This window comes from Impatiens glandulifera, chromosome 7 (assembly GCF_907164915.1).
Source record: "Impatiens glandulifera chromosome 7, dImpGla2.1, whole genome shotgun sequence".
NCBI classification, from domain to species: Eukaryota; Viridiplantae; Streptophyta; class Magnoliopsida; order Ericales; family Balsaminaceae; genus Impatiens; species Impatiens glandulifera.
The window spans coordinates 2,450,412-2,522,500 of NC_061868.1; the positions used below are offsets into that span (position 1 = coordinate 2,450,412).

General features: G+C 29.0%; 4 protein-coding genes, 1 long non-coding RNA gene and 1 other non-coding gene across 7 annotated transcripts; 1 reads left to right on the forward strand and 5 right to left on the reverse strand.

The window, feature by feature from the left end:
* Positions 1-19,630: 19,630 nt before the first annotated feature.
* Positions 19,631-27,178, forward strand: LOC124944787 (D-glycerate 3-kinase, chloroplastic-like). The gene is made up of 13 exons (XM_047485131.1): positions 19,631-19,940; positions 20,465-20,856; positions 22,387-22,466; positions 22,547-22,598; positions 22,689-22,730; positions 22,825-22,903; positions 22,999-23,030; positions 23,106-23,174; positions 24,843-24,917; positions 24,999-25,115; positions 25,189-25,239; positions 25,326-25,484; positions 26,814-27,178. The coding sequence occupies exons 1-12, from the start codon at positions 19,700-19,702 to the stop codon at positions 25,467-25,469; spliced, it is 1,374 nt and encodes a 457-aa protein (XP_047341087.1). The 5' UTR covers positions 19,631-19,699; the 3' UTR covers positions 25,470-25,484; positions 26,814-27,178.
* LOC124944788 lies at positions 26,281-26,816 on the reverse strand. The gene is made up of 2 exons (XR_007099964.1): positions 26,642-26,816; positions 26,281-26,536 (listed from the first exon to the last, which is right to left on the reverse strand). It is a non-coding gene; the product is annotated as an uncharacterized LOC124944788 (long non-coding RNA).
* Positions 27,179-29,466: 2,288 nt separating the features above from the next.
* On the reverse strand, positions 29,467-31,170 carry LOC124946012 (auxin-induced protein IAA6-like). The gene is made up of 3 exons (XM_047486559.1): positions 30,805-31,170; positions 29,874-29,976; positions 29,467-29,764 (listed from the first exon to the last, which is right to left on the reverse strand). Exons 1-3 carry the CDS (start codon positions 31,133-31,135, stop codon positions 29,647-29,649), a joined length of 552 nt encoding a protein of 183 aa, XP_047342515.1. The 5' UTR covers positions 31,136-31,170; the 3' UTR covers positions 29,467-29,646.
* Positions 31,171-35,237: 4,067 nt separating this feature from the next.
* On the reverse strand, positions 35,238-35,324 carry TRNAM-CAU. Its single transcript is given in 2 exon segments — positions 35,238-35,273; positions 35,287-35,324. It is a non-coding gene; the product is annotated as a tRNA-Met (tRNA).
* A 2,919-nt stretch (positions 35,325-38,243) lies between these two features.
* Positions 38,244-41,626, reverse strand: LOC124910285 (cytochrome P450 714C2-like). The gene is made up of 4 exons (XM_047450913.1): positions 41,159-41,626; positions 39,917-40,143; positions 39,588-39,829; positions 38,244-39,123 (listed from the first exon to the last, which is right to left on the reverse strand). Exons 1-4 carry the CDS (start codon positions 41,445-41,447, stop codon positions 38,340-38,342), a joined length of 1,542 nt encoding a protein of 513 aa, XP_047306869.1. The 5' UTR covers positions 41,448-41,626; the 3' UTR covers positions 38,244-38,339.
* A 3,154-nt stretch (positions 41,627-44,780) lies between these two features.
* On the reverse strand, positions 44,781-57,520 carry LOC124944931 (N-terminal acetyltransferase A complex auxiliary subunit NAA15-like). 2 transcript variants are annotated; one of them, XM_047485279.1, is made up of 27 exons: positions 57,330-57,520; positions 55,442-55,520; positions 54,716-54,798; positions 54,400-54,549; positions 53,770-53,885; positions 53,368-53,473; positions 52,457-52,528; positions 52,267-52,382; positions 51,283-51,415; positions 50,529-50,606; positions 50,403-50,456; positions 50,234-50,304; positions 50,053-50,107; positions 49,809-49,904; positions 49,560-49,688; positions 49,283-49,365; positions 48,969-49,199; positions 48,306-48,438; positions 48,116-48,223; positions 47,876-48,007; positions 47,438-47,494; positions 47,087-47,184; positions 46,952-47,010; positions 46,753-46,864; positions 46,396-46,496; positions 45,162-45,346; positions 44,781-45,086 (listed from the first exon to the last, which is right to left on the reverse strand). In XM_047485279.1, the coding sequence occupies exons 1-26, from the start codon at positions 57,378-57,380 to the stop codon at positions 45,177-45,179; spliced, it is 2,673 nt and encodes an 890-aa protein (XP_047341235.1). In that variant the 5' UTR covers positions 57,381-57,520; the 3' UTR covers positions 44,781-45,086; positions 45,162-45,176. The 2 variants fall into 2 exon arrangements, with proteins under 2 accessions (XP_047341235.1, XP_047341234.1); XM_047485278.1 differs by having other exon boundaries at positions 44,781-45,346.
* Positions 57,521-72,089: the final 14,569 nt, after the last annotated feature.

Below are 72,089 nucleotides of genomic sequence, written 5' to 3' on the forward strand. Positions count from 1 at the left end.
CTTTAATATCATTGTGTCATTGACAACACAAATAATATAGTTGTACTCTTGGCAAAATTAAGAATAGATGATCATCCAATAATTTTGAAATCTTTGTGATTATTAAGAATAGATGATCATCCAATAATTTTGAAATCTTTGTGATTATTAAGAATAGATCGATCTGTTAATGAAGTCAATATTCATCTATGATTCATAAATGACAAAAGCTTGGTGAGATTAATCATTATGCATATGTAGTGTCTAGAAAATATGTATGTTTTCTAGAGACTTTAATTTGAAAATAATTAGGTAATGATTACAAATAATTATGCCAACATTTGTTAGGTCGAACATCACGTGTCACGTGAGACATGACACAACATAGCATGATCTCCGATCAATTCCCTCACAGACACGACACGCACTACTACCATCATGGGAGTCATTGGAGTCAGGTTTGATTTACAAATATATATTTATAAATATATTATATTTAAAAATTTGATCAAAATGTTTAAACTTCAAGAAGTATTATCGAATTAACAAAGCGATGAAAAGTTATGAGGAGAGAATGGAGAATGAAAAAATGGAGAACAAGAAATGTTAAGAGAATTTGTGATTTTATTATGTATTTATATAGTCACAAAATCCAATATAAATTAAAAAAAAACTTGGATCTATACATATCTCAATTAATTTTAAAACAAAATATGTCCTAAACTATATAACCGATATTAACTAACCAACATATAGTGTTATAACTTTTATTAACAAACAATACAATTAGTTAACTCAAATTAACTAACATTAATATTCAATTAACTAATATTAATAATGACTAATTCTTCTATAAAATATATTAAATTTCATATGTTTTAAATATAATTTGAAATATATTAAGCAATTAGTTAAAAAAAAATTGAAAATCTATTTTTTTTAGAGACAGTGGCAATGGAACATACCAAAATGATAATCTACATAATACTAAATAAATAGAGTTGTTTAATCATAACAGAAAAAACATGACAAAAAAAACTATAAATTGTGGAAGTACTCCAACAATGCAATTAGGTTTCAACCAAGTCCACATGCATTCTCATGAAAATAATTATAATCTTATAATTTTTCTATAACCAAATAATTTAACATAAAGTAACTTGAATGAAAATGTATACTTCTCATCCACCATAGTTCTCAGCATAACCTAACAAATTAATCATAACAAGTTTCAGAAATTGGCAACCGCCTCGCAAGTCAAAAAGAAAAAGAAGATTATAACTGCATTCGGCCACAATTAAGCTCTTACACTGACATTTATCATTTGTGAGAGATCCTCGTGGACAACACTTTAACTGAAGAACGAGATTTAGGTCCACACTTTCAAATCCCTAATTTTCCTTAGTTAAATGCAGGCTTCACGTACAATGGCTTTATCAAACAAAGTTCCAACATCGAAAGAATCTATATTTGTGCAATAGAGGGTTGCAAATAGACAAAAACTAACTAAATTGAATCGTTTATACCCTTAATGAAACGCATGCAATGCAACCATAATAACTATGTAAATAAACTATAAGCTATATCAAACTCATTGGAGCAGTTAGAGAAAAAGTTGAACAGAATAATTAAATATCTTATTCAAATCAACTATTAGAGATTGGTTTGATCTTATTTTGTTTTATGTCAACTCTCTTTTCTTTCTTCTATTGCAATTAGTTCTAAATTTAGACAAAGATTGGATTGTGAAAGATTTGAAACTATATGTGTGTAGATGTTGAATCTTCAATGAAAATGAAGAACCCTTTTATTATAAACCTTAAGATTTGAACCTAAGACATTATATAAATTAAACTATTTAAATTAAATATAATTAAAAAATATAAAATATAACCCATTAAATAAAAAATATGAACAATTCTTATTTCTTTTTTTTTTTTTTTTTTTTTTTTTTTTTTTTTTTTTTGGGAAAACAGCTTAGTGCCATTTCATTAAAAAAACCCAAAAGAGGGAAAAAAATACAAAAGTTTAAGATCAGATCTAGACAATTTCTAGATTTGACAATGAAACAATAATTGAATTACAGATAATAACAATAATCAATTAGCGCCTACAGCGTTTTTACTTTTATTCTACTTGTGACCTTCTCAAACGAAATATCCCATATATGGCAGAGCTTTCTATTCTCTTCATTCCTTTCGATTCCTCTCCAGGATTGAATGAGTGCATTTCCATCTGATGTTATATCTCTCCAAATATCTTCAGCGGTTCTACTTCTTCCACTGTGAGTTCTTGAATTTCTTTCTTTCCAGATATTGTAGATTACTGCTCCAAAGTAGCATTTCAACATACTTACATAGAAGGATCTTCCTTTTGCTTTATTCTTCATCCACTCTTGGATTTCTTCCCATATTCTTGGAAAGTTGATGATGTTCATGTTTGCAGCATACATCCTCCAGATTTGTATTACAAAAGAGCATTCCCCAAATAAATGGTTTATGCTTTCCTCAACTCCCGAACATAGGACACAGTTGATATCAGGAATGTTTATATATTTTCGAATTCTGTCTTTTGTTGTCAACCTTTTCCTGTATACCAGCCAGAGAATAAATTGGTGACGATGAATAATCTTTGGAGACCATACCACATTATGCCAATCTACCTCCTGTCCTCTTGTTCTAACAATTTCCCATGCCTTTCCTGTAATAAACTTCTCATTGCTTTCTGTTTTCCAGCTTATTTCATCATTATTTTCATTGAGTTGCTTCTGCCTCATTAGGTTTAGGATTCTATCACCTTCTGGAATACGCCTCAAAAGTGAATCACATCTACCTTCATATACGTCTCTAAATGAGTACTTGATGTATTCTCTTCTAACTCTGTTTCCTTGCATTTCTTCTTTGAATATAATGGGAATATTATCCAGCCAAGGATCATGCCAGAACAGTACCCCTCTTCCATTTCCAATTGTGGTTTTCACCATTTGAAAGGCATCTTTTCTTGTTTTTAGGATTTTCTTCAATGACCATGCCATTCTTTCGTTGATGCTTAGTGTCCAGATACTCTGCTCTTCTTTCATAAATCTTGTATGCACCCATTTGACCCATAGGGAGTCCGCTTTTTGCTCCAACTCCCATAAGCTCTTGATGGTGAGGGCTTTGTTCCATTCAACACAACTTTTTATTCCTAGTCCTCCTTCTTCTATGGGAGTGCAAACATCCTCCCATTTGACTTTTTTTCCTCCTCTGCCTTGTGTTCCCCATATGTAGTCTCTCATGATTCTATCGAGTTCAGCCATTACTTTCTTTGGGATGACTATCTGTTGTGCCCAGTAGCCAATAATTCCAAAAATGACTCTTTTAACGAGCTCGATTCTACCTGCATAAGACAGTTTTTTCGTAGCCCAACCCAAAACAGAATTTCTAACCTTTTCTACCAGTTGTCTAAAGTGATTGTATCGAAGTTGTTTTGATGACAGGGGTACTCCAAGGTATTTCACTGGTAGTTCACCTTCCTTGATTCCCATAATATTGAAAATGTTTTCTTTCCTTTCTTCATTAACCCCTCCATAGAAAGCCTGACTTTTGTCCTCATTGATGTATAGACCTGTAATACTCGAAAAGATTGTTAGAGCTTCTTTGATTATACTAACAGATTCAACATCCGCATAAGCCACAAAAAATAGATCATCTGCAAAACATATATGGGTTATTGCTTCTTCTTTGCAGTACGGGTGAAATTTGAAATGATGACTTCTCAAAAGCATTTTTAAAATGCAGTCAAGAATTTCCATTATTAAGACGAATAAGTAAGGAGATATAGGGTCTCCTTGCCTTACTCCCCTTTCACCCTTGAAAAAGCCTCCATGAATACCATTCACGCTCACAACAAAGTGAGGAGTGGAAACACATTGCATAATCCAATCAATGAAAATAATTGGAAAACCTGCAGCAAGGAGGAATTCGTGGATTGATCCCCATCTGATCGAGTCAAAAGCTTTTTTAATGTCAATTTTGAAAGCCACACGTGGCGATATGTTTTTCTTTCCATATCCATTCAATAAGCTTTGCATGAGTAGGATGTTATGGGAAATAGAGCGTTTGGGAATAAATGCTGATTGCCCTAATCCTACAAGTTTATCAATAACTGTTTTCAAACGTTGCGAAATAATTTTTGAAATAATTTTATAAATAACATTGCAACATGAAATAGGACGAAAGTCCTGAATTTTTTCCGGAATTGAATTCTTAGGAATCAAATTCAACACTGTGACGTTCCATTGCTTCAACATTTTCCTGTTTTGGAAGAATTCCAAAACCCCTTCGCTTACATCTTTACCCACTATTTCCCAGTTTTCTTTGAAGAAGTTCGCGTTGAAACCATCTGGCCCTGGGCTTTTCCCCTTTCATCGAAAACACAGCTTTTCTAATTTCTTCCATACTAACTATTGTAATCAATTTGTTACCACTTTCTTCACTGATTTTCCTTTGCACAATCTGTTGAAGAAATCTTCGGTTGTCCTCTATTGTTGTGCTAGTTTCTGTTCCAATCAGCTCTTTGTAGAAACTTATTGCTTCCTCATGAACTGCTTTTTGTCCCTGTAAAACATCTCCATTTGAGTTTGTGAGCCTTAGGACCTGATTTCTGAAATTCCTTGATGAACATTTTTTATAGAAGAAAGAAGTATTCTTGTCTCCTAATGAAAGCCAATTTTCTCTAGATTTTTGCTTAGCAAAACTTTCCTCTTTAGAACAGAGGTCTCTGAATCGCGTAAGAGCCTCTTTTTCCTCTTCCCTATTATAAGGTAGATTTGGGGCTCTTAATGCCTTGCTTTGTATTTCCTCTAGTTTCATTCTGGCTTCCTCTACTCTTTTAGAAATCCCACTATATTTTTTCCGGTCTAGTTTATTCAGCTTTCCTTTAAGTAATCTTAGTTTCTCACAAACTCTAAACATCTTTGTTCCATTAATTCTGATGTTCCAAGTTTCATTAAGGATTTTATTAAATTCTTCATCTTTCATCCAGAAATTGAAGAACTTAAAGGGTCTTTTCTGTTTTTTCTCCTTTTCCCAAAAGAATTTCAAAGGGCAGTGATCAGATATACCTGGTTGCAAAACCTGTATTTGGCTTCTTGGGTAAAATTCCACCCATTTTTCATTCACCAGGCCTCTATCAATTCTGCTCTTTCTCATGTTGTCCGCCCCTCTTGTAGTTGACCATGAAAATAGATTACCTGAGAAAGACGGTTCAATGCAGTTTATGTCTCGAATGCATTCGTTGAAATCTTGCATGTCTTGTGTTATGTCTGTCTCAGGCTCTCTTTCATTCCTGAATCTTGTAACGTTAAAATCTCCCATAATAACCCATGGTTCGTCGTCCGTAATGCTTCTTCTTAAATCATTCCAAAGTGTCTTCCTCTCTGTCCCAGAGTTGCTTGCATAAACTACCGCAAAAAATATTTTTACCCTTGTCATCAAATTGATAACCTCTGTCAAAATAACTTGCTTGCTTTCAAAAATTTTCTTGATTTCAACCCTTCTTTTATCCCATCCTACCCAGATTCTACTTTTAATCCCATCAGAGTTATGAATAAATTCCCATTCTTCTTTGAAGCAACCTTGGGCAACATTCTCTATTTGACTTTGTCTGACTTTTGTTTCAATAATTCCAAATACTGTGATTTCATTCTTCTCTGCTATTCTTCTAACTTCTCTTCTTTTTATGGGGTCATTTAACCCTCTAATATTCCATGTCATTAAGTTCATTAATGAAAAGAAGATGTTCCAGCTTTACTTCCCCTTCCTTTACTTTTTCTTCCTTTCTGTTTTTCCCATATAGCAGGGCTATAAGGAATTGTATTTTCCTTAATTTTCTTACCTTCTTGTTTTGGGATTTTTGTGTTTCTCTGGTCAACTTTTTTTTGAATTGGAGATTGTACAGTTTCAATCGATTCAGCTTCCTCTTCTTTATCTTTCCCATTTCCTTCACCCACTTCCCCTTTCTTGCTTTCTCCCACACTTTCCCTTTCCACAACCTCTTCGTTATTGATTCTTGCTTCCAATTCAAGTTTCTTTGTTACCTCTTCATTCTCAGCCTTTGATTCTGAATCTCTTACCACTCTGTCTTTCTTCCCCTGTTCTTCAAAACCATGTTCTGAATTTCCTTCCTTATCTTGATCCTTCTGTTTACTCAATACTAATTCTTTAGTAACCATTTTCTGTCTTTCATTCTCAACCTTTTCCTTTTCCAACATTTCTTGTTCTTCTTTATGTTTCTTTTCTGTCTCTATCTTTGTCTCTTTCTCGATCTTCTTCTTCCTTTCTTCTTCAATTATTTTCGGGCACTTGTAACAGACATGTTCGAATGTATTACAGTCAAAGCATCTATTCGGCCTCCACTCATATGAGATTCTCATAATTGTGGGTTCACCTTTTCTGTCTGTTACCGTCATCTGGTATGGAAGATTTGATCTCGGGTGTATCTCAATGCACATCCTAGCATAAGTCATATGCTCACCTTTTTCTGTAGTTGGGTCCATGTAGAGTGGACTCCCCAATAGGCTCGCAAAGTGACTTAATGCTTCAGGGTTATACATGTGGGGAGGGATGTTGCGCAATTGGAACCAGATTTGCGCAGTTTCTTTGGGCTTGCTGAAGAGGTTCATACCTTCTGTCCATTTTTCGAGTTTCATGTAGTTTTTTCCAACAAATGTGTGCCCATTGATCAGAATACTTTCGAGATCTGATCCTTCTTTGAATTTGAGAAAGTACAAGTCATGAATGTTTGATGTTACCTTTTCTAGACCATTTTCCCCCAATTGTTCCATTAGAGTTTTTTTGGTTACTAGAAATGGAACCTTATTTCTTCCGATGAAGTTTCCCACTATGACATTCTTCCATGAATTTACGCAGTTTTCCTCAACTTCTTGGGGTAGTTTGAATTCAAACGGGGAACCGATAATTTCAACTTTTGGCTTAAATGTTCCAAGAAAAATCTTTCCCCTCTCTTGAACTGGATTGTCAGCTTTTGTTTCCCCTATGTTCTTCTGCCCTACATTCTGTTTCTGTTGTTCGTTCTGCTCGTTACTCTGGTTTTGCCCTGTTTTCTGTTTTCTAATTGTTGTGTATTGTTGTATAAAGAACAATTCTTATTTCACACGACATATGTCATGTTAAAAGAGATGAACAAATTAGCTTGGCATAAATTTTAATTTCTTAGAAAAAAATTTTTTTTTAAAAAAAACATCAGAAGCTAAACATATCAAAAAAATGAAAAAATTATATTTGCCCTAATTGTTTGGGCATTTTAGGTGAATAAATGGGCCAAATATTAAGGCCCTTGGGATATCTAAGGAAAGTAACATCTTTGTTTGGACTGGTTAGATGAGGGTATTTATGCAATGGGCCTAATGATTAGGGGCCCTTTATAAATTTTGAAAGTCATTTTTTCATATAGTTTGTTTGGACTTTTGGGTTAATAATTTTTTTTATTATATTATAAACTTTTTCAACAATTAAATCACTCCATTTTTTTAGTTTAAAAATGATTAGAAAAAAATAAGACTTTAGATACTATGTCATTTTCAGCTGTTTAAAAAGAAAGTCAGAGAGAAAGAATAAGGCTTATCAAATACAAGAAAAAATATTATAATAAACTTGAAAAAAGTTAGCTTTAACACATTTATTAAAATAAAAATACTTAGTAAATTTATTTGATAAGAATATTCATTTGCTTTTGACCTAATATTACTTCTCTTTCTTTTCCCAAAAATATATTACTCCTCTTTCTTGCATAATTATAAAATCATCATCTTTTACTATTTTTGTATGGAAAAGTTTTCTCTTATTTTACCTCTAGCAATGGCTCCTCGTCAAATTCAAATTGATTTTGTTTTATAAGGAATTTAAAAGAAGATGACCATAACCTTCAATTGTAACTAAATACGTTGTAGTGACACTTAAAATTTTCTAATACGATTTAAACTATTTGGTTTAGTTTTCAACATTTTACTTTAATTCTGAAAAATTAACTGTATTAATAATAAATAAGTGACATTAAAAAAAGTATAGTTAAAAATACAAATTCACTTTATTTTTGTGTACAAAATTTTAAATTAAAATAATTTCTAAAATTATAAAATCATACAAATTTAAAACTAGTTTAAGATTTACCTAAATTAGAATCTATATTCTCCTCTAAAATCTAAAATAATAAAATTTTATTTAATTATATATATATATATATATATATATATATATATATATATATATATATATATCAAATGGTGTCCCCAATTTTTTTATGTTAATTTTTTATTAAAACTTATCTATCATGTTCTTTTTTCAACCATTTAATTACTCAATTAATCAATAAAATATTAAATTATTTATACATTATTTTAATAAAAATTAAATTTCAAATATAAAAATACATTATATTAATTCAACATTAAAAAATCAAATAAATTATTTTTTCATTAAACAATATGTTTTTATCTTTTAAACAAAAATCAATAAAACTCAAATAAACCACCATCAAACAAATTCAAGTGATTGGAGAAATAGACATTTATTTGAAATAAAGATATATTAAACTCATTCTTTTCTATACAAAATATCCATAATTTAATTATGTATTGATATGGTAGGATTTACAAGGCTTCAATATAATCAAAGAATCATATTCCACCTTCACTCTCAACCATTTAAAGCCAGATCTGTTTTTGAGTCACTATTTCTGCAACTAAAACATTCAAATATGGAAAGTAAAATGGTTAAGTAGTCTTTCTATATATCATTTTTATTCCCACCCTAGAAGGATTTCAGCATGTATTGAGCTTCAAGGTGACTTCTAATCTCTAAGAATAACTTTTAATCCATTGGGGGGTTTATTATTGGGAAAATATTCTTCTAGAATCACTTTTAAATTATTAATTTCTTTTTAAAAAAAAATCACTAAAATAATTTAAGTGTTTTTAAGAGAACAAATATCAGGAGTTTCATTCTCACTTAAAATGTCTTAAATTGAAATGAATATCATTTTATTGGAGTTAATAGTTAGAAGTGAAAAATTAAATTGGTATATTGAAAATATTGATATTTTTGGTTTACCTAAATTATCGGAATAGTATGGTACAAATACCAAAATTATCGATATTGTATGAATTGTTCAAAATTCCGGTATATCTATATTTATCGAAATAATATTTATGAATTAGAAATAAATATATATAATATTTGTAATTAAAGAAATAATGACTAATTAAATTATAAATAATTAAGTCTTCATTTTATTTTTATTTTTTAGAATTAGATTTACTCATCTTAAAAAAAATAAAATTCTTTTCCGAACAAATTTAAAGTTTAACTCTCAATATATTTATTTTATCTTTGTATTTTGAGTACATTCATTTCATTCTCCATACATGTTAAAGAATCAACTCTCAAATATCTACCGTGTCGTTTTATTCTTAACGTTCCAATTTAAAATTGATATTTATTAGTATTAACGATATAATATCGATATCGTACCGAAAATTTAGCATACGCGCAAATATTCAATATGATAGGTATGTTAATTGTATCTTACCAAAATTACAGGTATGATTTTTCATTTATCAAAAAAATTTGTGCGGTATACATTATGAATAAAAAGTTTCGATATAGTGTACCGACCTACCTTACTAATGTTAGATTTCTACATTAAAAAAAACATTTTTGGCACAAACAATGGTGAAGTATTTCTGTTTACCATCTACACCATTTTTGGTCCCTACTTTGCAAATACCGAATTCAATTGTTTAGGCATATGATTTATAAAAATTCACGAAGTTCTTTTTCGGAGGATGTTAGATTATGGTGACTCATATGAGTTTAATCGGGGCATGGGCCTAGGCTCACAATATAATAAAATAATATAAAATAAAATAAAATCCTAACAGTTTGATATTGGGTCACTAAGCCTAGTTATGTGACCTATAAATATATTGTCTTAGTTAGAGTTTTATTAACACAAATAATATTTGTCATTATTTTTCTCTCTTTCTAAGTTGTAATCTTCTACTTTACCGGCTAGTCTAATATATACAGTCTTCTTCCCAATCGTCCTTCTAACTAATCATTGTTCTTATCTGAAATAAATCCATTTAAATGGATGAGCTAAACACTTCTAGTAAGAGAATCACATCTTTCTACAGCTGGATAAAAAATAATGTATAATTTGATAGAAAACTAATTATTAAATAGATGTAAAAATTATTTATCAAAACATCACATATATATATATATATATATATATATATATTGACTATAATATCGTAATAACTTAATAATAAGGCATCTACCAAGACATAAAAGTCTTGTATAGACACAATAGCCATCAATCAAAACTAGGGTCTTGCATTGACGTAGTAGCTATCAACCAAGACATAAAAAGTTTGCATTGATGCAATAACCATCAACCAAGACATAAAAGTTTGCATTGATGCAATATCCATCAATCAAAATTAGGGTCTTGCATTGACGTAGTAGCCATCAACCAAGACATAAAAGTTTGCATTGATGCAATAGCTATCAACCAAGACATAAAAGTTTGCATTGATGCAATAGCCATCAACCAAGACATAAAGGTCTTGCGTTGACGCATAATCGGTATAAGTGACACTCGAGGCACAAATAGTCCATTATTAGATAAACAAGTACAAGATCAAGTCTAGAGTAATAAAATAGTCCAATCGTCATAATTATGTAAAACTTCATTTTCAAGTTCATGTATATCGTATTCCATTTCATTGTCGAAATAAGAAGTTCAAACTATTTTGAAACTCATTTCTCACAAACCATTCTTATAATCAAAAGCCATTTCAAAATCAATTATCATAAACCTTAATTTTATCAAAACCCATTTCAAAATCATCTATCATAAACCCTCAGTTTATCAAGATCCATTTCAAAATCATCTATCATAAACTATCATTTTATCAAAAACTATTTCAGAATCATCAATCTTAAACTATCATTTTATCAAACTATTTCAAAATTTATCATCAACATATACATGCATTCTTGATCCATATTTGTAGAAACCCATTTTGAAATAAACATGTTTTATCTTGAAACAAAAATACATATCTATATATATTTATAATAAAAGTAAATTGTAATTAGAATAGATTTCTTACCTTCCAGTCAATCCTTAGATCTACCAATTCAATAAAACCCTTAGCTTTTTTCTTCCCAAATTTCTCCCATTTTCTCAACACATTTCTTTCACTTCTTCACCTCTCTCTACTTTCTTTATCCTTCACTTTCTCTTTGCTAAAATAAAGAAAGATAACTTTGTACCCATTTATATATATAAACGTAAGTGTCTTTTGAGGTATCACTCGTACACTTAACCAAATATATATATATATATATATATATATATATATATATTATTTTTTATACAGCTATTATGGGGATCGTCTAGGGTGTCTTCTATGGGAGGTGCTTATTATATGCTGACGATTATTGATGATTTCTTTAGAAAAGTTTGGGCTTTCTTCTTAAAGAAAAAAGTGATGTGTTCTCTAAATTTAAGGAATGAAAGATTATAATTGAGAAATAAATAGGAAAACTAATAAAACGTTTGCATACTGATAATGATTTGGAGTTCTGTTCTAAAAGGTTTAATTCCCTATGCAGAACTGAAGGAATCGTAAGGCACCACACAATGCCTAAGAATCCAAAAAAGAATGGTATGACAAAGAGGATGAATAGAACTTTGATGGAGAATGTGCGTTCTATACTCCTTAATATTGATTTATCAAAGTCTTTTTGGGTTGAAGCTGCAACTTTAGCATGTTTCCTCGTCAACCATTATGCGTCAATTGCAATTAATAAACAGACTTCGCAAGAAGTATGTTATGGTATTCTTCTAGTTATTCTAATTTGAGAATTTTTGGTTGTTCGGTGTATGCTCATGCTGATGAAGGAAAATTGGAGGTTCGATCTATAAGTGTATTTTCATCGGCTACAATTCCGGTGTAAAGAGGTATAGATTATGGTTTCCTGAAACCAAAAAGGTTATAATTAGTCAAAATATTGTTTTTAATGAGACACATATGTTACATGCTACACCTCTTATATCTTTTTGTGATCAGATTGAACAAAAATCTAACCCCTTTTGAGATAAAAATTTAGCAAGAATTTAGCAAGCAAATAAAGTTTGAGAGCAAATCAGAATTTGAACCTGCAACACTACCGTCAACTATACTAGAGTTGTTAAATATTTCACTGCTTGCACCACAATATCATATTGTTGCAGATAAGCCCATATATGAAATTAGACCTCCTCGAAAACTCGATGAGGAAGGTTATAGTCAAATTCTAGAGATTGATTTTACTAACGTATTTTCTCCGATTGTGAAACATATTTTGATTCGAGTATTACTTGGCATCGCGGCGATGCACATTTTGGAGCTTGAGCAACTAGATGTGAAGACCGTGTTTCTACATGAAGTTTTAGATAAAGACATTAATATGCATCAACCTAAAGGATTTACAGTCTTAAGAGAAGATGATTGTATTTATTATTTGAATAAATTATTTTATGGTTTAACGTAATCGTCAAGGTAGTGCTATAAAAGTTTCGACTCTTTTATGACCACTTATGACTTTAAGATAAGTGATTTTGATAGTTTCGTATACTTCAAAATCCTTTATTTATTCAACATTTTTTATGTTAGTCCTGTGAGTTCTCTATTAACAACTCGTTTTAAACTCTCTTCAACTATGTCACCTTAGTCTGATGAGAATATCAAGTATTTGTTACGAGCTTCAAATATATTTTATTGCAATTGGTTCACTTATGTATGAAATTGTTTGTACTCGATTAGATTTGACATATTCAGTAAATGCAGTTAGCATTAGCATATACCTTATAAATTTAGGTAAAGAATATTACAGAGCAGTTTGGTGAATATTATGTTATTTAAGAGGTTCAACTAACATTCACCTACAATTTGGGAGTACTAGAGATGAAGTTGTCGGTTATATCGACTCTAATTATGATGATGATCTCGACAGAAGAAGATCACTCATATGTTTTGTTTTCTATATTGGCGATTTTGCGATTAGTTGGAAAGTTACTCTATTGAGTGCAGTTGCATTGTCTACTACTGGGGTAGAATACATGATCAATACAAAAGTTTGTAAAATTAATATTTGATTGAAAGGCCTATTCGGAGAATTCAAAAAGGATTTACAAATGACGATAGTATTTTGTGGTAGTCAAAATGATATTTTTCTGACGAAGCACATTGATGTGCGATATCATTTTTTACGTGATGTTATTGCTCATGGTAATATTGATGTGAGCAAAATTAGTATTGTTGATAATCCTACTGATATGATGATGAAGAAGTTCTCCATTGTCAAGTTTGAGCATTGCTTGAACTTAGTTGGTATTGGTTGTTGAAGCCCATAGGGCTTTTGGAAGAGGTGAAGACTATTATGGTTAATGTCTATATTTTGAAAATCAATTTTTCTTTTGACATACTGGATCCATGTCATGGTGGAGATTGTTAGATTATGGTGACTCAGATGAGTTTTGATCGGGGTTGGGTCTAGGCTCGCCATATAATAAAATAATATAAAATAAAATCATAACGGTTTGATATTGGGCCCACTAGGCCCAGTTATGTGACCTATAAACATATGTTAGTTAGAATTTTATTAACACAAAGAATATTTGCCATTATTCTTCTCTCTCTTTCTAAGTTGTAATTTTCTATTTTAACCATAGTGAATTTTTCCTCCTCTTTCCGTAATTTTTTCTTGTCTTGGGTTGCTACGTAAATCTTGTGTTATTTATCGTATTTTCTTAGTTGATATTTTATCTCTTCTTTATCTTGATTAGTCTCAGATTCATAACCTGTTTTTCAACAGAAGAAAATGTCATTTCAACATTAAGAATTTGACTGCAAAAATGTCATTCCAAGTTAGTCCGGAAGAGTTAACATGTCTTTATAAGTTCAGCGCTGGATATGGCTTAGTTCAGCGGTGGATATGGCCTTATACAACGCTGAATATAGTTTAGTTGAACGCTGGATATGGCCTTATACAACGCTGGATATGGCCTTATAACAGAATAATTTTCAACTCATCTTCAAAAAAAATTCAACAAATTTAACATAAATTTCAAAACATATTGGTTTAAATCTTGGTTTAAATTGATATAACTTACATATATAAAACTAAAAAGTTAGAAAAACGAATATTAGTTTTCGAAAAGCAAAATAGTAAAAAACTAGAAATAACTTACCTTTGAAAGTTTTGGACAAACGTGTTGGATTGGATGCAGTTATAAGAGCGATATTCTCTTGAAAAGTAAAAGAATAGAACGATGTTATTTTTACTATAGAAAAATAGGGTTTCGAATGACAAAAGACAAATAGTATTGAAGACTTACCATTTTAGAACGACGATAAATGCGGTGACTAGGATTTCATATAAAAAGAACAGACAAAGAGAACGACGGTCTAAGGTTTCTCTATAAAATGAAGAAGAGATGAAGAGAACGGGTGGTAAACTAGGGTTTCTCTAAAAGTTGAAAAAGAGACAAAGAGAAAAATCGTTTCTAAGAATGGCGAAAGAAGCAAAGAGAGGAAGAAGAATATGAAAATTCCAATAATTAAAAGAAAATATTTTTGTTTGTACTATTTGGTTCCTATGGTTCCAAATAGTTCTGTTTTCATTCCTATAACTCAAGTTATATCAGATTCTCTATAACAGATTTGATGTGAGGGTAAAATGTATTTTTTTAATAATTACTCTTCCTCTGAAATGAAAGGACATATGATAAGACAAATATGAGCAAATTGAAAAAAAAAACAAAATAGGAGAGAATAAATAAGAGATGAGGAAGAAGAATGATAAAGATTAGAGAGGGGAAATTTGACATAATGACCCTAAAAATCATCTTAAATGCGTTAGTGACCAGCGCATAAATTTAATTGCGTAAATGACCACTTCAAAAATTCTGACAAAATTACACCGTCACGTAACGCGAATGACAGGATCGTCACGCGAAGAGGAAGCCTGTGAAATTACCTCTGTCGCGTAACGCAAAGGGCACGATTGTCACGCGAAGGACAATATCGTCACGCGAAGGGCACGGTCATTCTGGACTTTTCACAGACTTTTCTTTCGCGAGACGATCCTGCCCTTCACATTACGTGACGGGGTAATTTCGTCAGAATATTTTAAAGTGATCATTTACGCAATTAAATTTATGCGCCAATCACCAGCGCATTTAATGGTTTTTTATGGTCATTTTGTCAAATTTCTCTTAGAGAGAGGAGGATGGATATTATTTTTTAATATATATATTTTTTAAATAAAATAATAAATATTATTTATTTGTATATGATATAATATAGTGTTTTTTTTATTTTAATTAATATAATATTTTATAAGTTTTTTATTAAATAAATTTTTAAAGCATAATACCCATGAATTAAATATTTTTTATGTATCATTGAATGATTCAAAATTAAATTATTATTATTTTTGTTAATTTGATTCAAAATAGGTTTAAAACATATGTTAAAAAATGGATGACGAGAAAGTTTTAGGAGTTACGAAGGAAGCTTCGAGTTATATTGATCCTGAGTTGAGAACGGGAATTGAACTCTATGAGATTAAATCTCTCGTAGTTCCTTAATAGCTCAATGGTAGAGTGGTCGGTTATTCAATTTTGATTCTATCTCTCGGTAGTATTTGGATAAAATTAATTCGGAGCGAACCTGGAATCTACCCATTATAATGTGGAGGGAAGTAGGTTAAATGACCAATACTACTATAAGGGTTGGGTAAGAGAAATTTTCATCCAAGATTTAATAATTGGTCCAGTCTAAGCCTTGGCAAAGTCCATCTTATTGGGATAGAAATTAATAAAAATAAATAAACAGAATTTCATACTCGGTCTCATATAAACATATAGAATTCTAGCAATTCTGCGAAGATCTCTTTGTTAGTTGTCCATTATAAAAAAATAGTATTTGTGATTGTTCTAGAAGAAATGAAACAAAAGATAGGGGAGAGCTAGACAGCGAATCACAAAATGTTGGTCATCTTCTCAATCTAATGAATGAGGAGTCTGCTTTATAATCGTCCGCCCTTCACCCATCCCGAGTATGGGAATCACACAAAGTTAGATTAGAAACCTCTAGTCTTAGGTCGATTATTCAGATAACTAGAATTCCAAGAATTAGAAAAAGATCTTTTTAATTCACTCAGAAAAGAACGATCACTTTCAATTTCAAAATCTTATTTTCAGTATTAAAATATATTGAATAACTTCGTAGAATAAATATGGAACATTATAGTGAAAAAAAAAATACATGTGAGGAATAATTTCAAGGAACATTGCTTCTTATATGTTAATAAATTAAAAATAGTTAAATGAGTCAAAAAGAAATAGTTTTTAAAATTTGGTCCGGTTCAGGTCTAGGTATTCATAGGTTCCCAACTGATATTTCGAGTAATATAAGTACCCATTTTTTCAGGACAAATTCGAGTCTGGTTCGAGTCGTGTCTAGTTCGAGTCCCCGAAACCTGGAATCTCAATATCACGCCTACCAATATCACAATATCACCTGTCTAAAGCTTCTAATGACGGGTTCCTTCAAAAGTAGAACTTTCCATATTTTAGTTTCATTCAACATAAAGGTAATATTTTTTAATTATTATTAGTATTAATCAACAATATATATATATATATATATATATATATATATATATATATATATATATATATATATATATATATATCCAGCATTCATATGCTGAGGTGTACTAGTTTAGGATAATGATTAAATACTATATATATCATGTTCCTTTTGTATGATTAAATTATACAATATGACTACTCAAAAGCATTTCTTGTTCATATATTAATATTTTATTCAATACTCTATTTTAAAAATATATAGAAAAAGACAATTAGTATCACTTCATAAAGTGGAGCATATAATAATATAATCATTTTTATAGTACCACGGAGCATATAATCATTTTTATATAAAAATCAATTTTGTGCTAGATATTTAAATAACAATATTAAATTTTGTGACATATTAATAAATGTCAAAATCTTATTTTTTTTTTTTATGATAAGTTGTATTTTTTATGCGAATATATTTGTTTGACAAGAATACAAAATTTAACAACTTTTTTTTAAGTTTTTATCGTATATTATTTTTTTTTTTTATTTTTAAAAGTTAGCACAATTTCTTAATAATAACTATGGAAGTCAATTGACATGACACGAAAAAACTCGAACCCAAAAAAAATCAAATTTGAATTATTATTTTTGAGTTTGGGTCAAAATTAGGTCGATTTGTTTAACTCGTTTAACTTGATTAATAAAATGTCAAAATCGGAGCATCCGAAATAACCCAAAGTAGACCTGTCAACCCGTTTACAATTTATTTTTAGGGTTTTGTGTTTGTCATTTTTATTCCTCGACTCATTTTCACTCACAAATTTGAAGCATTCCCTATGTTTCAACTTGCAACATCTTTACTTATTGTGCAACCATCCATTCATTTTTAGTTATTAGAGTGGCTGGTACCCAGTGGCGGACCTACAAGGGGGGCTCGGGCCTCCCCCAACCAGGGTAAAAGATTTAAGATATTTTATATATATATTTACTAAATAAGACTTTGTCCTGATGGTTTTAGATAATACATAAATTTTAGTTAATATATAAATAAAATTTATTTATATAAATTAAAATATAAAGAATTATATATAAAATAATGAAAATCATATAATATTATTATTTATTTTAAAACTACATTTATATTATAATTTATTTATATATATATATATATTTATTAATTTTAATAAAATTAATAATACAAATTACTTATAAATATAAGGGTAAAATAACCATTTATATAAATATAAGGATAAAATATTATTTTATATTTCTTAATTTTAAATTAGTTTTAAATTATTTCAACAAATAAATGTATTTGTTAGATTTTATTTAGGTGTGTAGGGTTGACACATATTTATTTTTAATTATTTATTTTATGTATGATATAGAATAATGAGAATGTTCTATAAACGAATTTGTACTTTTACATCACATGACCAGCATGAGTCTTTTCAATCAATTAATGAGCTTACTAATGAGTTTAATGTTACTGATCAGATATACATGGTTAGAATATAGCATATCAAAAGATGCATCATTTTGTTTTGGTGTTATCTTTTCAAGCCTTTAAATAAAGAAAACGTAGACGATACATTTATAGGAGATGAATACAAAAATTGGAAAAGGGCATTAGAAAGATTCAATCATCATATGAGAACTTCAAATAGTTGTCATAATGAAACTAGAGTTCAATTTGAATTATTTTAAGATCAAAGTCATAACGTGAGAAACGTTTTATGTACACATGGTCGTGATATAGAAATAAATTATCGCACCCGTTTAATGCCAATGTTTGATGTAACACGCTTTCTATTGAGGCAAGGATTACCTTTTCGAGAACATATGAGTCAAGTAGTTCATCAAATAAAGTTAATTTTCTTGAATTAATTGATTGGTATAGTCAACGTAATGAAGATATTTTGTCTTCTTTTGTACCGACTCATGAACAAGAATAATTTAGTAATTGTGCTTGTTAGTATTTTTATGTAATTATCGAGTAAAATTTTAATTAAAAAATGCATTTATTTGATAGCCAAAAAAATGCTACGTTACTATGTATTTGGCCCCCCCGAGAAAATATTTCTAGGTCCGCCATTGCTGGTACCGGTTGCGTAATTGTGTAATTATATTTATTTTTTCTACTCAACCAATAAGAATTTGTGATTTGAGTTCATTGCTTTTTATTCAAGTCATTTTTATTTAAAATAAATAGATGCGCTATTGTTCGTTTCCGACTTAGAACACTTTTAAGTGTAAATAATTAGTGTGGGATCAAGTTAGCTTTCTATATTAAAAATATATAATATTAATCACATCACCTTAAATTGAGTTTATTAGAGTTGAGTCAGACCAATCTGGTCGAATACATGTCCATTACAAATAAACCTATCTAGTTGATGTTATAAATTTTGATACAAATTACTTAATAGGTATGTTCAGATTACTATAGTTCATTTTGTCATTCCGAAGAATCCGCAAATTAGAACTATCTAAATTGACACCCTTACTCAAAACTCTTATTCCATTTTTTAAAATATATATACTTTTTAATAGAGTTAATAAATTTTGTTTATATATATATATATATATGATTAAATAGTTATTTTTTCATTGTTACATAATTATCTTTAAAAAAACAAGTGTGCATAATTGTTAACAACAAAACAAAATTGTGGACATCAAAGAGGAGAAAGTCAATTTTGACACATCAACACCAAAACAAATTTAAGAGCTTGTGTCAATTGGGATATTTGAGATTTTTATGTAATTGAAAAACAAAATTATTTGATAAAAAAATATAGTTAGTTTTTAACTAATTAAATTATAATAATATTTTTTTATTCATAATTAAAAAAAAAATTAATAAATTTATTCAAATTCTGAGTGAGGGTAATTTGGTACTTTCAAAGGCGATGATAAATTCTGTAGCGATTTTTCGGATGTAGTTTTGAGGCCCAGGCTCAACTGTCTCGTCTCCCTCATTTTGAGAGAGAGAGAGAGGAGAGAGAGAACAATGGCGGCTCTGAATATTTCATGGCAGCCGACTACGGCGGTTTTGACGAAGTTTTCTTCACTCTCTCAATACGATTATAATAATCTCAGCTCTCGTCAAAGTTGTGGCAATGCTTTTACTTCTACTTGCGTTTCCTTCCCCTGTTTTTCTCCTCTTTCTCTATCTACAACCAGAGCCGCGTTCACGAAGAAGATTGTATCCTCTACTTCTTGCAACATGATGCCGCGATCCACGAAATCAGGTCCTCTTTTTGTAATCTACTGTTTTATTGAGTTAGTATTATGACTGTTGCTCTTTGATTTATCTGGAAAATTTTATTCGCTTTGTTGAATCACGCTTTCATCATTACCTTGTTCGATTTCTTTGATCTTTGGTTATTGTTAATTTTTGTTTAGCTTCATCCAATTTGAAGAACATAGAAGGTTACTAATTGGGGAAAAAATATTTCACATTAAATGCCAATATTGTCCTCAAACTATCTGAAACAATGTAAATTAGTACCATTATTCTTTTTGTCGGCAAATGTCACTCAATTTATTCCATTATTTTCTTTCCACTAGCTTAATCATTGGTTAAGAGTTTATGAAGAAAAATGAGCACTTTGTAATATATTTTGATTGGTAAGGGGATTTTCCTAATCTCTATTTTCTGTGTTTTGTTTCTCATCATATATTGAATTATGAACTGCCGTATATGAAAAGTGTAGGAATTGAAGTATTTAACAATAGAAACAAAGAAAGAATTTTAAAAAATCATCTCTTGCAGGTAATGAAACATTATGGATACAACACAATTCCTTGTGCCCTGATACTATTGCTTCAAATAATGGGAGGAGGAGGCAATGCCAAGTACATTCGGTCTTTCCTACCACACCTGCTGAGGTGTCATCTGTGGATGATCTTTTTGAATTCATATCCTCTGGTCCATTGCTGGAGAAGATGGGTTTTACTTCAGAGTCAGTGGCTGAATCAATTGACAAATGGTTGCAGTATGGATTGTATCTATGCAGACTTTTTCGGCTAAATGAACTCTATCTAAATTTGCCTCAGAAAATTAGGCTTTATCACTACTATATTCCAGTATTCTTATGGATAGAACAGCAGATTGCCGACCACAGTTCCTCATTTGATGATGGAGAAGAAGTCCCTCCTCTTGTGGTAAATATACAATACACTTGTAAGAATTTCCCTTTGCCAGACAATAGTTGGTTCACTTACATCCATAGTTTTGAAGCTTAGAAATCTACACAACATGTCATATAAATGTCTAGCTATCAACTGCTTCTAGTAGGGATCATATTATGTTTTGGATCACGATCAGGTTATAGTGTGATTTTGTTGTTTCATTTGATATACAAATTATTTTCTAAATAATGATCCAATTATAGTGTAATTTTTTTGCTTATAATTCAGATTAGACTGCATTGTAGATATTGATCCTAAACAGTGCCACTGCTAGTCCGTGTATAGTCAACCATTGCAATGTAAAAATTGGATAGATTTCATCTAAAGTCATTGGGGGACTCTTAAAAGGATCAACTAATTCATTGATTTGTTCCTAATAATCAAAATGACTTGATATTAATGGAATTCCTTATACACTCTCTCTGAAATATTGATCCTAAATAAGCATTGTAGATATTGATTCTAAAAAAACAAATGGTAGGTACAACTAGTCCATGTATAACCAACAATTGCAATGTGAAAATTGGATAGGTTTGATCTTAGTCAATGGGGCCTCCTAAAAGGATCTACTAAATTTAACAATTAGTTCCAAATAATCAAAATGACCCGATATTAATGGAATTCCTTGTACACTCTATCTGAAACACATGGTAAGTCAAGTTCATGCTGACGAATAACCAAGCTACAATGAGTTGTGAATATATAGTAATGATATGAATGACCCTATATTGAATATTGGTTACAATATCATCAAGAAAAAGTTATTTTGATGATATTATTACCAATATTGGATATTGGATCATTCATAGTATTACTATATCAAAGTAACAACTATAATGGTGAGATTTAGAAGGCGATGAGAATATAGGAGATTAAAAGAGGGGATGAGACCTAGAGAACAAGAAGAGAGAACTTAGACATTCTTCTACTATCCATTTCATAATGCTACCCTAGGTATCTATTCCTTTATATAGGGTATCTAATGATATAATCATCTACATGCTAGCTCATGGGTCTTCTCATACACCCTCCATTCTCCAGTGCTTCCAGACATCCCGAGCTCCACATACTCTTGTTAAAAAGGGGATTTATTCTGTAAAAGATGAGATCAGTAAATGAATATTCTTTGATTTTTTTTTTGTACGATCATCAATTGAGTCCGTCTGATCTTTGAAATTGCTTTACTTTATTAGTTAAGGGCGAGATTCAAACAGGAAAGACTATAGAAATTATTTTATTGATCTTTTTTGGATCATGATGAAACTATTTTCTAGATCGTTGTAATTTATCACAGACATAAGATTTTTCTGGATTATGATCAACTTGATAAAAAGAATATTACAAAACAGCCCATTTTGTATCAGATCATGGTCAATTGTTTCAGTATTATTCTCAAATCATGACCGGCTTGTCAGTCTGAGGTGCATACATTAAGAGGGCTCTCCTTTAGATTATCATATAGATTGTGCAAGTGTGTAAGTTCATTCATCTTCAATGATGCAGGTTGGATTTAGTGCTCCACAAGGTTGTGGAAAGACTACTCTAGTATTTGCTCTCGATTATCTTTTCCGCATGACTGGAAGGTAAAGGCGATGCTGTAATACTAGTAGTATTTAGATCTACAATGTAATAACTTATGATATAATGGAATTTTAAATCTCAGGAAGTCTGCAACTATATCTATTGACGATTTTTACTTGACAGCTGGGGATCAAGTAAAAATATCTTTAATTATCTTTTCTTTCTTGTGATCTTCCATTTGGATCTTTGAATTTTCTGATGCAGCAACTTATTCGTCATTTTAGGCAAAACTCAGGGAAAGTAATCCTGGTAATGCTCTTTTAGAGGTAAAAAGTAAAGATCTCTGTTGAGAATCTTTCTTCTGTATTACTTGGTATCACAATTGTTTCATGCATATTTTGTTTTTCTCTGTTACTGTAGTTCCGTGGAAATGGGGGAAGCCATGATCTTCCATTCTCTGTTGAAACACTAACTGCTATGTGCAAATTGACAAAAGAAGGTAAGAATCTCTCTTTCAAGCCAATGTTACATGTCTATCTACTTTTCAATAGATTCCTTTACTGAACTGCACCCATTTTATGTATTTGCCATCAGGTATAAAGATGAAACTCCCTCGCTATGACAAAGTAAGCTCTTAGTATCCGAAATACTTGGTCATCTTCTTAGTTCAATGCCAATTGTGATAGTTATTCTACTTGCAGTCTGCATATGATGGCAGGGGTGATAGAGCAGATCCTTCAACATGGCCAGAAATTGAAGGACCTCTTTCGGTAATGACAGTGTTATTAACAGCCACAACAATTTTATTGAAGTTATTTCGGTGAACTTTACATGATTTCAAATTGCAGAAATTAGTGATTGAAGATAAAACCAGTAGGGTTGGTATAAATAATGCAAGTTATCTCTCTTGTAGTGAGAATCAAATCCCTATAAACAAAGATTTATGTTTAAGGATTTTAGGCATATTAGCTAATGTTTATGAATTACTTAGTTATTAACATGATAAATAATCATAATTGACAACTAACTAATAATGAGAATAATAAAGAATTATCTAAACAAACCGATGAGTATACCTTGCAACATAAATGGTCATAGTTTCCATGTATATATTACGAGGGACCAATTTTAAAACATTAAGTTATGTTGTTGTATCCAGATTCACATGTGAACGGAAGTGTAGTTGATTCAAGAATTCAAGAGGTGAGAGAGAAGATAGTTGGAAGGGTTAGAATTTGGGTGAACTAATTGAAACTAAGAAAACAATCTGTTCAGTTGTTATTTTATTATATAATTAGTTTAGGACCTTAGGTACCATGTTAAATGAGTCCTTGAACTCTTGGAATAAATACATAATGACATAAAACTTTCTTTTCAAGCCAAGGTCAAATTAAGTTTTCTCGACTAAAGTTGCGGAGGACGACGACGGAGAAACTCAATGGATGGTGGATGCGATGGTTCACTCATAGATTCTCAACACAATTTCTATGGAGATCTGAACAAATTTTGAAGGAACAATTACTAGTCAAGATTTTTGATAATAGGTGATGGCACATTACGAAGGAAGGAAAAATGGACCGATTTTCTACGGTGTGGAAAAATACTATTTGAAAATTAGGTTATGGGAAGAAATAGTATGAATCATTTACCTAAATATGGAGCAATCAGAGAGTTCCATCTTATAGATGAAAATGTTAAACTCTTGCGGTTTCTCTTAGGCCTAAAAGAATCATATGAACATGTTAAAGATTAGATTCTAAATTACGATTCATCTTCACATGTTCACAAAGCATTCATCATGGTATTGAACATCGAAAACAAAAGAAAACTTAGCATTATGTTCAATACCATATGATTCAATATGTTAGGTTCTTTTCAATGTTACAATTAAACAAACTAACTTAATTCATATTAAACTAATTTGATATTCTCATAACATGACAAACAACCAATAAATTTATTAATCAGTCCCTAACTTCAGTTCCAAACATAATCTCACCTGTATTTGTTTCTAGATTCAAAATCTATGAATCTATTCAAGAACTATTCATCCTAGGGGATAAAAGTGAACTTTAGGGTTCATATTCCTTGTACTTGCTTACATATAGATTTACATTCACATATGTCAACATAATGATAATGGTTGTAGCTACACATGTCGCCACTTAATTTGAAACATTTTTGTTGGATTGTTTTTCACCACAAATATGTGATATTCGTGTAAATGTGAAATAAGATAATTTTTTAAATCCTTAAAAAAAACATAATTGTCTAGATCTATAATTAAATATAAAAATATCACATCAAATAAATTAATTTTCTAGGAGTTTTTCTACTTATGGCCTTTGTTTATTGAGTAAGTTATTCTATATATCAAGTTAATTTCTCACTTCTTAGACATCTTGCAGTTCTTATTTGTCTTTGATTGTCAATAATAGGTTATTCTATTTGAGGGTTGGATGCTTGGCTTTAAGCCCCTTCCAGTTGAAGTGGTTAAAGATGTTGATCCCCAGGTCTCAACTTTTAAAATTATCTACCATATCCTTAGTTCTTCTTAATGAAATTGATCTAATTTTGGCGGCTTAATTTTACAGTTGGAGACCGTTAACAAAAATTTAGAAGCTTATTATGATGCATGGGACAAGTTTATAAAATCATGGGTAGTTATAAAGATTCAAGACCCAAGCTTTGTATATCAATGGCGATTGCAGGTCTGTTGTGGATTGATTCCAGATAATATCTTTTGAAAATTATGGTTGAGAATTTCTTTCAACCTTATTGCAGGCAGAAATTGCCATGAGGGAAGATGGGAATCCTGGTATGACCAATGAGGAGGTGGGTGTGGCTAAAGAATATATTATTAAGTTTCACTAATTTAAATTTAAATAAGGATTTGGAGTTTTTACAATGAGATCGTTCAGGTTTTGGACTTTGTTTCACGATATATGCCAGCATACAAGGCATATCTACCTACTCTTTACTCAGAAGGTCCTAGTGGGTCTCATCCTAACCGTCTTCTTGTCATTGATATTGATGAAGGAAGGAATCCGATCCTCGGTTGCTAGATGATCACAGTTCAGGTAAGTGTTGATGACTTTGGGAGTTCTTTCTTTTGTTGTGCTTTAGGAATGTAGGTTTTATTGTTTTAGTAGGCCTTTTTATTTATGTTCTTCTAGATCCAAATATTCAAATACAAAAATATTTGGAAACTAAACTTAGGCTAATTCTGAAATTTATTTTTCTGTATACAAATATAGAAACGTTTGAAAATTAAACTTACTCATAGAGAAATTCAAATTTGTATTTGTATTTATGTTTTTGTATGTGAATCCAAATACATAAACAAAATCAGGCTTTGTTTGATATGGGGTTATTTCAATAACCAAGTTGGTTGGTTTAAAATAACCTTGTTGTAAAGTTAGTTATTTGGGTAAAATGACCAAAAGTCCTTATTGTTTAATAATTTAAAATGTTGTAAAAACAAAGTAAGCTTAATTTGATTTTAATGATGAGATAGTTGATTGAATAGGGGATTATTTGAAAACAATCCCAAATAACCCACATCAAACAAGGCCTTCAGAAGAATTTCAAGATGGGGCCATTGTGTCTTAGGCCTTGAGGTGGGTTATTTTGACTAATTTCAAATATCCCACTTTTTAATTGACAATCTACTCAATCAAATTATCAACCAAAATGCATTCTATTTTTTTTCTTTTCTAAATTCATTCTTGCCCAAATAACTTATTTTCAATAAGACAATAACCTACATCAAACCAGGTTATTTGGAATTTACTCAAATAACCCGATTAAACAAGGTCTAAGATATACATGAGTTAGAAAAGAAAACAGTTTAATAAAATGCAACAAAAGATTTCCTATGGAAATATTGAATAGTTTAAATTATTGTCATTGTTTCTTTATTTGGTACAAACTTAATAAAACATAAATGACACACTTCCAGTTAGAAGACTGGTCTCTTTCTCCAAATATAACTTCAGAAAGAGTCCAGTCTCACAATTATTGAAATATCCTCAACACACAAACAGTAACTTAGACACAGTTACAACATAGAACATCCAGACAGCACTCACAAGTTTCAAAACAGCAGAAGCAGCAACACATTGCGAAAAAACTGCAAGAAGCAAAATAAACAGATTTGCAGTTATAATACTAAGTAGAATAGAAGAAGAGTGTATATATTGAATTGAATGTAAAAGAAGAAGAAAAAACATAAGACCAGGCATAGAGGAAGCCTCTCTCTTGATGCCTGCGGTGTACATGGTCAAAATAAGCCATATTTTGTAGGCCTGGAGCATCCATTATCCTCAATCCTTGTGATAAAATATATTTTTCTGTTTTTGTTGAGATGAGAATATAATTTTTATGCCCTTCTCTTTTTTCCTCCTCAGATAATGTTCTATTTATGCTGGTTGTTTGGAAGGCTGATGAGTATCTGACAATGCAAATGGGAGATGATCTAGAAGAGGTAAGTAAAGAAGAAGCTTTTATTAATTTATATTTGGTGTAGAGTGTATTTGATTATACAATAATAATAATAAATTGGATTCCTTAGGGGTGTAAGCTAAACTCTCAAGAATTTGTTTTGGTGATGACTCAATCTTAGTATTAGAGTTATCATGAATTTAGTTTTAGTTATTCCTTAGGTATTGTATGTGTCAATATTGATTGGATAGAGGAAAAATTTGCAAAAATTAATTGACTTTTTTCATAAGGATCCAATGATAGATGATGATGCCATATGGGCATCCAATGTTAATATGAATTGTCTCTTGTGCTACAATAATCTTTACTCCATTCTTTATCTTCTCTTAGGATCATGTAGGGCTTGATTGATCTTGGGTTATTTTGAAATAATTTGTTTTTTTTTTTTTCCGAATGATTTGATTTAAATATTATAAAGAATAAACTAAGATAGGTATTTATTTGAATTTAATCAAAATAATTCACAATAAACAACCCCATATAGGTATATGTGCTGCCTATTTGGGTATTTGCTATTTTGTCATAAGCTCTTGTAATTACAATTCTATTAAAAATTTATCAAATTTTAAATTAGAAGTGATTTTTTTTATATCATGATCATTATTAGATAATTGTGTATTATTCTTGGTTTTGTTGAGTATTATTTTCTTTGTAAAGATAAAATATTTGTGTTTTACAAATCGAAGATAATTATGTTCTCGAGTGAAATATTTAAACATAATTAGAGACAAGTTTTTATGGACCATATCTATGGAAACAAGATAATTTGAGTCAAAAACAAAAGCCTAAATATTATAATGTTTGTGAGAAAAAAATATTTTTATTTAAAAAATAACTTTATAAAAAAACGAGATGTCACGTATACAATACGGTCTTGGATATTGATAGAGTACTATGCAACTTTTATTATTTTTTTTAACATATTTTTATAATAATATAGAAATGAATAATAGTTATAATGTTAAAATTTAAAAAAAAAATTAACTTAGCTTAGTGGGTTATCAGAAAATATATTTTAAATTTTTTTAATCATTTCTTAGGCTTGTTTGATGTTGATTTTTTGAGATTTTTTTTGGGATTTTACCCAATTTTTTTTTATATAAATTCTCTTTGTGTCACTTATTTTATTAATTAAAATACTAAATTATTTTATGTTAAAAAAAATTAAATTTTAAATATAAAAGGATTAACAATTTTAAATAAATTACTTTTTCAAATAACAAGTTTTTTTAAACAAAATCTTCATAAAAAAAATCACCTTAGGTCTTGTTCTCTTTGGGTTTTTAAAAAACCCACCCCAAATCAATTTTCCAATCAATCACATCACTCATTTCATTAACCAAAATACTAAAATACCCTCTATTTTAAATTATTATTTTTTTTTTATTTATATATATCAATACCCTTTAAGTGTTTTTATCAAAAATAATAATCATCTCCTCAAAATCATCACCAATCATTACCTTTTTCTCTCTATAGGTTTTTTCAAAAACCCCAATCCGAACAAGACCTTAAATAGTCTAAGTCCTGTGCATTTGCATAGTATTGGCCCTATGCTTATGAGTCCCCTTGATTGCCCATGAAGCTCAAGATAGATAATGGCTAAAAATAGAAAGTACCATTCATGATGATTGTCCATCGGTATTTGCATGTCTCACAATTTATGATGCATTTCTTCAATTGATTAAACATGCCATGTCTTCCCAATATATAACTATTTCCATGTTTGGTAACTCTAAAATTTAGTAATACACTTTAAAATATCTATTTTACGTTTCTTTTTTTAAATTAAAAGAGAATTAATATGATATTTCACACATGGTTCACCACTTAAACTCAAAACGCTTTCTGATACATGAAGAACCCGTGACCTTTTAGTCTCTTAAACCGACTTTTACCACTAAGCTACCTTGATGGGATTTTATTTTGTTTTTTTTTTTCTTAATGAGTTATAGAATATTAAGTCATTTTTGTCATAAAATTTTATATTTATTTAGAAAATTAACACGATCTTACTTAATGAGAATCGAAATCTCTTAGAAACAACTTGTCACTTTAAATAACATCAAATTTTACAATTAAATAATGAGTGATTGGACCTATTGATAAATATCACAAATTAATTAAAAAAAAGATATCAAATTATCTAATTTGTTTGTGTGTGTCTAAAACAGTTCTATTTTTATTAATTGAAAATGTTAGTAAGCTTATAATTTTTATTAATAAAGAAGGTTTATCCGTTCTTATAACATGGTAATGAGGCAATCAATCAGAAAGTTGTTTTGTACTAAGAATATTAGAACATGGTTTTCAATTAAAAATGATTCTAATACTCAACAATTAGTATATGATTATTCTACTAAATAAGTTTTGACTTTTCATCATTTCTCCAAAAGAGACTATTTTAAATAAAGGTTTTAATAATAAATAAAAAAAATTAAAAAGAAATAAAAGATATTTTAATATTTTAATTAATAAATTGATAAATAAAAATAGAAAGATCATCTTTACAAAAAAAAAATAATAATAATAAATAACTTGCATACAATTATAAGTTAATGATCTAAATAAAATGAAATAATAGTAATTAGCAATAGATGACAATACAAACAAAATAACAAAGTTTAAAAATGTATATTATATTGGGTTTAATTCAAATTCCCTGATAATAATAATAATGATAACCAATTACTGTAATTAACTAATAAACCACACAAGTTTAAATATTTTAATAAAATATTAGACATCCTTTGAAGATATTCCTTTGAGAAAGTCCCTGCAGGTGCCCATTAATCCAACTCCCTTGGCCTCTGATCTCTTTGTAATCCTCAACCTCTTACAAGATTCAATAAACATTCTGAAAAAAACCCACCAAATTATATATATATGTTAATATTTGATAGAGAAAATGATACTTGGATCAAGAAAGAAAAAAAAAGAAAAAAAGAATTAGAGATGAAACTTACTCCCATGGAACATCTCCCACAAGCATCCAATCTCCTTCCTTATCTTCATAGATGGGAACGTACTCAGAGTTATTATCATCGTCATCATTCAATGACTGATCGGCTGTATAGACGAATTCAGAAATTAGAGTTAATTAAGCATTACAATTTAAAAAAAAAAACAAATTAGAATAAAGGGGATTGAATTTAGTATAAAAAAATCGAAACAAAAACATGCAATATGCATATAAGTTAGATGCAATTTATCCTACTAATCACTAGATCACTAATACAAAAAAATAGTATAATTTTTAAAAATTTAGGATATACAAAGGTTTAGTACGTACATAATATTTCCTTTTCTTTTTGTTGGTTTAAACTATATACAACTACTACACATAATTACTCCAAATATTAAAACAAACCCTTTTAAAAAAAATGTTATTTTGTTAATGTAATTATAACAATCACTTTGAAACATTAATTTGATATTGAAAATTCTTAAAAATGGATAATGAATCTTAATAGTCTCACCTAATAAATCAAAATTTCATGTTTAGTTTATATCTGATTTAAAGAGCGTCATGCAAGCTACCTGAGAATAAACTCAGATAAAAGAAAATTATAATCTTAATGGATATAACAAATAGGTCAAAGAAAAAAATAGTTAAATTTGGATTAGGGGAGACTAGAAATTTCAGGAGTTGGTCATAGAATGTGTACGACATGTCAAAGGATTCAATCTTCAAGTGAATTTGAGACGTTTATACGATAACCTAGACTTAAAGATTAACTATGATCGGAGATCTTGTAGTATCTTCTTAATTTTTTAATTTATGACAAATTGTGAAAAATGTTATCGATTTTGGGATGATCAATAAAAAAAACCTTTTAAAAGAAAAATGTGTAAATGAAATGTTATAAAATAGTTTAATTGAAGTGATAATATTACCTATGCCAATGCAATCAAAGAGTTTCTCCAAGGCCATTGCAAGATGAGCATATTCCTTATAATTACCAAGATCAATCTTCCTAAGAAATGGTGCACCATCCATGCTAACTTTTACATACATTTTCGACCCAACATTATTCTTCTTTCGGTAAGAACAAACCGGCGGCCATCCCACAACTTGCACCTTCTTTGATCTCTCCTCCTCCCATTTCTTGCCGCCGTTTTCCATTTCAAAAAACACCCTCTTCTTGTCGACGGTGTTCCTACCCGGTAACCCTAACCGGAGCTCCGTTATTTCAAGCCCAAACACTCCTCCATCTTTAGTAGTCATGATCAAGGATCAAGTTTTCTCTTGTTTTGTGTTTGTGTTTGTGGAAATACAAATAAAACAAGGGTTTGTTTTTATACATTGAAATTGAATAGGGGGTCGGTCCCCCACAAGACATATATAGTGGGGGATGATTGATGATATTACAAATTAAAGGACCGGGTCCCCATTTGTCCCGGCAATATTAATCAAAGTTGAAAAATGGATCAATAAATAAACAGGGGAAGATCCTAGGGTGGAGGATCATCTTTGATTTTTATTTGGTGGGTGTTAATATTGGCCGTCGGATGAAAACCGGAGGGGGACAAACCCATGTGATCTTTGCCTGCTTGACGGTTCTTAATGTCTTTCTACTTTCTCCCACAAAAACAATCAAACTACCCAACCAACTCCTAGTACATTCACGGAATTTTATTCAATTTTTTCACTATTAATTAATTTCTAGGTGAAAATAAATTAAAGTTACATCCCAACAAGTCATCAGACATTAGATTAACATGCATCAGATGAGATGTCATGCTTAATTAGTGAAAAACTTCAATTTTTTTAAAATTAATTTCATGTTATTTTCGAATCAATGTCTTTCGGATTTTTAATAATGTCATTTGTTTTAAGTCTCACATTTTTTTTTTGTTGAAATATCGATTTTTGTCCGAGTATGATCGGTATTTAGACATAATGTCATAATTGTTGCGGATTTCGTCGATCGATTATGGTGGTCTTTTTTTACGAGTCAATGTCAATAATCAAACAAGTCAAATTGGTGGCATTTTCTTTTGTTTTATCTAATTTTCAATTGCATTGCATTACATTAATTGGCTAGATATAAAGAATATATTATCAACTTTATAAAATATGGTATTGAACTACAAGTTGTTAACATACATAATCTTATTTATTGTTGAAATTATGATCTCCCTTAATAGTTATTTTTTAGAACCTCACAAACCCTTAAATAAAGAATTTAGGGCATTGAAAATTAAGCAAAACAGATATTTGCTTCTATATTAAAGGAAACCAAAAATGTTTTAATGTATTTTTTGTTACCTACTTTAGGCATACTACTTGCACTTAAATCATGTGATGCTTGTCATGGAGGAAAATTACATAAAAAAAAAAAATCTTTAAACTTATATATTCTAAATCATATGTCCTTTTGATTTAGTTCATTAGCTGGATTGGGTGCTCTTTTGTCTCGACTAAATCATGAAGGTATTGAATTGAAGAAAAGTAGGGTCTTGATGATCTTGGATCCATAGCCAATTTGGAGATCAAAGAGAAACATGTAGGAATTAATATGGGTCCCCATTACAGGTTCTTGGGGATGGTCCATGGACCATGGCTAGGATTCATCATGAGATGAGATATGATTTATATATATTCTTCTGTCCAGACATTCAAAATTCGTTCAACTGTCACGACCAGCTAGATAGATAGATCATATGGCGATCGATCCCATCTGTTACTCAACAAGAAACATACATTATTCTATATAGCTAGAGGGTACAATTGTAATTGGAGAGATTGATTTAGATCAACATCAACATCTTATGTGGAACCCAAGAATTCTATTAATACCAAACAATTAAAAGACAACAATCTTAACCACACCCATAACCTGCCAGGCAATGTGCTCTTGCAAAAGTTAGGGATGGAAATTTCAAACCCAATCCGATCCGAATAAAACCATGCATAAGTGATTTTGTCTCATGGTTTGAGGAGTAGTTGACAAGACAATATACATAATTATGCATGTCACATTACATAGTATTGATATTGTTATTCGTCTTCTCAATATTTTATGCAGTTGGTTGAGAAATCTCAATGTTGGACATTGTTACACTTTATTGAATATATAAAAAGATCAAAGTTACAAATTCGATTATCACTAAAATGTTTATTGTCGCTAAGAATGTTGTAATTTGAAGTTGGGTAACGACGAAAGTAATCGTGCTTACAGATGACAACGCATATTCTACCGGTCGTGTAGTGAAGTACCAAACCAAAAAAAAATTATATTACTTATTCACAACTCCAAACCCGATGGGTATCCATATTTAATCTCATTTCCCAAATCAATTGGGTACCCGATCTCAGATGAGAGTACCCCAAATATACGATCCGTCCTTATTATTTTCTTATTCATATATATACAATTAATTAATCTCAATCTTAGACATAAAATATATCTATTTTGTAAACATAAAGTATACACAAAATATTTTTGCCCAAGTCTTCTTAAAATATTTTGCTTAATTTTTCTCATAAAATGTATTTATTTACAAAAAATAAAAATTAACAATTTTACATTTGTTTAAGTTAAATTATTTATTAGTATATTAGATTTAACGTTTAATATTAGATTTTACTAATACTAAATTAGTTAATTAATTGATTAAATTGTAAAGACATCGGTTAGAAAACAATCAACCCATTAAAAATATATATTTTATATAAAAAAAATTATTAAAATTGAAATCAGAGATGGTTTCACCTACTCCCAAGACTGGCCGGTCAAGTCCACTGGAAAATAAAATTAAGGTCTAATTTTTTAAACTTTTTTTCATATCAAACTTATTTTTCATTAAAATATTTATTTTTTTATTCTTTTTTAAATTCACTCAAAAAAAAATTCAAGCTTATGTTTAAATATTTTAAAGCTCTTCAAATCCTGAATTTGTCCCTACTTCAAATTCCAATCCCAATCTGGTAAATTCAAACATGATTTAAAATACTCCAACTCATTCATAGGTTACAGTATCAATTAATATATATATATATATATAATAAAATGGAGATAAGAATTTGATTGGCTAGGTTTACATCAGGTTAACACCAATTGCAAATTCAAAGCCAGATTTCAACGCGTATTTCAAAATTTATAAGCATAATTCTTTTTTACTATATAACACTTATATCAAAAATAAAAATATAATTAATAATGATAATAATAAAGATACAAAATCACGCCGATACTAATAAAATATTTATTCTTTTACAATTTAACTAATATTAGACGTACAAACAAATGGACACAATTGAGTTCATTGGGTATATTTATTTGTTGAAAATTTTGTTCATTTTCAATTGTGGTAAAAATCTCCTTCGCGGTGTATACTACCAGACTGTCGTTCATCCACTCATTACTCATTCTATTACGTAAATCAGTCTTGATAATTTTCATCGCAGAAAATACACTTTCAACAGAAGTAGTCGTAACAGGAAAAACCAATGTTAACTCAATCAACCGATATACCAATATAAAACTCTATGTTTTCCATTTTCAACCATCTTCTTAGCAAGACTTCCTAATTCTTGAATCATAGAAAATTAATTTTGTACATTTTGAATATAAGTCTGAAGCTGGTTCTCAAGTACTATACGGTCAGTTAACAAAAAAATCCTCCAAATAAAGTTCAACAAGGTACAGTATCTTACCAATATCAAATTAAGAAAATGAGTCTTTTGGATCTAAATAAACAATGCAAGTAAGTACCTTCGTAGTTGATTTCGAAAAACGATTGTTTATCTCTTGAATCATCATATCAAGAACATATTGTTATAAAAAAAAACAAATAAAAATTACTATTAAAAATAATAAAATATGTTTTTGTCTGTACACTATACAGTATAGTACAAATTTTCTTGCAACAACAACAGTTTTAATACTAAAGTTGAACATCAAAATATAACATATTAAGGATATCTATCACAAAAACATACTTTAAAAGGCATATTTCAAAATCAGTCTATACTTTTAGGGAACTAATCCCAAAAAATCATACAATCGGTCATACATAGAGAAGTGCTCCCCCACTTTCAAAATAAACCAGACAAAACACATTATTCAAAAAAAATGGAATGAGAGAGCTCTCGACCTCACTTTAAGGTTTATTTCAATAATGTATATACTTTTAGGGAACTAGCTTAAGAAAACATACAGCATACATAGAGAAATGCTCCCCCAGCATCAAAATAAACCAAACAAAACACATTATTCAAAAAAAATGGGGTGAGAGATGCTCGACCTCACTTTAAGGGTATATTTCAAAATCAGTCTATACTTTTATAAAACTATCCCCAAAAAACACATTATTTAAAAGAATGGGGTGAGAGAGGCTCGAACTCTCGACCTCAGGATTACTCGTAGAAGCTATGAGACCTACGCGCTAGCCAACTGCGCCACCACCCCTTTGTGCCACTTGTCATTTCTATTTATATATAAATAACGATATATAATTTATAATTAATTTGTATAAATTATAATCAAAACTTTTGTGACTAACCCTCATCATATTCAAGTCCATCTATTTAACACTTTAATAAACAATTCATTGTGATCAGACAAATAAAATCAAATTAAAACTGCCATATGCCTAATCAATCATAGAATCACCAATTATTAATAATAAATCAGATAACACAATTAAGGACCGAAAAAGTATCAAAAAGAATCAAATTAAATCAACATAGCATCAAATTTAATTCAATCCAATCAGGTTTTCACTACTTATCAATCTTAACATGATTAGGAAAATCCAATTATGATTTGGATTTTTTTTTATTTTAAATATTGTAGAATCAATATATCAACTCTATTTTAGCTAGCATTTTTTCTATCTAGATACATTTTTGCAGTCAAAGGAAGCGACCTCCTGAACAAATCCTCTTCGCTTCAAATGGTAGGGTACTTTCTCGACCCGTGCTGTTAGAGCTGGTTTGATTTGGGATCCAAATTATCAATCATTCCTACATATCAAATTACTGCTACATTGTTTCTTATAAAACTTATATATTAATTATAAAAATATATTCTAGTAACTTAACTTAACTTAAATATTTCCAAATAATCTACTTTTCTTTATCAAATAATATTTTCAAGTTTTCTTCAAATAATCCCTTATAAAATAAGCTTAGACATATTTACCCATTTAGAACCACCTTTTTGTTTCTATAATTTTTAAATTTATACTTACTGAGTATTATTTCTTAACATATATAATATGAATGACAATTGACAATATATCAGTATATTCCAAATAGTAGTGTATCAAATAGTCAGATTTGATATTTTAAATCGGGGTTGGATCAGACATGGAAGTCTCCACACATATTATAAAAATATTATTTTAATGTAAAGTAGTGTGAAAAAACACAGTAAATACAAGTAAGCATGCAGCGATGAGTTAATCGCATGATAAAAACTCAAATACAACTCTAAAATAAAAATAAAAATAAAAGAGTTATAAAATCTAAAGTTTTAATTTAAAATTCTTGTAAGTACTCAGATTCACATTAAGTTGATTCTTCAAATTGACAACTTCATTAGTTTGTGGATCGAATCCTTACAACATCTTCCTTTGGTTGAAAATTGACTTATCGTGTTTAGATTTATTGATATCCATGTTTTATCGAATTATATATCAGGTTACTCATCTATTTCTTTATTTTTGTTCTTACTCATTTTTATGTTAATATTTTGTTGGGGGTATTGTATGTTTAAACTTTTTTTATTTTTATTTCATAACTTTCCTGACAAAAATATGTTTATAAAAGTACAAATTATCTTTGATAACTTAAATTTATAAATCTCAAACAAATCTGAATATATATAGAGAGATGAAAAACAAACCAAACATAAATATATATGTTTATTTAAATATATACTCAATAATTTATTCCGACAAAAGAAAACATATGCATATATATATATATATAAGACGCAGAAATTGGTTAATTAATAATAATTAACGACATGCAGACAATTAGAATTCGGATGTCGGAAAACAGAAAAATAAAATAAAATAAATAATAATAATAATGTTTCTTCCCTACCGAGCAAATGCTTCTTTAAGTTAAGATAAATTAAGTTCAAACTATCAAATCAAAAGTTAATTAATTTTTTATATATAGGAAAAGGGTGGATCCCACATTTTAGATGCACGTGATAGAGTTAGTTCGGCACGTGACTTCCTGGCCTGGTTTGCTCTCAGCCCGACCCTGTCTAGACATCCAAACCCAGATTGAAGAAAATTTTGAGTTTGTTATATACATTTTTTATACAAAATATAGTGTTCTTAATAAAAAATATATATATATAAATTTATCCAATTTAAATATAATAAATTAGATATCGGGTTCAAATTAGAATTGGAATTTAACTTTCCTAAATGCCCATCATTCGGCATCTCCCTTCTCCTTTTCTATTATTGATTTTGTAATTGGAGTCAAATATACAAGTATGCAACATTTTCGTTAAAAATGGTTTAAAATTCATTATAATTTTTTACGACCTATTTACCCTTTGACATATCAAGACCTATATAATTTTTTTTTTCTTCTAAAAATTAGGTATTTTATAATACCTCTTGTGACCTAATGAATGCATTAAGCAAATCAACCACCAGGCTACATGAGAAATGATATCCTACATTATTTATCTAAATATAATATTATAAGTTTATAATTGACATAAATATATATATATATATATATATATACTTATGATTACTCTGTTCTCCTAAGAGGGTAAGACTTATATTAAAAAAAATTAAAATAATAAAATGATATATATATTATTTAAATATTTATAAGATGATTACAAAAGTGTATATGGTGACTTTTAGATTAAACTTTCTCCATCATTTTCCTTTGTCTCTGTAAAGCTCAGAAAAAAAACATTGGGATGCATTTTCTGAATTTGGACATATTTAACTTTTAACTATATAAAAAAAAAAAACATTATAAAGAAAATGGATTTACTTTTTATCCATTCATTATTTTCACTCCATGTTTATTTTATAATTTTTGTTAGAGGGTATTCATTTCAATTTGAAACATTATAAGTCTGAATTAAATTAAATTTCATATGTATAACTTTTTCGTTAACGTAAGAAACTAGAAAGATCCACAATTATAACTTGCGTTTTAATTGAGAATTAAACTCGTAATTTTTTGTCTCTTAAAAATCATTCTTACTATTTGAGCTATCTTAGTAATTATTTTGTGTGTAACTTTTTTCAATTTTTTATTAAAATGAATAAACAGTGTAAATGGTCAATTTCAACATTTCACACATTCTAGGTTGTAAGAGATGTCACAATTACTATTCAAACAAGTCAAATAAACTATATATAACAAACAAACACCAAGCATTTGGTAAGTACAAAATAGCAAATAGACATAAACATAAAGAAGAGGAGGAGGACTAGAGTTTCTTCACCATGAGACTAACTCCATGTTTAGGCTCCACAACCAAGCTGACCGAAGGTGAATGAACATAAGTAGGAGATAAAGTAAAGGAAAATTTAGAGACAATAGTTGCAATCAGAATTTTAAGCTCAGTCATGGCTAGGTTTTGGCCAAGGCAGACTCTTGGACCGACCCCAAATGGCATGTACATGTAAGGCAATTTGCAAGCTCCCATGATCCCATTTGAGAATCTTTCTGGATTAAACTCATATGAATTTGGTCCCCATATTGTAGGATCTGTGTGAGTTGTTAAGGTTATGGTCCAAACGTTAACACCTTTTGGAACATTTAAGTTTCCAAATTTCATATCTTTAAGAGCCTCCCTTGATATCACAGGCACAGGTGGATACAAACGCAATGTTTCATTTATCACCATAGATACCTGTTTCATCTTTCGGAGCATATTGGAATCGGGAGTCTCACCGGTAGGGACAAGTTGAAGAACTTCTTTGCGAATGCGGTCTTGCCAATCTGGATTGGATGCCAAAAGCATGAAACACCAAGAGGCGGCGACTGCGGTGGTTTCGTAGCCTGCAAGGTATATGTTTTTGCAGTTATCGACGATGAATTGATCGGTAGCTTCCTGGCTCAGGTGAGTGTTACGGGCACCTTCAAGAACCATTTGAAGAAGGTCATTTTCATGGCCAACTTTTTTTCTTTCTTTCACTACTTTAAGCACCAGTTCTTTTACCTCTCTTTCTAATGTCCATGTCTCCCTGTTGCTTTTTGTAGGCAAGTGTCTGTCCATCAAATCATAACATAGTTTTAGCAAATACCACATTATTCAATTTATTTGGCTCGGTTTGAAAATATTTCGAGTTGGAGTTAGACTACGACAAAGAAATACATATTCAAGAATAATCTATTGACTATGTGTTTTTGTTCTTATTTTCATATTTTGTGATTTTTTTTATTATTCTCTCATGTCATTTTGTATCGTTGTTGTGATTCAACGAATCTAGTCATTTTTCATTATACATTGATAATTTTCATAAATAAAAAATGTTAAAAAGTGTAATACAAGAAGACATTCTCTTCGTAAAGATGTATGCATAATTGGCCGAACTTTGTAAGATAGAAGTGTTTTTCATTATTTTTATTGAAGGTAGGAATGTAATATAACTTAAATAGTTATGAATTCTACTCTAACTTAAAACATTTATCTGTAATATTTTATGTTATATAGATAACCAAATCAACTTACCTCATGCCGGGAATCCCAGTTGAGAAGGTCTTCTTAGAAGCTATCTCTTGTAAAGCTCTAAGCTTCAAGAAAATTTCTTCACCTTGAACATAATTGCTACCGAAACACGCCCTTGAAATCACATCCCCCGAGAAATTCCTCATATGTTCGTCTATGTTTATATCCGCCACCCCTCCATCAACTAAGTCCATCCACTTATCCACCATTGCAATCGATGACTTGGCGATCAAGTCAATCATTCCCTATAAAAAAAAAGAGCAATTTTGTATTAATAAGATTGTCGCAAAAATAAGGGTAAAAGAGAAGTGAATAAAAATTTAAATATTTACCTTAACCTTGTCAACTGCTAACTCGGGTCCGAGGATCTTTCTTTGATGAGCCCATACGGCGCCATTCGAGGTGAGAATCCCTCTACCGAGCAACGAACCGCGTTCTCTTTGTTGGTAAGAAGGTTTGCCAAGATCCAAGGATATGCAAGTGGTTATATCCTTCACAACCTCAGGTTGGTTTATGTATAATATTTGTGTGTTGCCAAGGGAAAACATGAACATATTACCTAACAAAGATCATATTTAAATTTAAATTTAAATTTATTGTTAGTTTATTTCATAATCCACATGACACTAATTTGCAAGATTATCATTAATCACTAAACTTCTAATACAATAATATTATTATTTTTAAATTCTTTGAATAAATAAAAATTTGATCAATAATAATAAAAAAATGGAGTTAGCTTAATATGTAGATATGTCTCTAGATATGATTTCAATTATTAATCAAAACTAACATGTATCTCGTGCATTTACACGAATAATAATATAAAAATCGTGAAAAAATATTACGGTAAAAATGTTTATTGGCGGGTCAACTTACAATCCGATCCAATTATTCATTTACTCTCACATATATCCAAATTAACCACAGCTCTCGACCCGACAATCCGGACACTTTAAACATTAAGAATCATTATATATATAGAGATTAGTTAGTTAAAAAGTTGAACTTTTATTGTTCAAATGTCCCGCGTTCATCAAATTTGGTGTTGAATATAAAATATAAAGTGTTATTAGCCTAGTTAGTTAAAGGGTTGTACTTGTTTTTGTTAGGTTGCAAGTGCAAACCATACTTATAGCATTTTTACTTTTATTTTTAACCGTTTTAAGTTTATGGGCGGGTAAACCCAAAATCCGACTCATATATCCATTTACTCTCACATATATATCCAAATTAACCACAGCTCTCGATCCGGCAATCCGGACACTTTAAAAATTAAGCATCATTGTTTATTTATATATATATATATATATATATATATATATAATTATTGCTTAGTTATCTAATTATTGCTTAGTTATTTTGTATAAAATTTAAAGTTTGTTTTTTTTTCAAAAATTTTGTACGAATCATATCAAAACTTATAGATAACTCTATATATAGTATGATTAACTCATTTCTCATTTAAACAGTTTTAAATTTAAATCAAAGTTATGATTATTGGATTAAGTTACCTTTCTAAATTAAATCGATTTTCCTCAAAATTCAAAGCAAAAATGCATGATTATACTTACCATATTGTTTCCTCCAATTCTCGAAGAAAGGAAGAAGAGTGGTGGCACAATTGTGGCCAGAAACGACGGAGTCACGAGGTTTGGCAGAAGCATTTGACCGAGCCTTCTTGATTTCAAGTATGTTCCCAAGTAAAAACGTGGGCGGAGGTCCACTAATCCCTTGTTTCCTCAATAGTCCTCGGAGTCGTTCTGGTTCTTTTACTAGCGCGTTGTAAAGACGAATGAGCAATATTATGGCGACACCCACGAAGGAGGTCGTCGTAATAAGAGCGATCAATTGTGCCTCCATGGATATATCTTTCTCTAGTTTTGAGGTGGTGGGATGGATCTACTTTGAGCTGCCTAAGTTGGTTTTATAGTTGCGTGACAAACAGAAATGAGAATATGAGACACTTGTGAGATGATGCTTAGTTTTGTTCTTTATATGAGACCATTTTAAGATATTCCAATAATAAGTAGCATGGCACCTTTTTTAATTATTAAAAGGACAAATATCAAAAAGTCTCATTCTTAAGTGTGTATATTATAATGGTTCATTTGAAAATATATTAACTTGTAACTAAATGTCTAATTATGTTATATTTCAGAGGCATTTTTTTTTTCTAAATATGAAAACTCACTGTAGTTGAATTTGAGTTTTGAAAAAAGTGTTTGACCATTTTTGGAGTTTATTTTTCTCATTAAACTAAAATTCAACCAATATCCAACTAAATAATGTTTCCAAATAAGTATGCTTTACTTTATGGGTATATATATATATATATATATATATATATATATATATGGGTTATCTAAAAAAAAATAAGATTGTAACTAAGGATTCAACATATTTATTTATCTTTCAAAAATTATATATAAATTTATTTCTTTATGATATTTTAATCTATCAAACTATATTATAAAATACAAATATAATTTGGATCATAACTATAACTTTAATATGTTTCTTTATCAACTTAGTGGTCTAGGTAATCAGGTTTAAAACTTCAAGAGAAATATTTTATTTTTTTAAATGTTTTATTTTGATGTTAGACTTATCATATAAACTTTTGATCAATAATGAATTTTTTTATTCTATTTACTGAATTTCATGAAAAAAAATTCAACCATAAGATTGAATGGAGGAATAAGGCAATGGCGGAGCCACGTAGCGAGCTAAGGTGGGTGGTAGTAGACCATGATAATTAATTAAAAAAAATTATATATATATATATATATATATATATATATTATTTGTATTTAAATTATTAATCATGTGTGTAGTGGGGCATGTAGAATTGAAAATGTCACCCTATAAATATGATTACCCTATAAATATGATTGAAAATGTCAACTTAGAAATAGGTTGTGTATATCAATTTTTCTCTTTGTTTAATTTTATGCACCTCACTTAAATTATCTAATAATTGAGTATAATTTTCTTTCTTCAACTTTTTATTATTTAATAATTTTTGTTTCTTTAATTTTTTATTATAAAATAATTAAAAATATTCACTTAATTTGAAATTAGATTATTATTAAAATTGAAAAGAAATAAATCCTTAATTATTAAGAGTTTAAGAAGATTATTCAACTCAAATTACAAACTATTCTACTCATATTTAAAATATAATATAACCTATATAAAAAGAAACATTATAATATAAAAGAAAAATTATAATATTATGTAATAGATTAATTAAATTTTTAACACATTAGAAAATAAAATAGAAAAAAAAAATATTTATAAGGAAAAATAAGATTCAAACAATTTAAAAGGATGAAATTTTAATTTATATATATTTAATTTAATATAAACATATAAATAATTTAATAAACTTTTAACCTCGAAATAAAGTAATTAATTAGATTAAAAAACAATTAATAATTTTCGTATTTAACTTCTTATTTATTAAATATAATATATATATATTTATTAATTTATTATACTTTTATAATTATTACTCTTAAAAATATATAAATTAATTAATTAATTCAAATATAATATATAATTACAAATTAATAGATAAAAATATAAAAATATAAAAATAAAGAAAGAAGAGATATATTATTAATAAAAAGAATAGAGATAAATAAATATTTGAATTAGACTTAGTTATAATATATTTTTCATATATTTTTTCACTTAAATTTTCATATTTTTTTTATTTTAGCTTTCACTTATTAAAAATCTAATTAATTTAATTTTTTTACTTCTTTTATTTAATTTCTCTTTAACTATAGTTCGTCTCTCTTGAATCTCTGGATAACTTTCCGATGGTATAAATTGTATATATTCTCATCATGATTATATGTTTTTGTTAATAGATTACAATGGAAAATGAAGGAAGTAAAAAAAGAAAAACACTATTTTCATTTTTCAAACATAAAGGAAGTTCATCCACTATTAACAATGAGGTAAATCTTCAATCTGATACATCTAATACTGAAGAAGAGAATTTTCCATCTAATACTGAAGAAGAGCAACATGCTTTAAATTTTTCCATCTAATACTGAAGAAGAGCAACCTATTTTAAATTTTTCAAGAGTTGAAATTGATCTTAATACTCTTAAACGAGATCCCGCAATTCGAATTCCTATATTGCAACATCCTGTTAATGTACAAGATGAAATTAGGCGAGCTTATATTATAATGGGTCCGTATCAACCTAAGTTGGATGAGTATCCAAGAACTAAGTATGGATCACAAATTCAATATCGCAAATTTCAATACACGTGGTTTGAAAAGTTTCCTTTGTTAGAGTACTCTCCATCAAAGGATTTAATATTTTGTTTTCTTTTCCAAAAGAAATCACATTTTAATCCTTCATTCACTATTGATGGATTTAATAATTGGAAAAGTATTATCCATGAGACTTCAGTGAACAAGAAATGCATTATTTGAGATCTCAACTCCAACATTATAAAATTGATGTTTCTCGTAATGATAATTTTCAAAATATATCTTCCATCATTGAATTGTGTCGCAGATTAGTTAAAACAAACAAGTCATCAAATTATAATTTAATTGATAAATTGATTCGACTTATTTTGACTTTACCAAAAATTATAATTTAATTTAAAAACTATTCAACGGAATAAGAGTTTTTAACTGATACTATGATAATTTATATTGAACGAGAGCTTTGAAGATATTGATTCAGATTCTATAATAGAAATTTTATTCTATAAAGAATAGAAGGTTAACTTAAATAATATGTGAACGTTTGTTAAATTTTATAGATTTTTTTTTGTCTTAATTTTAGATTGTTTTGTCTTATTTTTTAAATTTTCAATAATACGAAATACAATTATATATATAAATTTATTATTTTAATCGATTTTTAATACGCACTGGAATAAGGAGAATATTTTACTTAAATAAATATATATATATATATATATATTTCTGAATAATATAATTCATAGTATTCTTTAAACCATTTGTTTTTTACATACATAACATAGACAAATATAAATATAAATATATATATATATATATATATATATATATATATATATATATATATATATATATATATATATATATATTTAAAATATGCATACCAAAACAGTCTTAGAATGGTGATTCAATAATTCAACATGATCAAATCTGACAAACAGAAGAAATACAAGATCTAATAAAATAAATTCATGCAAAAAGGGATTAAAAACTATTCCTAATAGTTTAAGCAGACATGAAATGGTTCACAATCCTATAATTGAAACTAACCAAAATTTTCTTAATCTTAAATAACCAAAATTATACAGAAACCCGAAAACCAAAATGTATACAACAAACATAACCTGGGTAAAAAAAGAGTCGGGTCTGTCGGTTGGTATATTTTTCCAATAATAGGCGGTTCGCGTAAACCTCACAACTATTAACTACAGTCTTCCAGTTAGGATCTTCTTGCCAGCCATGAGAATGAAATTTTCCATCTCATCTCTTCAGTATAAAAAAAAGATAAGATTATGATATACTGTTGTTAAATCTGGCATGGCAAATAAAAACAATCCTTACTGTTTGGTTGTGGTCTTAAACAGCAAGATCTTTCAACCTCTCTATTGTGTTTCCGTTGGAAGAAACAGACCCGTTGTTGTGAGCACTAACGCTGCTATTATGATCTTCGGTAGAAATGGCAGAGCTCTTAGAACCCTCGAAGTATGTTGAATATGGGAAGAAATCTGAGCATTGAACCTTCCATCCTACATGAGAAATCAATATTCACACCATGATTGATTTTTAGTTCAGAAAATCTAAAATCTACATTTGTTATGTTTGCCAAAATATATATGTTTATATCAAATGAATCTATAAAATCAAAGTATAATCCAGATCATGATCCAAAAAACAATCTTATATCAAATGAAGAAAAAGAATATTTGAATCTTTGTCAATTATTCAATTCCAAAGATGATTTGAACCCTCAATATGCTTTGAATAGAAATATTTACAAATATACATGCATGAACGAACATTAATGTAATTATTTGTTTTCTAATAGTGAGAACCCACTTAAGATCGGCAAAGACAGCTACCTCTTTTCTAAGTTCCTAGTATCATTTTATCTTCAACAATTCAAATAACTCTTCTAATGGATTACAATACAATTGTATTAACTGTTGGTTTTGTTTCCTAGCAACTTTCTTGAAGCAAATTTATGGCCAAATATGGAAAGCATCTCCCTAGACATTCCTGCTTATCACTCACACAAGAATCGACCAATAAATTTTTGAATATGTTTGAATAGGTTATGTTTCTGGACGTGAAGCCAAAATCCGGAAAATATAATTTTGAAATTGTGTCCGACTATGTTTGTTTCTGAACATGATATAAATCCAAATCCAGATGAGAAACCGCTGATAAATTTCTAATTTTGTCCTACTAAGTTCTGTTTACATCTAATATGGATCCACATTAGATATCTACTAAACAGTGTTCCCAAATGAGGAATTTTACATTTAGTCTTCTTAGAAATAAGTAACAAAAAATATTTTGATTCATAGTTCTCAAAAATAAACCAAGATGTGGGGAATAGACCATTGTGCTTGAACAAAGATATCACTCTATAGAGTGATTACTATATCATGAGACTCGTGTATCATGAAGGTTGAGAAACCCTCAGAACAAGATGTGCAATAACAGAGAGAGAGATCTGATTTAGCTAATGATTTGGTGAAGAGGATTGTAAACTATCATCAATTGTACAAAATTAGGAAACATTCCTATATAGGGAAAAGTATAACAGACTTACGTTGTGCAGCATCTGAATCATTGAAAGTCGTCCCTAGCAATTTGTGAACTGCAATACAATCTTTGAGTTTCCATTCTTTAACTGCTCCAAGTGCCAGATTTCTAAATCCACAAAAACAAAAAATGTGATTTGATTCTTACTAACTTATAAAAGCAATGGAGATTTGAAAACAATCCATTTGGAAACATTTTTTTTATATAGATTCAGATTCATATGAGAAACAGCCAATAAAATTATGAATTTGCCTCGAACTAAGTTTAGTTTCAAACATTATTGTTTCTGGATGGATCCAGAAACAAAAGTAAAAAACGTTCACAAATGACCCTTGTAAATGCAAAATAGTGGGAGAAAGAGTACGTCGAAGATAGGTTGTTAGAAGAATCTTCTACTAGTCTAACCGCCACGTCCTTCTTGCTTGGATCCAAAAGGTAGAGCATTTCTGCTGCAGCAGCTCTATGCATCAAGGAATCTGCCAAAAAACACAAAATAATGAACTACTGATTTTTCATGTTTGGAATAGAACAAATACAATGGTGAAAGATTGATTATAAATAACCTTTGTGCTTCTCAAGGAAATTAGAATTGGCATCAACTAGAGATTTCTCATGCAGCTTACTGCAAGCAAGTATGACATTATATGTCAAATACAAAAATGGAAAAAGAAACAAATGTAGAGCATGCAAATTGAAACCTGAAAGTGAAACGCTCTTCTCCTAAGACGGCCCAAATAAGTTTCTCAGAGTCGGTCACTGGAGCAGGCATAGCATCAACCTTGTGGAAGAACCTTATCTGCATAAGAGACCGCAACATTTATACTGGGACAAAAAGAATCATACAAAAAGAATAGCAGCCTTCATTCTTCTTTTTCTTTGCCTCTTTGGTGATGTCTTCTCCTTAAATGAAAAATAATAGGGTAGGGTGATGGCATATATTTGTAGATAATGGTGAAGGTGTGTGCAAATTTTGGCTAATCTTACAGAAAAAATTGGCATATGTCATATTTATTGTAGCTAAAGTAAAGGATATGATTAAGAAAACAAACCAAGCATCGATGCGAGTCTGGATTTTCAGCATCCAATAACTGAAGTTGCTTAACAGCCTACAAGAACAATAAGAAGATTTTCAGCAGTGCACTAAACGATAGAGATATGTTAAAAATTGCATAAATATTAGTGTACGTGTTACTCTCGAAGGTAATAAGCTTACAAGTTACTTATCAAAACGAGTGGATATTTGGGGCATATATCAAAACTATCAGAAACTTCAAGGATGTGTTCATGGAGCATATAAACTACATATATAAGAAAATGACTTAACTTTACTTCCAATTTATCAAGACAATATTTTTTTAGCAAAAACAATAGTCAATCTCCTCGTGATTTTATAATACAAAATACTAGAAGTACCTTACAAATTGCAAGCAAGCAAAACAAAGAACAAAAGAATAGTTATCATGGGTGCTAAAGAAAGAACTTTGAACCTGATATGAAAGCAAAATCTTTTGTTTTCGCATATTTAATTCAAACGACAATATATGTGTCTGTAAGGAGTCAGGCGAGTGCTTCTGTATTAACTTCAAGTACTTTGTAGCTTCCAGCAATGGATCTGCAACCTACATTGATGTATAAGGATAGTGAACTCTTTTGCCAACCTCAAAAGTAACGTTAAATGTTCAAATTCTAGTCTCAGATAAAAGACTAAAATTGGAGGGTGGGGGGACCTGCAGCAGCTTTTCACCATGTGGATCCAGGTCCACTGGCTTCACAGGGCGCTTTCCAGATTTTGAGACGGCTATCACATTTGACTCTTCACTTTTGGCTTCTGCCTCCTACAAAATAATGAATAGTATGTGTAATGTAAGGGAGAAAATATCTGTATTCTACGAAGCAAGAGAAAATTAGAAACAGTACCTTCTTAGCTCGAGCTTCTGCCTTCTTCTGCTTTTGCTTCAATTTCTTCTTCTGAGAAGGAGGCAACTTAGACATTTCATCTTCTTCTTCAGCTGATGATTTTGATGGCAAATCATACAGCTGAATATAGCACCTGAACACCAGGTAGAGCATACATCAATATGGAGAGAGAGAATAATGAATGGCCTGTTTTGGAATGGCATTAACTTGCTAAGAATACAATAAAATATACGTTTGGCTATAAACACTTGATCCAGATGGAGACACTTTTTATTCCTTATTCTCCAACCCAATAATCAATATATATATATAGTAAGGGTAAAATTGTAAAAATATATAAAAGAAGTGAATAAAAATGTAGACACGAAATTTATACCAAACGATGTTTCATCTAATTCAATCACTTTTCATACCAAATTAAAAAAAAAAAAAAAAACAATTTCACTTTTGACTTAGGCAATTTTCCAATGTCATTGTGAGATGGAGATTGTAGGCTCAATAAGTGTGAGTTACTTATAAACACCTAAAGATGGAAATGAATTGTATTGAACTAGGAAAAAAGAACAAGACGGTATCAATCATATAAATGTCAGAGCTGCCACTCTTAAAATATATAAATTATCCCCAAAGTATGTTAAACAATAAAAGATCCCTAGTTTTTACCTGACAGCTGCAGAAGCAGCTTTCCTGAAATAGGGAAAGGAGTGAAGCCTATCTTGAAATTTCAGCATTTCGACATATGTTCTTAGAGTCATCTTTCTTAAGCAGTATGAATGAAAATCAAATTGATCTTCAGTTATATCAGCATAATGCTTCTCAACAGCCAAAAATTTCTTCAGAGCTCGTCCCAAATCATTTTGCCGGAAGTAACTTTCTCCGGACGAAAGCTCGTACCTTGACAAGAATGGTTAATTCACATAAATAGCTGGTAGGAAAGAACATAGTAACAAATTTAATCAGTTCAGCACAAAACATACCACATGCATTGCATATCATAAAGACTATTGTGCTGATCTCCATCTTTTGTGAACAATACAGCTGTCCTCTCAGCCAGTGTAACCTTCAACCAAGTTAAAGATCAGAGTATAGCTGGAGATGTTAGCAGATGCAACTCATCTCAAGAAAGCCTTTCAATCAATCAGACTCAGCTGAAGATTAAATGAAACCGTTAACTATAAAGTAACGGTCAAAACATGCAAAGATGATTGAACCAAGAGATTGCCATGAACAATTAAAATTGCAAAAGTGAGAAACCTGATCAGATTGCAGCATGCGTTTAACACATTCACTATTTATATAGCGATCTGCAAGATCCATGCATCTTGCTTCATCTGCCAATGCCGCAGCAGCAACCAAATCACCAGCATGCTTTAATATTCTACTCTGTAGACAATAATCAAGATAAATAATTAATTTTTTTGTGCATCATAAATATCCAGATAATCATGAAACCAAATTATTGAAATTGAGGGGATCGAAACATATAAAAAAAAGTTCCCTGACCTTGACAGAGTATAGATCAATGACTGTAGGCGTGTATGCAATAGATTCATCAATCTTTCCAAGTGCAAGATCGTAATGACCTCGTCTATCATAATGCTGTATAAATTAATAATATTATTACACTAGTCTAGAGTAGCCAAAACATATCTTATAGAAATAAGAAAAAAATGCAATTTTCATAGAAGAACCGGCAAAACCATTAATCAAATATTGGATAGAAAACATTAAATGTCAAACAGCAGACCTGAGATAAATAGAACATAGTCCAGAGAAGTGTTGAAGGAGGCTCTTTCACCACCCTAGACATAAATCAAGAAAATAATTGAACATAAAATTTAGTAGCAAAGCCTGACTCCATAACGGGAAGCCGGAAAGGATTGGCTCAAAATGACAACTTAATACATGATATGATATAAATAGCTAACCTCCCAGGAAATCCACCTGTGGACCTGATTGAATGTTCAAGATCAAGCATCAATTGCTCTAGTATGTCTGCCTGAAAATGCAGAAGAAATGTTATGCAGACATACAAAATCAAAGATATATGTAAAACTTTAAATTTATTTGAATCATTAATAGTATATTCACACTAACCTTGCCAGGTTGATCATACAGAGGAGACAGATCAGAAAACAATGAAGGAACACCCTAGTAGAGTCATGAGAGAACATATAAGCAACTATCATCAGTCAAAAGTACGAATGGAAGATAGTCACATACCTTTGTTAGGAGGGGCCTCACATAACTATCTGCTGCCTCTCGAAACTTTTCGCCGCACAAAAAATCAAGTGGTATTCTCTGACATTACATGTCAATAGTCAGTCAAATATAATAAATAAACTATAAGAATTCACAAGCTGAGTACTTTCATATGAAAATAATTAGATACTTAAAGATGGGCAACAACTCAACATAAGCAAAAGTTGTGGATCAGACTAATATCATAAATTAGTATACACCTCCACATATCTAGAACAGGCCTTATCATGATTGAACCCAGTGGGTGTGTGTGTGGGTGTGTGTGTGTGTGTGGGTGGGGGGGGGGGGGGGGGGGGGGGGGGGGAAGAAACTTGGATATCAATGCATTCATTTTGCATATTAAGGAAGGTTTAAAACAACATATAACCTCCTGCAACCCCCTTCAGAAATGAAAAAATAAACAAATTATATATATATAAAGGACACGTTTACACATCAGCTCCTCAGAGAAACATCAAATACATAGCCATCTCTCTATGAAATTAGTTGAGAACTCTGCAGGTACAACACCAGCTTATGATAAAGACTATTTATAATTCGAAATTTCAGTCACTCCTAGATAATAAAGTACTCAGCTGTGAATTGATAAGGGGTTCTACAATGTTTCTGCAGTTAGTAAACCAATTTTGTGAGATCATATCTAACTCTTTCTGTTAACACCACAGAAATCCAATTCACATGTATCATATCAATTAAAGAACCAAAGATAATTTACCTTAACAGCAGATGATCGTGGATACTTCTGCACAAGTGATTTGTACAAGGCTTCCAGACGTTCAATTTCATCAACGGAATACTGATTTTTTTCTGAATATAAACCAACACACTTCTGTAGTCCTTCATAATATCTAAGATGAACACAAGATTAATTTAAGAAGTCAATATTTAGCAATAAAAGACAGAAAAAAGAATAGCATTTTCCTCAATAAAAATATAGAGCATATGATACAAGCAGATGCATCAATAGAAAGACTACTGAAAATCTGCTACATAAGGAAATAATGAAGATGAACAAGCATATAGTCATCTGAGTAATCATAAACACAACAAGACTTCTGAAAAATAGTGTTTACAGAACCATCTGATACAAAAACATCTCCAACAATAAAGATAAATAAGGGAATAGAGGAAGGAAATATCCTGCCACAAAAATCAAGCCAGTCATCATAGGAAAAAAGAATCAGTTGCTTCCAGAATGCAAAGGAAGCATCTGAAATGAACAATAATTGCTAAAGGAATAGTCATAAGCTACCTTTATAGATTTAAATCAACAGTAAGCTGTGTACTGGCTCAAAGACTTATTCAGTTTTGTAAAATAAAATATCCTAGTAGAAAACTGTCTCCAATTTGTGAATAATTTTTTTTTCATGTGATGTACAGCATTGTACTATCCTAGCTTGCAGCCTAAGAAAGCTGCATGAACTCCTTAGTGAAAAAAATACATGTATAGTGTGTCTTTAAAGAACTAGTAAAATTAAGTATGAATATTAAGTTCTTCTATATGTACTGATTGAAAACACAGAAACAGAAAAACTTTTAACACCATCGGAAATATTAAAGAGCAACCTTCTATACTTGAATAAAAGAGAACGCAAAACTATACTTGAATATCTATTGACACAAGAAATTATTCTCAAACAGATAATTGAAGTTTAGGGATCTTCACAGACTAATTCTGATAAAAGGTCTATTCTTATACCTGTAATTGTCAGGATTCATGGACAGAAGTGTTGTGTATAATTTTTCAGCATCTTCTCTATAGTCAAGCTTAACAAGAAGGGAAACTTGGTGTTCCTTGTATGATAGTTTATCAACCTAGCAGCAAAAAGGTCAATGTGTTACTGCATGAACGAATTCACCTTGTATTAGATCATGTAGAACATACTTACAATTTTAAACTCTTGCTTCTGTAACTCTTTCAGAGCTTTCTCATAATAACCACAATCCTCCAACAATGAAATCTGAAGGTGAATAGCACAGAAAAATCACTTCATTTTATAAAAGTATAAGGATGCAGGACTGGGGTGTAGAAAACGTGATACATGTATCTAAAAAACACAAGATATTGAAGTTGCCTAGTTAAGACCGACTAATTATCTGCCACGGATATTCATTAAATGTTCTTACATATACTGATATACATGAATGTACAAAGGAGTCACATTCATCCTATAGCTTTAAAATGGTAAATGCATCTTTTAAGAATTCAATATAGTTTATAATAGTAATCAAATTGTTGTTTTTTGCTCTAATGAACAGAAACTATTAAGCTAATTCTGGTAAACTTTGTTTTTTTTCCAAAAAAATGTTCACCAGAATAAGCTTTAGAGTGAGCCACTACTTTGGTTCAATGGACCAATGGTTAAAGAAAAGATATATAAGAAGCATGTGTGACAACAAAAAAGAATTCGGTTGTCAAAGGCTGAAGCCATTGTATGCAAGTAGGTCAAAGCTCACCCTCAAATGAGGGTATGACTTCTTACAAAGTCAAACTTTTGAAGGCTTTCCATCCATGTATGTTCTTAGCTACAAAATTTAAGGCATACGTATATGAAATTTAGAAGTGGGATTATGGCTAGATTGTATATGGGACATCTTGATTGATTAGATTTTTTGGTTCCTCCTTTTCTATTCATCTAATGGAACATAAAATTATGACATAGAACCATAAAATATCCATCGACTACTTCTCATTGTGGGCAGAGGTATGTAGTATCTTACCAAAAACTTGGTAATACAATAAATAATTCGACAGTTATTCATATCTCTCACAGTTTACTCTCAAACAAACAAGTCTTACCTTATATAATAGCATTTCTCCATGCTCACATCGTTCACTATCTGGAGGATAATCATCCTCAAGCGTCCCTTCATATGCTTCAAGTATGTCAATTGCTTTTGAAACACTAAAAACAGTCCAAGAAAGAGTTATAAGAGTTATGAATTCAACAATTACAATCACTGTGATTCTTAAATAAAGTTTCACAAGATAAGTGGCAGAACACCAAACTTTTATAAGCTTAGAGTTTCATAAATTTTACTAAAAAACAAAGCGAGATAACAGAAGGTGTATCACCGAACTCCATTCTTATTGTATTTAAAGAAGAGGAATGGGCATGCATCATGCCAATATTTCAAGTAGTTCATAATTATTAATCATTTTTTATGTTCACTACCAAATGAATCAGAATAAAGGCCATACTTCGAGTTTAGGTGATGAGCAACAGCAAAACCTATCCAGTTCATGCGGTGGTTTGGCTTCAGAGTCAGCAATTGTTGTCTTGTTTCAGCAAAACCACTCAAGTCACGCATTTGAGCCTGTGATAGAAGGGACAAGATGCAGATCATGTCAAATGAGAAATCCAATTAATGTGAAAGGAATATAAATTAATTCCATTTGAAAATGAACAAAATAGCAACAACAGAGTATATCAAAAAATCAAAGCTTCATTCAGCAATTGCCATTTATAAAGGTACTTTAAGATTTAAATATTCATAACTGGCATAAAGTTAAATGCAACACAAGAAATAGATTAGTAAAAAAGGTATACTACATGACAAGCTATTTAAGACACAAGGATACAAAATAGTGTTTTGTGCCTAACTGATTTTCAGCTGTCATTAAATTGTTAGGATGAAAGTGAAATATATATATATGCATATATCATCAAGTAGCGATGAGAAGTCCCTGAGCATGAAAATTAAAAATAGGAGTAACAAGATTTCATGTTCCATCTATCACATAATGAAAAGCCAACATGCTTATGTTTTTTAAGGATGGATACCCTGGAAAGACAAAGGAAATCCAGAAACAATACGCAATTAATTTCACCTGTAAGAGAGATAAGTCCCTTAGAATTTCAATGTTGTCTGGATCAATCCGTAAAGCATTTCTATAGCATTTAATTGCCTCCCTGTATTCTCTGTCTGACCGATATAGGAGGCCATAAACATGCCAGCAAACATGACTCTTGAGATCATTCTGCGTTAGAGGAAATGTTAGAGCAACTATAACTCAATAAACACAACCAAAAACTGGTGCAAAAGCTAAAGCCAGAATTTACAACAGAAAAGAGAACGGAGCAATTTACAAAGTAATTGTTTTAAAAGACAAGGAAAAAAGCAAAACATGGAAAAAGTATTCTAACCTTCAGTCCAAGCCGCACAAGTTCGTAAGCTTCTGCTTTGCGGTCCATACAGTTTAATGTCAAACCCTTCATTGATAAGGTTTCTGGAAACCAAGAAAAGAAACAGATAAATGAACTCTACAAGAGGATAATGACACATACCAAATTGGTGCAAAACCATAAAAACAGCATGCTAAATAAACTTTGAGTAACTGCAATATCTATAACTTTTTTTTAGAGAGAAAAACATAATATCTACAGCTTCTTAATTATAGCAATCCAAGAACTGGTCACTGGCACCTGTTCAGTTTCTTATGAAGAAACAACTGCTAAGCATCTATTTGACATGACTTTATATATTTCACAGATAGATATAGAACTGGACACATGCATATGCATGTTCCATACAATTTAACTGTCCCCAGCTTTGAGATATAGTTGGAGTGAAGAGATAGTGGAATAGGAAGTGTGGAATTTTTTTATGGAGAGAAGGAGATGTTTTTTGATTTATTATTCTCATAATAGGTAATACCTATTTATACAGTTATATGTGCTTATTTTTCTCAATCAAGATAAATCAGAGTCCCTAAACTATCACAATAATTTATTCTAATTTCTTCAATTAAACTAAATTAGAATTCCTAAAGCAAAATTCAATAAGTAATATATGTTACAGAAGCCCACATAATAACATAATATGCAGGGTGCCATAAACCCCAAGAAATAAGAGGTTATGAAGTAGCTCACCTCCATGATCTGGAAACTTCTTCAGTATGGCATCTGCTGCCTTCAACCCCTTCTTATACTGCTTTGTTTCATATGATTTCTGCAATGACGACATTAATTAGGATATATATCCATTTTAGCTATCACATAAAGATAGATATGCATTACTGTTAATTACTGGAACCTTAACCATCAAGATATAGTAGATTGTTAATAACAGAAACTTTTTTATCAGAGGGGTTTGCCATCTTCTAAAGGATGCTCAGCATGTGAAACTTGTGCTGATTTTGCTGAAGTCTTGATATGCTGTTTCCAGAAAGAAGTGTTGCGCATGACTCCATTCTTGTTGGTTTTTCTTGGATCTAACTTAGAGAAGAACTATTCTTACAGTTGGCTTTTCTTGGATATCTACCTTAGAGAAGAACTATTCTTACAGCTAACCAATATTGAGAATCTTATTCATCTGTACCTTATAAAAGAACTATTCTAGTGTTGAATTTGTTATAATTTGGTCTGGAGGTTTTCCTTGTCTCTAGTCTTATATGACAAATTATGCTTTTTTTTGTTAATCAGTTTTTTTTAAAGGTCAACTATTTATTGAAATCAAGAGTGAGTTTGCAGAAAAAAAAAGGTTCCAGAAAAAAAAAAGGTGAAGAAAGAAAGAAATCAAAATTACAATAAAGTTAAATTCCGATAAGCTCGAGATAGTCTCATCCGGTGTACTTCCCCCTTTTTTTGATTGATGCAAAAGTTTGAAGAAGAAAACATTTAATCCTACCGGCCCCAAAACTCTTTCCTTGAAAATTTCTCCTATTTCGTTATTTCTATAATATCCACCACATAATAAGTGAGATGCAATTCCATTCATTACTAATAACCCTCTCGAGCATCTCGAGATTCATTGTTCCCAAACGTCCCTTATGTTAATATTAGAGAGGCATGGTCGATACCCCTGTTAATCAGCTTTTGTGTCCTTGTAACTATTATTATTTTGTAATCATATTTGTTTAGTTATTCTTCTTATCTTTCATATTTGCTCATGAAAGGAAGTGGAGATTATTGTGTTTCAAAAAATATTGTTTTGTTAACTTGCTTTGATCAGTGTTTCTTTCCCAACAAAGAAGAGGATAATCGGAATAAATGGCTTTTGGAGCCTTAGACAGCACCTTTAAGTATAACACCAAAGTTGACATTAGTTTCATAGGTATCAAATAAGAATACTTAAATGCATTATACAAAGGTAAACAGTTCAGTTAATAGGATAATGATAACAGAATAAAACATGAGCATCGATAAGTCATGCCATTCCAGCTATCATCACATGTATACTTCTAGAGAACCTTGTTGCTTATTCGATTGCAGGGTCTTGAAGGTTTTTACAGTTTTCACCCCTAACATAATAAAGTTTATATTCTAGAGAAAATTATAGAGAGTGCTTTGTAAGAAGTAAATATCCCCACAATTTTGTACTCATTCCCTATGATTGAAAGTAACAACACGATGTGGTTCTGAAATTACTTTCGCTACAACTATCATTCGCTACAAAACAAGCCTGTTAAGTGGGCATAGTACTTAACCAGTATATGACAACACCGTATCTATTAAAGTGATCGCATTGAATAGAATCCCTACCAATAGTTTAAGAATGAAATTGGAAGCTTAACTTCATTTGTCACAATTCACTGTCAGTCATGTTTTAACATTAGAATCAAGAGAGTAATTTGTCACAGCACAAGTTGAAGTTAACAAGAACAGTGTAAGATTACAAATTTTGATGAACAGGTCGATATAATCTAGTGATTTATCCAGCTAAAACAACTTAGTTTAGAAGAAAAGAGAATAAAAAGTAATAAATTTCAGCTAAAAAGTTGGATAATATAGTAGAAAGATAAGGAAATGGAAGACTTACAACAATGAGCTTGAAGAGATTGGCCTCTTTAGGAGGAAGAGAAGCGCCCATTGTTAGAGAAACCCTAGAGATGACGAATCGAGTTGAGAAGAAGGATTTATGAATATCTTCTTCTCCAAAGAGAAGCTGCGGTAGAGAGAGAAAGGGGGGTGGCGTTTATCTGCTGCAACCCTACAGCCGAAGACGAGTAAACTCTCGCAGCAGCAGCAAACAAGAGAATGATCCGAAGGGTAAATATGTAATTTTATATCTATTCATGCCACACTTTTTAAATATCAAATATACATCTGTAGTTTATAGAAACGAGCAAATACACCCATAATCTTCATTCTAAATTAAAACTACTCAATTTTTTTTAAAACTTTCTTTTTATATCATATATATCAACAACACTAAACATTAAAACAGTTAGAATTAAATATATCTCGTAAATAAAGTTTTTATCCTCAAACTATGTAACTTATTGAATTATTGTAGGATTTGTTTTTCAACAAAGAAAATTTAAATATATATATATATATATAAACATAAACAATAACACATAGCAAGTTAAATTCGCTATTAAATCATTCTAAGGGGTAAGAAAACCGACCAAATCGTTAAACTGGACTGAAACCGTTCAAACCAAACCGAATATCAAACTGAACCACTTAAACCAAGTTTAAATCGGTTCTGATTTGACTAAACCGAGTTATATTGTTCGGTTGTTTGGTTTGCAGTAACATAGTCCGTTGGTTTGTATAATAAGATTACGTTATTCTTTTTTCTCGGTATATTAATATATAATTATATATTATAATAATAAAGTAAATGATGCTTCAAACTCTTCATTGTTCAATGTTAACCTGTCATTTTTATCCGCTGATTTATCGCTGCAACCTATAAGCTCAACTTCAATAGTTGTCTTTGTCCTTTTTTATTTACAATTATACTATTTTTTCATTAATTTAGTAATTAATTAACTCTCTCACTAGTTTCAAAAAAAAGATTTATACTAAAAATGGTTGAATTCATGGACTCAAGCTTTTTATTAATTTTATAATATAGTAACAGATTTTAAGTAATTTTTTATAATTATTTATGTAGGTTTGATAATTGTGTTTTAAACTGAATAAATTGATTAAACCGACCGAACCGATTTTTAAATCGTTCAAACTGAACCGATCAAACCGACTAAACCAACGGTTTCAAATTTAACAAACCGACCTCAACGGTTTGGATGTGCATTTCGGTCAATAAACCGACCAAACCGAATCGCTTACACCCTTAAATCATTCAATTCGTTGAAATTTGTTATTTAAATTAATGATAATAATTTTTATTTATTTATAAATGTTATGTGTTTGAAATATTACGACAAAATTCGTTTTTATATAACTTTATCGTCCAAATTGTGAGATTTTAAAAAAGAGGTTAATAAGAAGCCCCAATTTCATGAAGTATAAATATTTTTTTATTTCAACTTTCATAATTAATTTATAAATCTTGTTAAATAAAATTTTTAAAAAATCATTTTTATTGTTAAATTTTAACTTGTCCATGCTAGAAATAGACATTCAAGTGGTAAGTTATGGATTTTATTTTAATATATATATATATATATATATATATATATATATATATATATATATATATATATATATATGAATATTTTAACAATTATTGCTCTATATTTTACATTAACATAACTTCTGGTTGCTTGATTATGAATGATTAAGATGAAGATATTGACTTATTAGGTCCTAGGTTATCAAACCAACCCTAGTGCAAGAATAGAAATAGAGGAATAATAGTCAATAATTTGGTATTCATTAATTATCTATCAAATTCCTATATATTTAAATCTTTTAAAAGTAATAATAAATTTGTGTTAATTATTTAATAATTAATAAGATAAATTGCATGTAACTTTATTCTGTGTACAATTCTCCTATAATTTTTGCTTGGTCTAGAATTAATAGTTTTTTAACCAGTGTCTATTAAATTTTAATTATATTTAAACTATTAAATACATCATATTAGCAACATTATTTATTTATTTAATATTATCTGGTTGTTTTTGTATATATGATTAATTAATAATTCAAATATTATTATTAAAATAATTGTTTGCAAAACCAATATCAATAGTATCAATAATTAAAATTATTATTTTCAAAATTTTAATTAAAATTATTATTTTCAAAATTTTATAAAATATTTTTAGCAAAATTTCTTTTTCTAAATTTTGTTTCTATACTAAATTTTATAAAATAATACTTCTACAGAATGTTTTGATTATAGTAAAATAGTAAAAAAAAATATTAAATAGTAATTTAAATTATAAAATTCCACTAAGTACCCCAAATTAAAAAAATTATTTATAAGAGAACAAGACATTCTAGTTTTTTTATATTACATTTCATAATAAATAAAAAGAAAATGTGTCCTATTAACTTTATACATTCAAACATGCAAATAATAAACTAATTAATTTAAATAATTAAAAAATTAATTAGTAACACAAATAATTATAAATAATAATATTAAAATAACTCAAAAAAATTAATATTCTAAAATAACTAACTCTATCTTAATAAACCCTAAAATATCATTTCTATTTTTATACCTCATATTAAATATATACACAAATTATAACTTTTATAAAACGCCTTGTTTGGAAAAGCCCAGCTCCCGGAATTAGAGATGGGTTTGAGCAATTTTTTTTTTTTAATTTACTTAAAACTATATTTATTTTATGAAAAAAACAACTATATTTATTTTATATATGATTAAATAATGTTGTGCAATATATATTTTAATTATATATAGATAAACAAATTTAATAATATTTGTTCGTTAAACTCCACTCCAGTGTTTTCAAACATGATCAGTGTTTTCAAACATGATCATTTATACTTTAAATATATATATATATATATATAATAATGCTTAATTCTGTTCGAATTTGGATCGAGAGTTAAGGTTAATTTTGATATATATGTGAGAATATATTCAGGGTCGGCTATTAGTGGGCAAAATGGGTCACTGCTCAGGCCCCAAAATTAAGAAGGACCAAACTTTTTTTGATGCAGTACTATAAAAATAAATAAATTATGTTTTATGTTTTTTTTTCTATTAGACTCTCTCTATATAAAATTCTTCTCTCAATAATTTAGATCTTTGAAATCCTTCTCAAATCATATTTTTTTCTTATTAAATATTGTTTTTGAATTCAAAATTTAGGCCCCAAATCTTAAATTGCCCAAGGCCCAAAAAATGAACGAAACGACCCAGAGTATATTGATACTTAAATCGGATTGTGAGTTGACCCGCATACTAGTAAAAAAATTATTAATAGCAACGAAAAATAGTAATAGTCTTTTAAGCGGTTGGTATTAAAGAGATAATACCAACTTTAAACCGCTGATATAAAGGAATTAATATTAACCGCTTTTAAACGGTTGTTATTTACCTATTAACGATATTTATATCCAATGATTTTTAAAATTGTTAATATATATGGTCAATATCAACGATTTTTTAAACCGTTGGTATAGAGGGAGTCAATATCAACGGTTTTTAAAATCGTTAATATAAAAGGAGTCAATATCAACGGTTTTTAAAACAGTTGATATCGAGGGAGTGAATATCAACGGTTTTTTTAATCGTTGATATAGAGGGAGTATATGGTTGATCAATATCAACTATTTTTAATTATCTTTAAAACTGTTGATATTAATTAATTTAACAAATTTAGTTAATGATTTATATTATAAATGTTAGTTAATTAAGAATTTATACATTAATTATGTTATATATACATCATTAATTAGTTTAATATATATATATATAAGATAATTAATATATTTTAAATTGATAAACTTTATATAACTTGATATTTTATTTTAATTAACTTATTAATTAAGTCTAATTAAAATAATTGAATCCAAAACAAAATTTATTCTTATTTCTACCAAAATTCAACAGGTACTGCTCTCTCTATCTCCTCTTGGAATACCCTAATTCAGACGTGGTGGAGCAAAAGATGGCGTCCCCGTGAAGAATTAAAGTCTAAAGAAGAAATAAAAAACTATTTATTTTTGGATTTCAGGAAGTAAAATCGAAGAGAGAGAGCAGTTAAAAGAGGATAGTGTTAGAATGAAAGTTCGCGGTTAGGTCGGAGTAGAACGGTTAAGGCGATATTGTCTCCTGACGATGTCGAGACCTTTTCAGATTCATCCATTATCAAATAAAGGTGATTAATTTATAAAGGAGGAAATATTCAACATTGACTAATTCTTGTACCATGATTGCTAGTTAGACTTAAATGTTTTTTACTATAATCTCTTGGTTTGAAATGTAGAAACGATTTCTTAGTTATTCTTGTTTAGTTAGGCAACCTTAAGTTCAAATAAACACGCTGTGAAGAATCAAAGTTCAAAGAAGAAATAAGAGTATTTATTTTTGGATTTCGGGAAGTAAAATCGAAGAGAGAGCAATTAGAAGAGGATAGTGTTAGAATGAAAATTCGCGGTTAGGTCGGAGCAGAGCGGTTAAAATTTTATTTATCAGAATATTTCAAGATTAGTTTTTCATTTCAAAATAATATTCAATGGTGAATTATATGAAGGTTTTGAAAAATACCACCACTAATTGAAATGAATATTTAAGTGAAAAAATTATCAAACAAAATTAGTAAGTTTTAATTATGTCATTTTGAGGAGATATAACTTCAGATGGAAATGCACCCATTCAATAATGGAGAGAATTCGAAAAAAATGAAGATAATAGAAAGCTCTACCAGATATGTGATATTTCGTTTGAGAAAGTCGCAAGTATAATCAATGTAAAAAGGTTATATGCGCTAATTGATTGTTGTTGTTGTCTGTAATTCAATTATTGTTTCATTGTCAAATCTAGAAATTGTCTAGATCTGATCTTAAACTTTTGTATTTTATTCTCTCTTTTCATTTTTTTTAATTAAATAACATTAAGTTGTTTTCAAAAAAAAAATATGTAATTTTTTATATCCATTTTAACTACTGTAATGCCAAAAATGGACCATTTTCGAGAAAATATTTTCGTTACTCGACATTCGCGCCCCATAATTCACATTTTTCTCGAATCTCGAGTGAGACGAGAAACCAAAATGGTAGACTTGACTATAATACATTTAAAAACATCGATTTATACTAATTTTGACTTTTTATAGTCGCTACCTAATTTACTACCCAATAAATTAGGGGGAAAAATATTTTGCGTGTTCAAACACATTTTAAAAATTATATTTGTGGTTCGGTGCTTGGTTACACGTGAGAAAGGGATTCTGCGTTATGTCTCACGTGTCTGTTACATTACCGTCTCTATTTTAAACTTTTGGTCATTTAAAATAATATTATTTTACACATTATTTATTTATTCAATCTTAAGGCATGCGTCTAAAAGTAATCCAAGTATAAACAAGTGTCTAATTTGTATCATTATATTCTTAGGAAATGTGTCTATGTCATGGTTTTAAATTTAAAACGTTATTATAAAATAAAATGCTAATATTTTTGAGCGAGAAATAAGGCTAAAAAATGATACTCACAAACATATATAAAAGGTTAGTTTACAAATAAAATAAGAATAATGATTTGGGGGCCGAGGTTGGGGCTCAGATCATAAAGCGAATCTAGGTGGCATTGCCACGCTGGATTTTTTCAATTTAAAAAAATAAAATTAAATAGCTTTAATCTGTGACTCTTCACCTGCCCCATATTGAATTAAATTGTTTCTCTTTCATTACTCCCTCTTCTTGCTCCCTCTTGTGTAAACACTAGTCGAACCGTCAATCTAACCATTGTTTCTCTCTCATTACTCTTTCTTCTCTCTCCCTCCTGTGTAAACCTAGTCGAGCCGTGAGGTATTTCCTGTCTCGCCGTGGAAGCGCTCAACTCTTTCCATCAATCTCTTATTGCCGCCACTTGTTCTCCGTCTTGCCCTGGAAGACTCTCGCCTCCTAATATTTCCCCCACCTCGCCTTCTCTTGTATTCTCGCCGTACGTATTCTCCAGTATCAAATCGCTTTTTGCTGTCTATTCTCAAAGATCAATGGATTCTTTTACCGATATCAACATCCCATCTACCGTCCCCCTAATTCCGACAATGTTCTATTTGATGGAACCACTGTTGTAACGACTCCGAATGCACGAAAGAGGAAGACCATCCCGAAGACACAAAAGAGGAAGACCAACGATGTTGACAACCAAGATTTTGGAAGGTAAGTTATCTTTTGCGTGTTATATTTCGTAGTAACTAGTTATATTGAGCGTAAAATATAGTTATATGAAGCGTACTAAGTAGTTATATGAAGCGTAATTAGTAGTTATATGAAGCGTAATAAGTGGTTGTATGGAGTATAATATGTAGTTGTATGGAGCATAATAGGTAGTTGTATGGAGCATAATAAGTAGATATATGGATCGTAATAAATAATTATATAGAGCGTTCACCTTTGTCATTTTTTCAGTTCGAAGTTGTCAAAAAGAAGATTGCCGAAAACAACGAATCCAAACATCCGCACTTCTCCTCAGGGCCTATGTAAACTCGTGAATGGACTATCGGACCTCCAGAAGCAAGCTTTCAAGGACATCAGCTTCGGCTCTCTCCTTTCCTTACGTGTCTCCAAATATTTATGCTCAGTAAAGCTAAAAGAAACTTAATATAATGCTGAATTAAGCTCTATAGTTTATTGTTTGTAGTATCATAGTCATATCATTTATTTGAGATCTATATAATGAGGCAATCATCTCAATATAACGAAGCAACAAATACAATATAACGAGTCAATGATCTCAATATAACGAAGCAACAAGTACAATATAACGAGTCAATTAGCTAAATATAATGAATACATCAATATAACTAGGCAATGAGCTCTATATAACGAGTCAATGATCTCAATATAACGCTGAAATAAGCTCAATATAACTGCTCATAAACACATGATAACATAACTACAATAATGTGGTAAAAGAGAATTGAGTAGAGACTATTGTTTGTGGTATTGTTTGTGGTATAATATCATTTATGTGATAACTGCTGGGTCATTGAATTGTTGCGCATCTGTTGGTTCATCCCGCATTTTTTTCTATAACAAAATTTAACAAGACAATTAGCTAAATATATTACATCAATATAACTAGGCAATGAGCTCTATATAACGAATAAATGAGCTCAATATAACAAAGCAACTAACACAATATAACGAGTCAATGAGGTAAAACTAATCTTTGTTGAATGTTTGGACCTGTTAATTACTTTTTCTATGGCAGATAATTTCAGTTTTGTTGGTAGCCTACCTCGAGCCCTCACTCTAACCGGAGAGTGAATCACTTTCTCGGTTGGAGGAGTAATTGCTGGTGTGGAACTTGTAGATGATCCATGCAGCTGAACAATAATAGATTTGAATTAAATTAGAAGATTGTGAACACTAATATAACCGTGTATTGAACTTAATATATCTCTGCATTTAGATAAATATAAAGGTGTAATGAGCTCAATATAAATGTGTATATATTTGTGTATTGAGTTCAATATAAAGGTGTATTGAGCTCAATATAACCATGTATTTAGATCAATATATATGTGTATTGAGCTAAATATAACCGTGTATTTAGAACAAAATATATGTGTATTGAGCTTAATATATCCGTGTATTGAGCTCAATATATTCGTGTATTGAGATCAATATAAAAATGTATTGAGCTCAATATAACAATATCAATATAAAGTTGTATTGATCTGAAGATAAAGTGAGGACAACGATTAAAGATAACGATGAAAAAACACAATACCAAAACATAGTAGTCATATGGAGTTACCCGAACAATGCCAATATAAAGTTGTATTGATCTGAAGATAAAGTAAGGATAATGATTAAAGATAACGATGAAAAAACACATAGTAGTCATATGGAGTTACTCAACCACCGTCGATATGGTTCTCTGGAGCAGCCACCGTCGAAATGTATTTATATCGAGTTATATCTCGGCCGCCGTCGATAAGGTTCTCCAGAAAAACCGAATCTATTCTAGAGTTTACAAGAAATTGGTTGTCTGGGAGAGGATAGAGAAAAGAGAAGATACAGTCTGGCAAGAGAGAAAAGAGAGAAAGTGGTTCTATACGCTTACATTTCTTTTTTATTTTTTTTACAGCCTGGCAATGCACACATGGTAGCCACGGAGGATTCGCTGTATGGTCTGAGGCCCAACATCGGCCTCCCTATCCCTGCTCATAAAATAAATACAAACAAGAATGAAGGAAAATAGTATTTTTTGTGTGTTTTTCTTAAAAAAAATAATCATATTATTATTTATCTTTTATTTTATTAACTTTTATATATATATATATATATATTTAATTATGAATAATATCATACTTAATCATATACTTTATAATATGTATACTTATCTATTTTATATATCAATATATTTGTTAATCATATACTTTATATTATATATTTTATCGCTAACTTTTAACTTTCAAATTATTTTTTAAAACAAACAAATTATTTTTTAAAACAAATCGTCTTTTTAACTTTTAAAAAGGTCATTAATGAACCTTCCGTCAATTTTTTGGTTGAACATAACGGTTTAAGCTTAAAGTATTATTTTTTATATATTATCTTAAATCATTATATATATAATCATTAAATCGATTATATATATAATATTGTATATATATATATATATATTTATTAATAATTTTTATATTTATATAATTATTAAATTTTTTATATAATATATAGATAAAAAATATATGTTATTTATTTTTATCTGTACATATTTATATTTATATAAAATAAAGTTTAAAATAATTTATAATATATATATAATTTATATATATTATTTTTAATCATTAGTTTATATATAATATTTATATAATAGATATTTTAAAAAATAACTTGAGGGTTAAAAGTAACTGAGTAGTTGGAAAGTCACCCTTATTTTTAGTCTTCAATTATTTTTTAAAATATATTATATAAATTTATATAAAAAAATTAATGATTAAAAATAATATTTATTTTTTATTATTTTTTTATAAATATAAATAAAAATATAGATATAAATATAAATAAATAATATATATATTTTATCTGTATATATGAAAGAGATTTAATAATTATATTATTATATAAAAAAAAAAAATATATATATATATATATAAATATAAAAAATAATGATTAAAGATAATATATATAAAAAAAAAATTAAGTTATTTAACCAAAAAGTTGACGGAAGGGCCATTGATGATCTTTCTAAAAGTTGAAGGGGCGATTTATTTTAAAAAATAATTTGTGAGCTAAAAGTGACCAGATAATTTATCATATATTTTATAAATTAAAAAATACATATATTACACGTTCTTACTGCATAACAATTATTTATTTATAATTCATTCATATATATTATAAATATATATTTATTTATTTTGGTTGCGATAAATCCATTCATATGTTATGCGGTTTAACATGTATTTATTCATTTTAGTTGTTATAGGGAGTATTTAAAAAAAAGAGTGATAGAAGGAGGGAATTTGAGGGAGGAAATGATATGTTACTGTATCACTGTTTGGAAAAAGGATAAAAGGTAAGGAAAGAGAATAAAGAGAAATTTTGTTATTTTTTTTGGCTAATCAAATTGCACCACATCATTCTCTTCCCATTCTCTTTCTTAAATTCCCACTCTCAATCATTTCTCGTTTTAAAAATAGTATTTAAAATGTTATTTTTATAGTGGTTTCAGAATAGGGATAGCAATGGGTACCCGTATACCCGATACCCGTGGGTACCCGATGATCGGGTTCGGGTATTTTAAATCGGGTTCGGGGTTAGGGGTCGGGTAGTAATTTGAAAATCGGGTTCGGGGATGGGTACTTCACTACCCGGCGGGTAGAGTACCCGTTGCCATCCCTAGTTCAGAATGGAAACAACAAAGAAGTCAAAACAAGTCCTCCAGTTTTTCTACTTCTTTTAGTTTAACCACGAACTTTAGTTATAATTTTTTTTAAGTCTTTAGAGTTGTACGTTGGGTCTTGTTGTTTAGCTTTTGTTTGGGCTGGACCTTTTTTTTCCTTTATGCAAAACAAATATTAAGTAATTAATTATAATAGATAAAATCCATTTAAAACTCATTTAATTTTTTTATTTATTTAAATTAGTCTAAAATTAAATTTAATATTATGATGTATAATATAGATTCTAAATAATTGTGAAACCATTAATAATAGACAAATAATTAGAAAACCAAAGTATATAAAAAAGAGAGTAACTTAATAAATGAAAAAATATTATTAAAGAAATAATAAAATTATTTCTCTATTACAATCAAATAGAAAATATAAATAATTTAAATTACACTATCAATCAAATATTTTAAATTCTACATATTCAAATTATGAACCATCTAATACATCAAATTGATAGTGTCTATTCAAATACCAATAAGTTTACATTTATGTTTTTTGAAATAGATATTGCAATTTTGTTAGAATTAAACTAAATTGTTTTAAATAAGTTAAAATTTTGAGTTATACTCTTCAAATATATAATTTTAAATGAAATTAATAAGTAAATTTATTTAACTTTTAAACTAGTTAATCTTCTACTGTTTTAAATTAACTATCATAATATTTTACAAGTTAGTTTATTTTCAATTTTATAATTTTAAACTATTTTATCATAAATAAGTGAATTTCATTTAACAATTAAAAAAATTATTACTTATTTAAATAAATGAACTCTTTTAATTAATTTTGTAACTATCATTTTTTACTTTAGTGTTAATTATTTATTTTTTTTAAAAATTAATTTTATACTTAATACTATATAAAAAATATATATTATATTTATTTAAAAATAATAATAATATATAATTAATATTTTTTAAAAGTAAATTCTTTAATTTAAATTTAACTGTCGATTTTATGAATATAATAATGACAGATAATTTTAAAATTAAGATTACAAGTGTATTAATATATTTTAAATTTACATATATAATTTATGATTTAATTAAATTGATAACAAATAATAAGTGGGCTGCTTTTGCTGGGCTAATTTGAAGACTCTTGGATAGCTTAAATAAATGGGCCTCATCTCATTATATTTGCATTGTTTTTAGAATCGTCAGCTCATTATATTTGCATTGTTTTTAGAATTACAAAGATATAAAATATGATACCTATAACAAAGACCAAATTTTATATTCTATTTGCATTGTTAGTCATTTTGCGGTATGTTAGCTAAAAGGAAATATCAAACTCAAATGTATTATGTATCGTCTACGAGGACGGTTTGAATTCAGTTAAATATGAATTATAGTCTTTAAGGAAAAAAGAAAATTAATATTTCGTTTAAGTGATTGAAATGAATCCCATAAGACTTTTCGTATAGCACCATTATGTCCATAATTTATTTCAACCACTTAAACGAAATACGAAATGTTATTTTTTTCTTAACATGGACTTAAGAAAAAGAAGGAAAAGGGAAAAATTAACCTTTAGTATTAACCTTTGAAGGAGACTATCTATTTAAAGACACGGAAGAGGAGTATATATAATTTATTTTTATTTGTTTTAGTTAAAATTCATATATCATATATTATTTTTAACAAACTAATTAATCACTTAATCTATCAAATAAAAAACAAAATATATTTATAAATTTTAAATAAAAATTATTTTTTAAGAATTTAACAATTAAAAACTCAAATAACATATCTTTTTCTATAAACAATATTTAAAAAAAAAAAACAATCCAATAAAAAATTCAAATAATCAAACAAGCTCTAGAGCTACTATTTAGCCAATAAATATGAAATAATCACTGAATTATTTAGAAACATTTTTTTTTTTATCTTTGATTAGATAAAAAAACATAAATAAGTTTTAAGATGTTTTTTTATCCATAGAAATATTTCTCTTCTTCTCAAATAATACTTTTTTTTATCTTATTTCAGATATATAAATATAAATATAAATATAAATAAATATATATATATATATATTTTAAATATGTAATTCCTCACTATTTTTAGTTATCATATACATTTATATAAGATTTTTTTTTTTCAAATAAGATATTGTGTGAATTGTGAGGAAATCGTGTATACCGAATAGTCACGATCAAGGTACAACTTTATACAGGATGACAACTTTGAGAATATCATCATCTTCAAATTTGTGTGGTTGAATACTCGTTTTGGATTTATAGATCAGATTTACCACACTATTGTCCAAATTGACCTTTTGAATACTCGTCGCTTCCTTCAATTGTCCATAAAAATAAAAATAGATCTCTAGTTGAATATGACCTTTTGGATTTATTTGTTTTTATTTTCGTTAAAGGATCTTATTTTGGATCGGTTCGAATTTGAATTTATTTTTTAATTGAATTATTTAAAAAATAATAATTTATGATAATTTTGTGAAAGTGGTGATTTTTTTAGGCAAAAGATTTAAGGTGCTATTGATTTGACGTTTAATCTTAGCGTTTGCATAATAGTCAGCTAAAGTGCGCGTTAAAACTAATATAAAACTTATAATTAAACACATTTTATGTTTAAACTCAATTTTTTATCTATTTCTTTTCTCCCACAAATAAACTGGGTATAAACTGAATTATATCGTAAATAAATTTCATAAAAAAATAGTTAAATTCTATTAAACATACATATATATATATATATATTCAACTTATTATTATATATATATATATATATTATATATAAACTTATCCATAAAGAGTATTAATATATATTGATAAAAAAAAATTAGTATTTTAATTAATAAATTAAGTTATTTGATGGGAGTGAAGTGAAATAATGTTGAAATTATTTTGAGTATTTAAATAACACTTTCCGTATTATGTTGGTTATTTGAACTTTTCTCTTTTGAATTTGTCTAAAGAATCTTATTTGATGAAAAAAAAAAAATATGTTGATTGAGTTTTTATTTAATTGAATATTTATAATATATTTTAATGGATAAATTTAGTGATTCGATCATTTTAAAAATTTATAAAAAAAATTATTGAGTATAATCCTTAAAATATTCCAAAAAAATTAATTTCAAACTAGTTTTAAATATGGACGAGGAGATATGTAACTTGATATAAGTTCATGATATTTTTTATAAACTTAAATTCGGACTTAATTATAAATAAAAAAGGAATTTTAAAGGCATGTATGTTTTATACTATTGGAGTGTGTTCGTTTTAAGTTATTTAAATAAATTTTAATTTATTTTAAAAAAATTGTTGAGTGATGATAATTTTGAGATTTTTTTTAAATATTTACAAGATATAATATATATATATATATATTAAAGTTAAAGAATATTTTAATTATTGAATTGAATAATATGATTGATAAAATAATTATTGTTAAATTAAAAAAAATATATGTTTTAATTTTTTCAATGAAATTGTATGCATAGAGCATTGTGAGTTGTGACAATGACATTTGAAAATTAACATCACAATAATTTTATAATAATTGATAAAATTAGTACCTAACTTTGAAATTTACATTTAAATTATCAACCCCTTTTCATTTACATTCTTTTTAAAGTTTAATATTAAAAAAATATTTATTCAATATTTCAATTTGACTAACCGTATAAATAAAAATGAAACTCTCTCTTTTAAATATATTTATATATTTTGTATGAATTTGTAAAAAAATATGATTGAATTTTTTTATTTTGAGTTAAACAAAACTAACATGACATTCAATATTTTTGACTAGACAAAATTTGGATCATCTTTCAATATGTGGGAAGCTAATTGATTTTTTTTTTTAATTACTAGATGAAAAAAAGTTTATTTGAATTTTAAATGATTAAGTATTATGATATTTTTTTATTTAAAGTTTTTTTTAAAAATATTTTATATTATAGTTAATAAATAAATTGATTGAATTATTAAATATATTTATATGTACAAATAAGAATTAAGAAAAATATCGAAACAACTTGGGGAGTTTCTAGATCAAAAGGACAAAACTTTAAAATATACATTTCATTAGTTTCCTTGTGGGTCCTATATGAAAGTGTGACTAGAGAACAATATTGATCTTCGAGATCCAAGCAAATATTGACTAGAGAACAATATTCCCTTAATTCCAAAGTTGCTCAATTTATTTATGTAACTATCCAATAATTCATTGGGTATTCAAATATGTCAATTATAAACATTTTTCTTAAGAGACACCTACGTATACAAGACACAAGAATAATAATTTCTTTAATACGAATATCGCAATCACTGTGAAACCAAAACAACAATATTATTTTAAGAACATCATTAGACATGGTTTAGTTCTTAAGACCACATCGTCCTTTATTCTTTGGCATCATCACCATTAGAATAACTGCATCATCGTCCCTTTATTCTTGTTCCATCTTTTATAAGGAAGCATCCTATCCATTTTGACGAGTCCAAATAATCAAAGCCCTCCATTAATATTTTTATATGAAGATTACAATAATCCATGTAAAGTGCACATGGGTACCAAGGTGGAACATTGATAATTGATAAAAATGACAAATGAAATTAGCTTTATTACTATGATTACAAGTTGTGCTTATATGACTTTTAATGTCAACACTGTTGTTGGATGTATTATAATTAAACTACTGGTCCTAATCCTAAAGTAAATTTCTAATATATGAATATTTAAAACTCAAATCTCCACACTTAAAATGTCGAGGCTTTTTATACTTCATTTAGTGCCT

What these genes read in the sequence shown, in the direction of transcription:
- LOC124946012 (XM_047486559.1), bottom strand. Translation starts at nt 31,135, where the DNA reads ATGACTACTAAAGATGGAGGAGTGTTTGGGCTTGAAATAACGGAGCTC. An exon ending in CTTTGATTGCATTGGCATAG is followed by an intron (nt 29,977 to 30,804) that starts GTAATATTATCA and finishes TCGTCTATACAG; the next exon opens with CCGATCAGTCATTGAATGAT. An exon ending in GTGGGAGATGTTCCATGGGA is followed by an intron (nt 29,765 to 29,873) that starts GTAAGTTTCATC and finishes GGTTTTTTTCAG; the next exon opens with AATGTTTATTGAATCTTGTA.
- LOC124910285 (XM_047450913.1), bottom strand. Translation starts at nt 41,447, where the DNA reads ATGGAGGCACAATTGATCGCTCTTATTACGACGACCTCCTTCGTGGGT. An exon ending in TAGCAGTTGACAAGGTTAAG is followed by an intron (nt 39,830 to 39,916) that starts GTAAATATTTAA and finishes TTTTTTTTATAG; the next exon opens with GGAATGATTGACTTGATCGC. An exon ending in ACTGGGATTCCCGGCATGAG is followed by an intron (nt 39,124 to 39,587) that starts GTAAGTTGATTT and finishes TTTGATGGACAG; the next exon opens with ACACTTGCCTACAAAAAGCA.
- LOC124944931 (XM_047485279.1), bottom strand. Translation starts at nt 57,380, where the DNA reads ATGGGCGCTTCTCTTCCTCCTAAAGAGGCCAATCTCTTCAAGCTCATT. An exon ending in GCTGCTTCTGCAGCTGTCAG is followed by an intron (nt 48,439 to 48,968) that starts GTAAAAACTAGG and finishes CCTGGTGTTCAG; the next exon opens with GTGCTATATTCAGCTGTATG. An exon ending in CAGAAGCTCGAGCTAAGAAG is followed by an intron (nt 48,224 to 48,305) that starts GTACTGTTTCTA and finishes ATTATTTTGTAG; the next exon opens with GAGGCAGAAGCCAAAAGTGA.
- LOC124944787 (XM_047485131.1), top strand. Translation starts at nt 19,700, where the DNA reads ATGGCGGCTCTGAATATTTCATGGCAGCCGACTACGGCGGTTTTGACG. An exon ending in CTGGTAATGCTCTTTTAGAG is followed by an intron (nt 22,731 to 22,824) that starts GTAAAAAGTAAA and finishes CTGTTACTGTAG; the next exon opens with TTCCGTGGAAATGGGGGAAG. An exon ending in TTAAAGATGTTGATCCCCAG is followed by an intron (nt 24,918 to 24,998) that starts GTCTCAACTTTT and finishes TTAATTTTACAG; the next exon opens with TTGGAGACCGTTAACAAAAA.